Raw genomic sequence first — 72,089 nt, 5'->3', positions numbered from 1 at the left:
GGTCCTGACTACTGAATAACAGGGTAAAAGGGGGCTAACAAAGTATGCAGAGAAACAGATGGACTACAGTCTGTAACTGTAGAACTACAAAGTGCACCTATACAGTAAGTGGAGCTGATAAAATGGACAGTGAGCGTAGAAACAAGGAGGTGGTCATAATGTTATGGCTGATTGGTGTATCCCATCATAACTTCCTACATCTATTTGTTTAAAGATTTGTTGTTAAGACCCTTAAAAGCTTAATGTTTTGCTATTCTGGTCTTGGCCCCTTTTTTACATGGGAATGTAGATGCACATTGCAGGTTCACAATCACTACAACTGTAGCCCATCTGTTTCTCTTTACTTCATTCATCAATGGAAAGAAACCACATTGAACCACTGCTGAACACTATTATTTGGATGATAGATCATTCTCAGCACAGCAGTGACACTGACATGGGAGTGACATGGTATTGCGGCACTGGTACGTGTGTATCAGGCACAGTGGTGTTGCTGGGATTTAAAGGGAAACACCTCAGATTTTTCAAATGTTCTGCATTATTAAATCTTAATGACATTGACAAAGTCATTCAGAGTGGTTTGATGTGAAATGCTCTGTTCTATAGAATCCTGCTGAGCCCGAATTGCTCACAGTGGCAGTGATAGGAACCAGACGTCTGAAGAGTTGAATGCCTCTAAAAGCTCCCTCGCAGTTACACTCTTAAAAATAAAGGTGCCAAACACGGTTCTTTGTGCAATGTCATAGAAGAACCACTTTTGGTTCACTAAAAAAATACATCATATTAATGAAAATGGTTCTTTAGAGAACGATTTTTGTGAATAGGATGTGTGTGAAGAGTATTTTTAAGAACTTAAAGAGAGCTTTTAACAATGTCCACATAATGTAAAGGTTCTAGGAAGTTGGTAAAAAACCTTTACATTTACAAAAGTGGTTCTTCAGGGAACTAAAGTGGTTTTTAATATTGTATTATATGATTGAAATGGTTCTGAATACTCAGAGTGACGGCTGAGACATTGTTTTGAAAAGGTTTTGACCTAAAGTCTATTTAAGGCAACAAGCTACATGCAGGATGTTGTAAGGCAAAATAGTCCCCAGAGAAGAATTATGTTTAGTAATATTTAAGTAATTAAACTGATCATATTTGCTCTGAGACACCTGGTTCCTCTCACCACCACTGTGAAGAAATTCAAGTTGGCAAGTTTCCCTATAATGAACCATTTCACATCAAACCACTCTGAATGACTTTGTTTATATGAAAAACATTGAATTATGCAGGAATTTTCTGTAGAATTCACTTTTAATGTTACCACTAGTTTGAAAAAATTCCTCTAACCAAACATTTCAGCCATGAGAGGTCTGACCACGGATGAAGGGCTAAAGGATGACTAAGACAAATTGTGCGTGAAATAAGATGAGCAATAGTCTATAAATGTACACCAACAAAGTGTGTATAAAAAAGTGGCCATTACATGTGCGGAGGCACTGGCCACTTTACCAGAAACACCTCCCTCAAAGCTCCACTTTGCTCGACCAATGATGAATATGATGGGGGGGGGCAGCAACAATCTGTAACTGTACATCTATATAGTGTACAGTAAATAAGTAGATGGAATTGTTTGAGTGAAAGTACAAAGGAGGGTTTCTGATAAAGTGGACCATGAATAAACAATGAGAGAATATGCAAAAGTTTGAACATCCCTGATCAATTATGTTTTTTTTTTTGTTTTTTTTTAAATAAGTGACAATGAGTTATTCTCTACAGGTAATAAACTTAAATATGGCATTTTGTCTATACAGTACTATTTGCTGAGTTTAATGTTTTGAGAAAAATCTAATAAATATAAAATAGTAAATGTGCCATAACTGTTGCACATGCTATATTTTCTTGGGTGATTAACAATTATATTTTCAGAGACAAAAGACTAAATATAGAACACATAACAAAATTACTACCATTTTATAATCGAAAGCAATAATAATAATAATAATAATAATAATAATAATAAAAACGACCCTCAATAGATTACTTATGACACTGACAGCTGACCTATTCAAGGCCAATCAGATTATACATTCCATATTCAGGTATGGGGGTTTTACACATACATACATACCTACATACATACTTACATACATTCACATGCATGCATACTTATACAGATCCATAGATCAAGGAAGAGGAGGGGAAACACAATGAAACACAACAACAACAACAACAACAACAACAATAATAATAATTTTTATTATTTTTATTTCTATTGTTGTTGTTGTTGTTGTTGTTGTTGTTGTTGTTATTATTATTATTATTGTTGCCAGTATATTAAACTCAGCAAATAAACAGTGATTGTGCATTAAAGTGTCCAGAAATGTGTCCATAGAGGATATGCTAACTTATTTTCACTTAGAAAACCAGCAAAACATGTCATTTGACCAGGGGTGTTAAAACTTTTGCATACAACTGTATTTATTAACCCCTTAAATGGCCAGAACCTCCTGGCAGTTCCAGACTTTTATTATGCACTTCTGTAACTTTAGAATAACTTTATCAATTTGCATTGTAGTCCATGTAGTAACTGAATAATAAGCTTTAGCATATAATAACACTGGGAGTTTGACCCCTGAAATGGCCAGGGTCCGCCAGCAGGCCCAAAGTTTTATTACACACTTCTATAACCTAAGAATAACTCAATCAGTTTGAACTGAAGTCCCTGTAGTTACTGATTAATAAGCCTTAGTATGTAATAAGCCTGAGATTTTAGGGGGTAAAGCTAGAGTCTTGATCCAATGGTCTTGGGCTTAAGACTGGTCAAGATGTAAAGGTCATGATTATATAAATGTCTTTCCCTGGTTCTCTGGGGGTCTTCACCAGTCTTGATCTGGGTCTTGGATGTCCAGGGCTCAGGCTAAGTCTGGGTCTTGGACATAACTCTCTTGACCACAGCTTGACAGTCTTGACATTGGCCCAAGTGAAGTGCATTTAAACTTTTAAATGTCCATTGGCAAGCACAAAGTTTAATTACATTTTTATAACCTAAGAATAGCTCAGTCAGTTTGCAGTCCATGTAGTTACAGAATAATAAGCCTTGGTATGTAATAAGCCTGGGATTTTAAGGGGTTAACTCTCAAAATAACATAGCTGGCAATATCAAAAGCATGTTGCAATTTTAGATGTTTCTCACTCATAGTGTTTTGAAAGAAGCTGAAAACCTCTGTGTAGGTTCTAAACTTTCAATTCATTCCACGTTTGTGTTTGTAAATAGAAAAGCAGATATTTTGATTTATGATTTGAATTTGATTCAGAGTTTTTGTTTTGTACAGTCTTGTTTTGCAGAAAGAATAAAACATCATTTCTTGACACTGACGCAGAAAAAAGTTAGAAGCACTAACTCAAACCTGTCTAAACAGACTGTAAAACAAATTGATTACATAAACAGGTATGTAAATAAGTTAAGTACATAATTACAGTACTGTACAAAAGTCAGAGAGTCAGAGAGGTGAATTTTTCATTTAATATCTAGTCAAAACAGCCATTAAATGCAAGTTACACATTTTCAGCATCAGGAAAACGTTTAGAGAAAATTATCCTGTTAACAAGCCATGCGCCTGCCGGGAGGCCCAGTGTATTATTACACACTTTTATGACCTAAGAATAGCTCCACTAGTTTGCACTGAAGTCCCTGTAGTTACTGAATAATAAACCTTAGTTATAAGCCAGTATTGTTAAGGGGTTAAACTGAAACATCAACAACTAAATGTAATGTAATAAATTTTCAGTATTTAGTGTGTCCACTTTTTACCTTTATTACACCTTCCATTCTTTTCATGAAATCTGCAGGGATATTTTTCCACACCTCCAAAGTTCAGTCTTAGAAGTTGGTTGCACTTTCTGCTTCAATCCCAAACATTCAGTGATGCTGAGGTCTGGACTCTGGGGTGGCCAGTCCATTGTTTTGAGAACACCAGCAGCTTCTTTTCTTCCTCTGTTTTCTTTTCTTTTCTCAGTAGCCCCATTTGAAACAAAAATATATGTGTATATATTTCCTTGTATACAAAATATATGTACAGTATATCAAATATATTTATATTTGTATATGAAAAAAACAATATATAAATATATTTGAATTCTGAAATGTATATATGTATATATATATATATATATATATATATATATATATATATATATATATATATATATGTTCTTTTAAAATATTAGTAAATATATTTCTTTTGCACTTATATAACATATTAGACAAAAATATATGAAATGGTGTTTGTAAAATATAATAATGCTCACATTTATTGAGGATATTCTATTCATCTAAAAAACGTTTTATGGTGTAAATTCTTTATATATACAAATATATACAATGTTAATATATATTTCTATCAATATATGTCAGTGTCAGTGTCAATATATATATACATGTATTAGACAAAATATATGAAACGGTGTCCATATTTGAAATTGACCTATATCTTGGATATATATGTAAATATTTTTCATGTTTTCATTTATGTATATTTTGAAATATATATGTACATATATTTTGTTTTCAATGGCTAAACACCTATTTCTTTTTCTAAGTTTAGGGCTTCTTGACAGCTACACATCCTTTCAGACTCATAGAGCTGAGTCGTCTTCTCACAGTGGAAGGATGGATGTGGATGTTTCAGATCTGAAGCAGCTGCATTTTCTCCTCTCTCTCAAAGATGAGAGCTTTAAGTGCTGTTTATCTGATGGGGGCAGTTCTGGTGTCTACCAGGTCTTGCAGGTGGTTGTTAGGAGTCCCTTTTTCTCTGTAGCTTTTAGTCTTTTTTTTTTTTTACTTCAGTTGTGTTTTTTCACTTATTTCGCTTTCACTTTCTTCTTCCTTATGTAAGTGTATTGTCTTATATCTAACCTCCTCAGAAATATCACCTAGAATATGAACAACTACATGACGGTTATGACTGTAAATGAAATGAATGAGAGGTGGTCTCTAACCTTTGCACAGCACTTCTGAAGGTTAACCATGTGCAGTGCACTCCCTCAGCAGCAGCGGCAGCAGAACCTAAACGTATCTCTACATCTTAGAGTGATGAGACTCTCGTCTCCTCAGGATTTTACTGCAGCACACAATGTCAGCATTTAGTGGAGAGTCTTTCTCTGTATTAGTAGAGGCTGTCTTCAGTGAGTGTATGAGTTTCATCAGTACTGTAACGGTCACCAGAGGTCACCCAGGTCATGACCTCACTATTTAAAAAAGTTCCAATAGAGCTGATTCAGTTTTCTGCACACAACAGGAGAGTGTCGTATTATTAAAACCTCTGAATCTTAAAAACACACTTTACTTCTGTATCTGTCCATGTAAAGCGTTGGTATTTACTCTGTATGTGAAGAGAAACACAAAGGCTCTATTTACTCAGAGCTGCAGCTCTTGTTGTTGTTAGAAAAGGGGACTATGTAAACTCTCCGTAATCTAATAATAACCCCTGAAAACTGGATTGAATCTAATTACACACACATCTTTGAGAATCTACACTGCTTTTCCTTTACAATACTTTAGTGTTTATTTTCCCTCATCAAGGGGCCAACATCAAAAAACGGAGAGAAAAAAAAGAAGGAAAAAAGGTTATTTTGTGGAATGCTGAGGCTAAGAAGGTTACGCTTAACCCAATATCTAACATAAATATCCCTGAGCAAGGCCTCTCTCTCTCTCTCTCGCTCTCTCGCTCTCTCTCTCTCTCTATCTCTCTGTCTCTGTTTTGATCCTCTCTCACTTGCACTTTCTTCCTTTCTGCCTTCCACTATTCCTGTGCTTCTCTTTCTCTTTTTCTTACTCTCTGAAACCCTCTGTCTACCTCTTCTGATTTTCTCTTTTGATCTATCTATCTATCTATCTATCTATCTATCTATCTATCTATCTATCTATCTATCTATCTATCTATCTATTTCTTTCTCACTCTCTCTTTTTTGTCTCTCTCTCTCTTTCTCACTCTCTCTCTTTCTCTTGCTCACTGTCTTTCTCCATCTCGGTCTTCTTTCACTGGCTCTCACTTTCTTTCTTTCTATCTGTCCATCTATCTCTTTTTCTCTCTCATACTTCTTTTTCTCTCTCCCACATGTCTCATTTCACCCCTCTCTCTCTCTCTCTCTCTCTCACACACACACACACACACACACAATCACTTCTCATTTCATCTCTTCTGTTGTCACTTCTTATTTCAGCTCTCTCTTCCTCACATCTCATTTCATCTCTTTCTTCTTTCTTTCTTTCTTTCTTTCTTTCTTTCTTTCTTTCTTCTCTCCCTCACATCTCATTTCATCTCTCTCTCTGTCTCTCTCTATCACACACACTCACTTCTCTTCTTTCTTTCTTTCTTTCTTTCTTTCTTTCTTTCTTTCTTTCTTTCTTTCTTTCTTTTTCTCCCTCATTTCTCATTTCATCTTTCTCTCTCCCTCCCTCTCTCTCTCTCTCTCTCTCTCTCTCTCTCTCTCTTTGGGTTTATCTGAGTGGATTAACTTCCACCTCTCCACATCTGTAAGACATTACCCCCCCACCCCACCCCACCCCACCACTACACATACACCTAGAGGTTGTCCAGTTGGTCAGTGAGGGGGCAGTAGCTCTGAGCCGGGGGTCAGGCTGGCCTGAGCTGTCAGACATGGGGACATGGCTTCAGGGAGTTGTGCGGTGTTTGTGGACAGGAGGAGGTTAACCCTCACTTCCTCCGGGGTCAAAAGAGTTATTTAAGGTCCCCCAAAGCCTGATGCAGGAATGAGGAGGATCACTACGTGTGTGATTTATAAGACTGACCAGCTGACTGTGTCCCCACAGAGTCCTTCAAATTGAATACTGTGCTGTGAATTACGGCCTCGTTTGAGGAGAAGAGAACACGTCTTACTTTATGTTTGATCTGTCGTTCGCTGATATTGTTTCATCTATCATTCGCTGACCTGGGAGACGTTTGGAAACCCTTTTACACAATGAGATTAAAAGGGCAGTTCAGCCAAAAACGATGACACGTCTAACAATGAATAGAGACCAGTGAGCCATTACCGCCTGCATGCTAGTATGATCATGCTAACAGCTGCCTGTGTTACTCTGCTTTATTTTAATTACTTTTAGCCATGTTAGCATTTTTGGACATTAACGTGCTAACATAAGTAAGTATATGTTCCAATAGCATGAAGTACACATGGATGTCAAAAACGCCCACCAATGTTATACTGCTAATTTTTACTAGCAACCAAAAGGGGTTTCTAATAGTATGTTAGTGCTAAGCTAATGCTGATTCATATGAACATTGTCTGTCTGTTCTACAGTAAACATGTATATATAAAGCTTGTTAAAGTCATTCCCTGTTTTACTGTCACTTCCTAAGTATGTTAATCTAATGTGTAAAGCTTTCTGTTCAGCTCCTGAAGGCCTAACCAATGGGACAGCAAGCTTGGCTCTATGTAATCATATACTACAAAGAAAAAAAAATGATTGGATTGGACAGTTGTGAACTTCAAGATTTTAACCCTTTTGTTTCCATAATAAAACTTTATAACAATAACTACTAGCTTACTGGCTTAAATACAAGACAATTTACAACAATTTACTATTTAACTAAAGATTACAGACACATATTTTATACCAGAATCAAAAGACTTTCTTCTAATATGAGTAACAAAGTGGAAATGTGGTTGAAATACATGCATGTCAGCTTTTTTTGTGCTGCATTTCATATCACCAGCTACAAACAGGGTTGGGATAGCTACTGAAAAATTAGTGGTTAGCTACTTTATAGCTACTTTCCCAAATTTGCAGCCAGCTACAATTCAGCTACTTTAGAAAAAGTAGCGGCTAATTTTTAGCTACTTTTTGAGATTAGTGCACTATGTTTTAACTGCTTTTAAAGCGCGGATGTCAGAATGTTTGTGAACCTCCACCAACAAGACACTGCATTTAATCATCTGCCAGAAAACAAGAAAGATACAGTTGAAAAGCTGCAAATATACAAAAAGAACTCAAACTTACGCAGCCCGAAGCATGATATCCAACAAAGATTTAGACTAAGTAAAGCCAACACAAACAATTTTAGGTGCTACAGCTATTAGCCACAAAAGTTTGTAGTTAGCTACAAAAAGTACAATAATTTGCTATTTAACAAAAGATTACATTGTATTTCTTTCCTAGAATCAAAGACCTTCTCTAAATATGAACAATATGGTTGAAATGCATGCATATTACCTTTCTGTGCTGCATTTCATGTCACCAAGAACATATCAACATATTTAGGTCATAGAGAAGTGAACATTTTCAAATAAGGCATTGATGAGGCAAGTTTTCCACCAAGTGTACTTTATTTATTGCTATCACACCAACATGACCTCTAAATGCAAAGCAAACCTCTCCACTAACCGATGTGGTCAGTCAGATACAGTCACAATGGTCAATACATCCCTACTGAAAGAAATTCAGAAACAATAAAATGTTTCCGTGGGGTCCTGTAATGTGTTTTGGCTTTGCTTGATGGGTTGATATTACAATGTAAAGGATCCTAATGGTTAACCAGGTGAATTATGATGGATTCCACATGCATTTGATGTTTTTTTAGTAGTTTCAGGTGTAAAAAAGGTCCCACAGCAAGTCTTCTAAATGTCATCCCTATTGGTTTTAGCATTTAGCCTTCAGATGTGTTTACTTATCAGTGAACTATGTACAGCATATAATGCTAACTCCTATTTGCAACAGCAAACAACAGAGAAGATGCTCACATTTCATTCGAAACACAACACAGAAGCAGCTTTCTTTTATAAAACTGTGATATTATCCTGTGATGTCATCAATAAGCTCCTTAAAGGAATTTCTGGAATCTTCCACTTGGTCCAGCAGAGATCTGCGGTTTCTGTGCTGTGGTTTCAATCAGAAATTCGATCTGTTCTTCTAATCAGCGCATTGATTCCGCCTCCCTCCTGCTAAGGTGGGTCAAACAGGCCGGATCTGCTTTCACACAGAGCCGCCAATGTGGCCCTGCAGAACAAATCCCTTCTGTGTGCGAGAGACGAGGAGAAGGAGGAGGTGTATTAAAATGGAGGGTCTTCCTTGAGCTCTCCCGCAGCCTTCTCATCAGGCGCTGAGCGGCGGCGGACGGCCTGGGCCGCTTTTGCAGTCTAGCATTTGATTAGCGGAAAGCCCTCTTTTTTCCTCAGTGTATACGAGATTAAACCCTGTGATTCCGCCCTTCAGTTGTGGGCAGGGAAGACACTTCGGCTCGCGGTTTTCCAGGCCTGTAACTAGAAATCACTGATGTTGACGGCTGAAGGTACTGGAGGATGAGGTTGGCTCTCTTTCAGCTGCAGGACAGGCCCAAGTTTCTGCCATATTCGTCACGGCCTGATTAGCAATGAATTATGAGGGCTCCGTGAGATCATGTTCTTGAAGGTTCTGTAGAGCCATTATTTTGAGGCCAAGAACACCACAGACATTGACTGGGACAGTTGTATAATTATCATTCAGTCTGTTAAGATCTGCAGTATCTATTGCTATAACTGATTAAGGTGGTCATCAGGGGATGGTTATTATGTTCCAGGCCTGAATAGTCAGAGGAACATATCACTATTCTTATTGCTCACATGGCTACCAATTGCTAGGTTTCCATCAACCTTATGTGCATTTTTCAAGTCATAAAATTAAACACGTAAAAAAAAAATGTGTATGAATTTTGCTGCCCAAAACTTATTTCTATTAAATTGACTTACGGTGATACAAATCCTTTACTGGGGCTCCTGAGGGCGCAACCATCTAAGCATTTGCCCAGTTATTAGGAGATACGCCACAGCCATGATGTTGTGTTGTGTGCCACTTCCTAATTATGTTAGTCTAATATGTAAGGCCTTCTGTTCATCTCCTGAAGGCCTAACCAATGGGAAAGCTAGCTTGGCTGTATGTACTCATACACCACAGAGAAAAAAATGATTGGATTGGACAGTTGCCATGCATTTCAAGTTTTTAACCCTTTTGTTTCCAAATAAAACTGAACAACAATTATTACAATAACTGCAGAGCTTAAATACAAGATAACTTAAAATAATTTACTATTTATCTAAAGATTAGAGACATGTATTTTATGCCAGAATCAAAAGACTTTCTCTTAATATGAGCAATACAGTGGAAATATGGTACAAATGTATGCACATTAGCTTTTTTGCCCTATCACCAAGTACATATCAACATATTTGGGTTATAGAGAGGTAAACATTTTCAAATGAGGCATTAATGAAGTAAGTTCTCCACCAAGTGTACTTTATTTATTGCAATCACATCAAGATGACCTCTAAATGCAAAGCAAACCTCTCCACTAACCGATGTGGTCAGACAGTCACAACCGTCAATGCATCCCTGCTGAAAGAAATACAGAAATGATTAAATGTTTCTGTTGGTTCCTGTTGGTTGTTGGGTTGTGTGTCTCGCGGAGCCAGACATGATAATGTAACTCTAATGCACATGTGGGGACAAGTTTTGGTGCTGGATTGCACTGCATACAAAAGTATGTTACCTCTAAAACTTGTTTCTTAATTCCTCCAGTCTTTGGTCTTCTGGAGTACAGTCAATAACACAAGCAAAGCAAGCTAGCTAGCAACATACTAACGGTTGAATTTCATACTCAGTTTGTTCCCATCTTTGCTCCCACCCACATTTAACCCCTAAATTTCTCACGACTGTCCCCAGATGTTCTTGTTATGAGATCATGTCTGGCCTTGCGAGATCCTCCCATATGAGCATTGTTCGCTGGGGAGACCTAGCTAGTGGCCATACCTAAATCAGGGGCACAAAAAGGCCTTAAAATCTTAAAAAAAGAACTAAAATACATTACATAATGGCAAAATTGCTTCAAAAAATGCTGTGAATTTCATACAAACTACACTGTAAACTGCGAGCACATGTTCTTCAGTTTGGCATCCCTGACTTTCCTACAGTTTATGGATAAAAGTGACAAAAAATGGACAGAATATCCACAGAACCTATTAATACTAGGCAGTTTTTCACAAGATGCAAGAAACTGTCCCAGTGATGAAAATTCTGTCACGTGATATGGAAAAACATTTTTGTCTACAGCACAGACCTTCAACAGTCAGAGACAACCCTTAATTTATTAATTTCCAGCCAAAATGGTCATTAAGTCCATTACAAGTTAATACGTTTTCAGGACTTTCAGGACTTTCAGGACAGGTAGACCACCAAAAGTGTCCCCATCAGACAGGCAGAACACCACAACTGGATATCTGAGGTGTCTAATAAGGTTTCATGGACTGATTAGTCTACATTTGTTTCTAATTTGAGAAGCAGAAAATGCAACCAACTTCTAAGACTAAACTTTGGAAACAAAAGCTGTAAAGGCGAATGATGGACACATGAAATCCTAAACACTGACACTAAAAACAAATGACTTGTTATGGCTGTATGGGCTGGAACTTAAATGAAGAAAAGGGTGGTTTCTGACTTTTCCACAGTCCTGTATATTTGTAAAATGTTGCCAACAACTGCTGTTTTTATCGCCTACTTCAGAACATTTTTGCATAAAATCCTTTGGTTAGAAACCTGATTATGCTACTTCCACTTCTCAAACTAGTTGATGAACTGACCTTTAGAAATCTAACAAGTCTACAGGCCTCAAAGGTAAATTGCTCCTTAATGAACAGAAATAATGTGCTCGTCTTATCTCGCTAAGCGAGGCAGCTTTGAAATGAATTTTGTTCTAGACTAACAGAGAGAGCTGGATGATGCAAAGCAGGAAGGGAATGAGCAAGGTTTCATGACAGCTTTAACCCTGCATGATGAACTGGTTAATTAAGGCCTGTGTGCCAAAACAGAAACTTAAACCTGGCTATCTCCAGCTGAGCAAGGAATTAAATTAGGGCCTGAAATTCCTTCAGAAGAGGTATGGCTACAAATATGAGCCTGAAAGAAAGCAAGGGAAGGGGGTAGAGGTCTGCAAGGGAAACGAAAGTGAGAAAATGCAGGTATGAGCTGACCAGCATCGATTATAATGGCAAGCTAGTGTATGAATGGGGTCAGCATATGTTTCATTATAGACTAAAACTAATGAAACATACCAGGACATCCAGTAAGTAGAATATTGTTGCTGTCGTTTCAAAACCTTATAATTCTTTTCTATTTTAAAACATCAGCTTCCGTTTATATTATGTGAACATTATATGAAGAATGGACCAATAGAAATGCTCTAGAATGACTTAGAATCCAATTTTGGGCACACTTTATTTGAAACTGGCTATACAATACTGACATAGCCATGCCATAAACATGTCATAAAAGATGTCGTTTGCCACGAGTTGTTCAGTAATATAACAGTATCATGTTACATTACTGATAAATATCATGACATGTCATAATGTTTGCTGGCATGACTCGCAAATTGCTAACACTTTACTGTAAAGCAGTGTGCATAAGGCTACATTATGGCTACATAAGCTCATCATGAACTGGTATAGACCTACATAAATATATATAAGCATATTATATCGCTATTGTCGGAACAAAACCTTGTATTTCCAATATGAGAATTTTACAGGAGAAGGAAAAAGTATACTTTACTTTAATGTAAGTAAATGGAACCAGACTTTTTCCAAGTAATTTTGGATCATTTCTGTTGGTCCATTCATCATGAAATTTACACACAATGTAAAAGGTATTTTCAAATGATGTCAAAAACTGAAAAATGACAAAAATGGAGATATGAGGTTTTGTTCCGACAGCAGTGATATGTTACTAACAGGTATCAGTTGTCATAAAGGTCTATAAAAGGTGTTTTATAAATGTTATAAAAGGTTTGTCATAAAGAATTAACGTGACCCTTGCTGGGGTGAAATGACAGACTTTGTAGCTCAGTGTACGTCACAGTGACATAATGCTGATAATATGATTTGTCAGGTAAGCCTGGATGGACAGCTGTTCACTTGACCCTTAAGTAAAGTTTTGTTTTGCCTTTTATAAGATTTAAGCTGTCACATCATCAGTATTATGTCACTGTGACTAAGCTACAAAGTCAGTTGTTATAACATGCCACGTCATAACATCCAAAAAAGTCACGACACAACCCAGGGACAGCAAAAAATTGATGTTAGACAATGCAAGTGGAATAAGCCTTTATAAACGTTTCCATACTTTTATGTTTATGTTAAGTTGTCATGATGACGAGCTTATGGGAGGAGGAGCTTAAGAGTCATATAGCTTCATGAATACTGTCCTACAGTAGAGTGTTACTGTAAAACAATGACCGTTGCCATAACATTTGATATCATGATGTTTATGTCACATGCTAATTTTTACCAGTACTGGTAACATGACTTTCTTAAGCTGGCTTTAGACAGTAAACTAGTTGCAGCAACATAATTTCCATGCAATTAGCCAGTTACACAAAGCAATTCAAAGCGGATCAAAATTGCATGCAACATAATCAATTTTTCCACTAGTTAGCCAAATTAGCGGCTCAATATTTTTGATCCACCACATCATTCTTGCTATAAAGTCATTCACAAGGTGTTTTCAACATATTTAAAAATTCTGTGTACATTGTTCCAGCTGTCATTGTTGTTCTTTTGTTGTTTATCTATATATCCATCTACCATATGTTTATGTTTTTATCTGTTCTGTATATGTTAGGCCTTTGAAAATTAATGTTTAAGTAGCCATTACAGTTATAACCTACTTGATGTTGTGATCATTCTGTCCTAGAAGCTCAACAAGTTCATCATAAAGCGCATCTCAGTCTCTACTGTAATTATTTTCATCAGAGCTCTGTGTAAAATTAGGAGGATGTGAAGAGAGGAGGAAATGAATCCAGCCCAGTAGATCATCATAATAATAGGCTAAAGATTAGTAGTGGCACAAGAAGCCATTTAAACAGCTGTCAGTGTTAGCTGGCTAATTCATGCAGAAATGTTCACTTTGAGTCACATCTGTTCTCATGGCTCAGGAAACTGACAAATAGAAAAACTACCAAACTTGAATCAGTCAGATGGGGTCTTATTTTCAACAGCCCAATCTTTTTTTCTTGTCCTTTGATCAGATCACATGATGCGTTATCGACGTTTTGATTGGTTGTTTCATGAAACTTGTTTCACAATCTTCAGATGCTGGCAATGGTTGCGGCTGAGTTGCAAGACACTTTACATTACACAACTCTAGTTTCATGAAGGTTTCAAGCAAAACATTGATAATTCATCATGTGATCGACGTTTTGATTGGCTGCTTCATGAAACTTGTTTCACAACCTTCAAATGCTGGCAACAGTTGTGGCTGAGTGGCAAGACACCTTACGTTATTCAACTCAAGTGCAATTTAGTTTCATGAAGGTTTCAAGCAAAATGTTGATAATGCATCATGTGATCATTGTTTTGATTGGTTGTTTCATGAAACTTGTTTCACAACCTTCAAATGCTGGCAACAGTTGCGGCTGAGTGGCAAGACACTTTACGTTATGCAACTCAAGTGCAATTTAGTTTCATGAAGGGTTCAAGCAACTAAAGTTGCATGAAAGTTTCACTCTGCAAAGCCAACCTAATATTACTGAACAAAATCTGTCAGGACAGCACTTGACATCTGCCATGAAATGTTTATGGTATTGGCATGTCACTGTTATGTAACAGTGTTCAAGTAAAGTCTGTTAAGGATGTTTAGTAATTTTCCTGTAAAGTTATTACTTTGTCTTATGACAGCAATGATTTGCATCTGAAAGTGTTTTCTAAATACCATCAAGATGTCCCTGAGACTGTGACAGTAATCAGTTAAAACACAAGAGAAAAGGGGGATTTTTAGAGCTTTCTCTTAAAAGAACAAAGCACGGTTGTACTAAAGAACAGTGAGATGAAGAATAAATATTATTTTCCAGAAGCAGCTCCGTGGGTGAGTCAGAGCTGGGCAGAGGCCTTTGGTTGGGGGTGGGAGGGGGTTGGCGAGGGGGGCAGGACTGTGCCGGGACACTGTGTGTGTTTTTTGTCCTCGTTATTTCTATTGGCATTTTCATTCTAATCCTGCAGGATTTGGGTTCGTTTCATGTGGATATGGGAGAGCAGGGAGCGGGGCAGAAATGGAAAAACTCTCCGAGCCGAAGCAACAGGGGAAAGAAAAGAGCAACATTATCAAGCTCTTTCCTGCAAACAAAGTCTACCTAAACCCAGGGTGTTTACTGAAGCAGTATTTATGGAATGGTGGGGCAGACAGTGTTTATGTGCTATAGAGGGGGGCCATCCTGACTGCTCTGCATGGCTGTCGGAGACCCCCACCCAATCAGCTGATCCTCAGTAGACACTGTTAAATATTGACATTCTCTATCAACAAAAGTAATCAAATAAATAAAGAAGTTGCATCCCTTAACCTGCAAAGTCCTGAATAATTACTGAATCTTTTACATTAATTAATGAATAATAAGTCTTAAATTTATAGGCATGCAGTGGGTTAAACAGTACAAATCACAAATCCACAGTTTGGCTTGAAAGACGTTTCCACCTAAAGACAGGCTATACGAGCCAAGCAGATCCTGAAATTTTGTCAAAGGAAAAGACCGCCTCATAGTCCAACTCTCTTTCTTTCAGTCTGCCAAGACCCCCTCTTCTAAATATAACCCACCAATCTTATTCATACCAGAGGGTGAAGGATGAGTGTGATGCCACAGCGGACTAGGCTGGGCCCTTTGCGGCAGACCAGGAAAGCCTTGAAAGAGAAGATGAGTCTTTGTTTCTAACAGCACTGTCATCAGAAGGCGGCCTTCAAAAAGCCCTTCGTGTGTTGTACTCGCTCTGCTGGGATTAGCAGAAATGGACAGCAGATTGTCTTTTCATTTATTTCGCTCACTTTGTGGATGTTTTTTTCTTTCATTCTCTTCTTAGACTACACATCCTTGACCTCGAGCCTTCACACTTCTCTGTTTTGCTTGAATCTGACTCCACTGAGGCCCTGGAGAAAAAAAGACCTTTAAACTCATCATTCAGTTAATCTTAACTCATCATTACTGACTCATAACTAAGTTCTTTGCTCTAATGTGAATTAAGTTTCACTACTGTAAATTAAGACTAATTCACTTTTAGAGATGGATTAGTTTTACCAGAGGAGGTTGTGTAATATAAACTATCTTCTGTTTTATTTTCGTGTCCGTTGATCCGTGAAATCAAAGTTTTGATCACATGATGCATTATCGACGTTTGGATTGGTTGTTTCATGAAACTTATTTCACAACCTCCAGATGCTGGCAAAGGTTGCGGTTGAGTTGCAGGACGCTTAATATTATACAACTCTAGTGCAATTTAGTTTCATGAAGGTTTCAAGCAACTGAAGTTGCATGAAAGTTTCACTCTGCAAAGCCAGCCTTATATTACTGAACAAAATCTGTCAGGACAGCATTTGACATCTGCCACGAAATGTTTATGGCATGGGCATGTCAATGTTATGTAACAGCGTTCAAGTAAAGTGTTGCAAGTAAAGTGTTACTATGCATCCTTGACCTTGAGTTTTTACACTTCTCTGTTTTGCTTGAATCTGACTCCAGTGAGGCACTGGAGAAAAAAAGACTGATTAGCTGTTTACAGCATAATGTATCAGTGTAATTTCCTAAGATTCTCACAGGTAGAAAGATCAGCCTGGATTTTCACCTCAGTATTACACCACAGGACAGTTAAAAGATCAAGTCACATGGCTATTGGTTAAATTAGCTTGAAGTGAATTGGAACTGGACTACTACTACTGACTACTACTATTACTATTATTTACAATTACAGATAATTTCTATTACTATTACTGACTGTTGCTGACAATTATTATTACTATTACTGAGTATTACTAACAATTACTATTTTTATTACTGACAATTACTGTTAGTATTACTGACTATTACTGACAATTACTATTACCCAGCATACACACAACGCTGTCTACTTTCTTACAACATGGTCACAACCTCATTATTCAGTAACATTGCCATATGGTATTATGACTGCCTATTGGCAACTTAGCAAAATTCCATGGAATTCCAGGCACAACACAAAGGAACTTTGTGAGGTTTCTAGGAGGTTGTGACAACATACTGACAACGTTGCCACTACATTGTCACAACGTTCTGAGGAATTACATTTCAACATTGTGACAACGTTGTGGGTACCAAAACAATAGGTTGTCATAACGTTAATGTGCTTGCAGTGTACTATTACTGACTATGGTTGACAATTAGTATTAATGTGTATTACTGACAATTGCTATTACTGACTGACAATCACCATTATTATTACTATTACTGTTAAAGATTATTGCGGACAATTACTATTACTATCACTGAATATGACTGACGATTTCTATTACTGTTATTATTATTCACTATTACTATTCCTTTTGCTGTTTATTATTGAGTATTATTATTGACTATAACTATTACTATTAATGATTATTGACTGTTACTATTACCCACTATTACTGTAGCTATAACTCACTTCTGCTGTTGCTATTACTATTACCAACTATTACTGACTATCACTATAACTATAACTGACTATTACTATTTCTAATATTATAACTTACAATTACTGGTACTGATTATTACTATCGCTATTACCCAAATTGAATATTACAGTTACTGGATATTACATTTACTATTGTTAGTACTATTACATACTATTACTATTATGGACTATTACTATTGCTATTATTATTACTGACTATTACTTTTACTATTACACTTACTATTGCTATTACTATTACTGTTATTGACTGTTAGTATTACTGACTATTACTATTGTTGTTACTACTGACTTACTTTTACTGACTGTTACTGTTTCTGACTATTACTTTGACTATTGCTATTACTGACTAATTACTGACTATTACCATTGTTACTACTACTGATTGCTACTTTTACTGACGGTTACTATTTCTGACGATTACTATCACTCTTGCTATTAATGTTTACTGTCATCCTGTAAAAAATACTCACACTTCAGATACATACTGGATTAAAATCACTATTTCACTAAAATCACAAATCATTATTACTGTCAGACTCTAGAAATACTGGTAAAAAGTACACAGACTGCAGATTTATACTGGATTTAAATGACACATCTTTTTGCTAATCATTTATGTATTTACATACTTATGTTGCTATAGAAGCACCACAGATAATCTATCACAGCAATTTATCTTCAATAGGGCTTATGTAAAGCAAGTTAGGAGATTTCTTTGTTGAAAGCTTTTTTGACAACATGACAAAAACGGTCACAGCATTCATTCCATTCTTGCTAGTTTCTTGTTGTGGCCAAAGCCATTCTGAATTCATGACAAGGTTTTTTTCTTCATCTCACATCAGATTTTCACTAGCATAAAATGCTGGTGTATGAGATTATGATTAAGCCTAAGCACCGCTAGATCATCCTCTGCTTACGTACAGGTCTTTTCCAATATGATAGATCTGCTCAGATCCCTGTCTTACTGAGCGCTCATTGCTCAGGTCCAGCTCTGAAACACGCAAAGCTGTCAGAGCCTTGACTGCCAGAAGAACTGCAGCAGAATGATTCCACTGAGGGCCACATTATGTAATATCACCAGGGGCTTCAGCAGCTGCACAAGTGGAGCTAAACTGTACCTCTGTGTTAGTGTTATAACATGGAAAGTGAGAGAGAGAGAGAGAGAGAGAGAGAGAGAGAGAGAGAGAGAGAGAGAGAGACAGAGAGAGAGAGAGAGAGAGAGAGAGAGAGAGAGAGAGAGAGAGAGTCAAACTTTTCTAAGTTTGGTTTAAAGTGAGATTTCCACTGATTTAAAAAAAATCTGCAGCTTTTTTTTTTACATCATTGAGATGTAAATGGAATCATTCAGAGCAGTTTGATGTGAAATGGTTCATTGTAGAGACTCAGATTTCTTTGCAGTGGTGGTGATAGGAACCTAGGTTGCCCTGACCACAACACAAATGTAGCCTACATGTGTCTTCTGAGCTTTTAAATGTAATGTTAACAATGGTGAAATAGTGTTAGTTTCTGAAAAAATCATTTTTCTTCTCCACTTCTCTACTTCACCCCTTCACCACCTCACTACTTCTCTACTTCACTCCTTCACCAACTCACTACTTCTCTACTTCACTCCTTCACCAACTCACTACTTCTCTACTTCACCCCTTCACCACCTCACTACTTCTCTACTTCAGCTCTTCACCACCTCACTACTTCTCTACTTCACCCCTTCACCACCTCACTATTTCTCTACTTCACCTCTTCACCACTTCACTACTTCTCTACTTCACCCCTTAACCACCTCACTACTTCTCTACTTCAGCTCTTCACCACCTCACTACTTCTCTACTTCACCCCTTCACCACCTCACTACTTCTCCACTTCACCCCTTCACCACCTCACTATTTCTCTACTTCACCCCTTCACCACTTCACTACTTCTCTACTTCACCCCTTAACCACCTCAGTACGTCTCTACTTCAGCTCTTCACCACTTCACTACTTCTCTACTTCAGCTCTTCACCACCTCACTACTTCTCTACTTCAGCTCTTCACCACCTCACTACTTCTCTACTTCAGCTCTTCACCACTTCACTACTTCTCTACTTCACCCCTTCACCACCTCACTACTTCTCCACTTCACCCCTTCACCACCTCACTATTTCTCTACTTCACCCCTTCACCACTTCACTACTTCTCTACTTCACCCCTTAACCACCTCAGTACGTCTCTACTTCAGCTCTTCACCACTTCACTACTTCTCTACTTCAGCTCTTCACCACCTCACTACTTCTCTACTTCAGCTCTTCACCACCTCACTACTTCTCTACTTCAGCTCTTCACCACCTCACTACTTCTCTACTTCAGCTCTTCACCACTTCACTACTTCTCTACTTCACCCCTTCACCACCTCACTACTTCTCTACTTCACCCCTTCACCACCTCACTACTTCTCTACTTCACCCCTTCACCACCTCACTACTTCTCCACTGCACTGTTGGTCTTTTCTGTTAAAAGAGTTTTGAAACTAATGTTTTCTGCTATTTATTAGAAAATAACATGTAATCTATTCAAATGTTTGTATTCAAGTGTATATGTTTTTAAAAGGATTATGGCAGACAGGTTACAATTAATTTATAAAATAAACCATTATTTTTCATTATCAACATTACATACAAAAGCTCAGAAGACATGCGCTGTAAAACTGTCACGTCAGATCCACCTAAATAAACTACTTCATGTGGTAACAAGCAACTGAACTACTTTTATTCAACTTGATTGAAATTGATTGAAAGAATCATTCATTCAAAGTATTTATTTAGATTGAATAAAACTAGTTAATTTTCTTGTTACCACATTATGTAATTTTTTAGGTAGATCTGACGAGCCACTTTTTACAGTGTGTACAGGTTCACTGGAGGATCTGGATAGTAAATGAAATGGCTATATTTGTGTTGTAGACAGGGTGACCGCTGGTTCCTCTCACCACCACTGTAAAGAAATCTGAGTCGGCAAGTTTCCTGACAGTGAACTATTTCACACCAAACCACTCTGAATGAATTTGTTTACATCTCAACCACTGAGTGATGTGGTAATTTAGAAAAATCGATGGAATTCTCCTTTAAGTGGTGGCACCTTCGGTCACTCATAAAACAAAAACACTCAGGTTTTATAACCACGTTTGAGAGAGAGAGAGAGAGAGAGAGAGAGAGAGAGAGAGAGAGAAAGAGAGAGAGAGAGAGAGAGAGAGAAAGAGAGCTGCACACCTGCAGGGTTTGTTCTTCGTGTTACCCAGACTCCCCTCGGAGACGGCGAGGTGGTGGAGTCGTGCTGTGTGATGAAGCAGAGGCAGGAAATGAAGTCAGACAGCAAGCTGGACCCTCTACACCTGGAGCCGATCAGCACTCCTCTTCAGATGGTGGCAAAAGTTTCACACACCAACCCTTCCCCCCGTCGCCCTTGTCCACCCCCGCCCCCCTCTCCTTTCACCATGTAAAGCAGGGACCTCAGGAAGCAGCACATAAAAAAAGAGGGGATATGCGCTGGAGGTACAGTGTGGTGCAGGATGGGTGTTTGATGCTTTATTATTGGATAACCACCTCACCCAGTCAACAGGAGTTAAAGCACGAAACAAAAGAAACTTCACAGCCCTGTTCACATCCCATTCCAAGATCCACACGCTTTCTTGGGGGCCATATATCTTTCTTTCCCTCTTTTCACACAACCGAATCAAGCATAGCTCATAGCAAACTTGTCCATCCGTTGTACTGATGGAGCGCGTGCACGGGTGTTAACACCATTCGTCAAATATAAGTAGTGTTCAGAAACTTTGCTTTGCGGAACTCGGCTAAGCTGAATGTGCAGCACATCTGTTCTATAACTGTGGGATTCATTTATCTCCACACTGCCTTAGTCTTCTGACAAAAGGAGCCGCTGCCTTCCAGAGGTTAACTAAGAGGAAACCAGCACAATTCAACTAAATTCAACTTGACTGGCATTATATCACAACAGAACAACACAAAGCCACTGTTAGTATAAGTTAAGTACTTCAATGAGAGTTTCACTATATGCCAGCCTAATGCCAACCATAAACAAAGCTAAAGACCAACCTTTATTTTAAACTTGTCCAGTCAAAATGGCCATTGAGTTATTTTTTTTAACAGTCTGAAAAAAGCAGAAAACATACAGTACTGTGCAAAAGTTTTACACAACTTAAATAATTACTAATAAAAAGCTGGGCAGCAAGAATTTATGTGTTCAGAGAAACGCTTATATCAGGATAAATACAAGTAACATTAATAAAGTAAGTAACAGTAACATGTATGTCAATGTGTTATCTCAAGTCTTTGTGACTGGGGGCATCTAGAAGACATCCGGAACCAAACTTTGTTCTTCAAACTAGCTCACAAGATAATTGCTTTTTTGAAAATAAGAAAATTATTGCTTATTTTACTGTTTTTATGTTTATTTGGATTTATTTCAATGTTATTTGTAGTATTTTACAAGCACATACACTTTTTTTCCAAGAGAAATGGTTTTAAGCAATTTGCTTAGGTGCCTAGACTATTGCACAGTGCTGTATATTTAAGAGAAAATGACAGAAAAGCCTCAACAGCTAAAGTTTAGCTATAAGTTTTTCAGTATTTATTGTGTCCATTCTTTGCTCATTTACAGCTTCCATTCTTTTCAGGAGACTCATTTTCAGTTTTTCCAGCAAATCTGCAGGGATATTTTTCCACACCTCTAAAGTTCAGCCTTAGAAGTTTGTTGCATTGTCTGCTTCTCATTCAAAAAATCAGTTCTGACTGAAACACTCCTTATAACCTCAGTGCAAATGGTCGGGGCTAAACTCCTGTTTCCTTTTCTCAGTGAGGCTTCTTGACAGCTACAATCATAGCACTGAGTCGTCTTCTCACAGTGGAAGGATGGACAGAAACACCTGTGGATGTTGTCTTCTCTCTCTCAAACATGAAAGCTTTAAGTGCTGATGAGGCCAGTTTTGGTGGTCTTCCAGGTCTTGCAGGTGGTTGTTAGGAGTCACATTCTCTATAGCTTTAAATCATTTTTTGAGCTCCAGTTGCTTATTTTCTTTTGGCTTTATGCAGGTGGACTATTTTACATCTTATCTCCTTGCTGATTTGACATAAAATTTGAAACAAAAGGCTAAAAGCTCATGCAGTGAAGCATAAAGCATGGCCAGTGCATATTTCTCACCGTCCTTTAGGGTGGCTTCCATGTCACAGAGGCCGCTATTGCTTACACAGTGTTTATCTTAGGAGTTTCCTCGCTGCTGCTTGAATTTGGAGTAAATGAAATGTAGCGTTTCCCCTGGTTAAGTGCAGCCTGATTGTGACACAGTTCATTAGGCCGAATTAGCTGGCCGCTGGAGTGCACGTCTGCTCTGTTTAAGGAGCGTGGCCTTTTGTTTGTTTTCTTCTGTCTCCTCTGTTCTTTCATTCGTCTTCGGCCGTTTAGCTGCCATGGACCAAGACTCGGATATGGATCTGGAGAGGGTGGGGGGTGGGAAGGCAGAGTTAATTTAGCTGCACTGGTTATGAACTGTTGGCAGTTAATAAAGCAGCAAGCTCCCCAGTGAAATAAGACAGGAGGAAGAATGACAGAGCGAGAGAGAGATAGAGAGATAGAGATAGAGAGAGAGAGAGAGATCAGTACAGTGTGAATGATAGGGGCTAGGATGTTTGGGGGGAAGGCGAGAAGACCAGAGGGAATGAGAAAGTATGAAGGAGGGAGCGCGACGTGCGATGGAGAAGAAAAAGAGACAGAGAACGGTGTTTTTCTTTGATGGTCCACATGGGGATTGTGTGTGTATGAGCATGCGTTTATGTGGTGCTTGTCTCTGGAGAATGAAGAGAGGGCCTAGAGCCTGACTGGTCACCATTACTCTAAACCTGCCCCTTTATTTCATCATTTTCTCTCCTTTTCAAAGCTTACCACTCTCCTCCTTATGAAGGTTCACTCTTGCTTTGGTTGCTTTCTTCACTTATAGGAATACTTCAGTGTTCTTCATCTGCAGCATCTGTATCATATGGCTTATTGAAAAGAACTGAAAACCTGTTGACTCGAAACGTACTTATAATATAAGTTAATGAGCAGTTGCTAAATAACCAGTTGACATAACATTGTGAAACACATAAGAAAAAGTTAACCAATCAGGACTTTTTTTACTTTGTGGTATCTATGTACACTGTATGGATATATCCTACTATATAATACTTAGTGTTCAAGTGTTTCAGCCACACTCTTTGCTAACAGGTGTATGAAATCAAGCACATAGCCAAGCAGTCTCCATAGAAAAACACAGCAGAATAGGTTGTACTGAAGAGCACAATGACTTTAAATGTGGGTGTAAGATGCCACCTTTGCTGAAAGCCAGTTTGTGACAATTCTGCCCTGCTAAATCTGCCCCAGACAACTGTAAGTGACATCGTTTTGAAATGGAAGCATCTAGGAGCAACAACAGCTCAGCCATGAAGCGAAAGACCACGCCTAACCAGGTTTCAGTCAGATTAGAAATGGAAAAGTGCAGTGGCAGCCCTACGTAAGGACTCTTTACTGAGTCACTGTAAAACTGCAACATGCTTCAAATAAAACAGGGAGTGTCTTTAAGAAGACAAAATGTCAGTGTTTAAACTAGAACAACCAAAATTTGTTCATGTGAATCGCTGTTAGCTTAGCATTATACTACTAGAGTCTCATAGTGGTACTAGCAGAAATGAACCTTGTCATAAAGGTGATTTTCGCATTTGTGGCCTGAACTGAAGGCCTAGCACTAATAAACATGGATTTGCCACTGAATTAGACATGTTTAATTTGATAAAATATGTGTTTTTCCTAAACGTTTGCATTATTCAGAAAGTGTCCATTGACTTCTTAATGTTTTCTGTCCTTTATTTTTCATTGCAATCGACGATATGGCTGCTGTCGGGACAAAACCTTGTATCTCTATTTTTGTCATTTTTCATTTTTCCTACTTTGAAAAAGGCAGTAGCCCTTTATGTTGTGTCAAAATTTCATGATGAATGGACCAAAAGAAATTGCCCAAAATTGCTTGGAAAAATATTTTTCTCCATTTACTTCCATTAAAAGTTAAGAGCATTTTTCCTTCTCCTGTAAAGTTATCTTTTTGGAGATATGAGGTTTTGTTCTGAGAGCAGTGATATGTTACAGAGAGCAGAGATTAGGTTGGGAAATCTGGACTATTCCTTTAATAAATACTGTAATTAATACACAAGCCATTGACTGTTTGAACACTGAAGCCAAATAAAACATGATTACTGCTTTTTGAGAATAGTTTATTTGCTTATGTTTCAGAACCTTTCCGAACAGAAAGCCTCACATGCTAATTTCAATCCAGATCTGTTTATTAACAACCCAGCCTGGACCCATGTTGAATTCCAAAACTTCCAAATGGGGAGTCGAAATACTTGCAAAACAGCTATGGTACTGTCTTTGATAGCAGCCCTGCAGGCTAATGTACTGTATATGAATAAGGCTCGTCTTCCATGTGCTAAAAATGTCTGCCTCCACCTCCCCTAAGGACTAGCATAGAAATCAGGGGCACTACATGTCTGTGCATAAGTCCACTTTATGCATGTGCACATGTACACATTCTCTCTGGGGGTGCAATCTGAGTATCTATGTTTATGCATTTGGTATTTCTATGTGTGTACATGTGTGCGGGGTGGGGGGTAGAGTACCCCATGCACAATGGTGCACCCCGCATGTGCCTGCCTGTATGTATGCATGATAAAACGAGTGAGCAATGCAAGTTAAAACCTTAGTTCTAGAAAACAAATAAAAACAGAAAGCAGTGATTTGTAAATCCACTTTGACCTGTATTTAAACAGAAACAGCACAAAGATAAGATTTGTAATGTTTTCTTCATTGATTCTTTGTAAATATATGCTCATTCTATTCCAAACATGTCTAGACAGGCTTAAAGGAACATGTGAAATGCTCAAAAAACAACATAAACAGATGTTATATTTTACAGTTGGGTATAAAAGGAGTATCCGTGAAAGGTCAAGAACTTTTGGGTTGAAGTTTAAGAATCACATTCCTCACTGAACGAACACAAGCATTTTGGATATTTCACCCTCTACAATGCGTAACATCACCAAAAGATGCAGGGAATCGGAAGAAATCTCTAGGCCGAAAAACACAACTGAATGACTGTGACCATCGATCCCTCAGACGGCACTGCCTTGAAAACCAGCTTGCCTCTGTGATGGATATCACCACATGGGTTTAGGAATACTTTGTCAGTAAACACCATTTGTCGCTGCATCAACAAATGCAAGTTAAGAATGTGCTATGCACAGAGGAAACATATGTCAACAATGTCCAGAAACGCCGCTGACCTCTCAGGGCTCAAGCTCATTTGAAATGGATTGATGCACAGTAGAAATTTGGTCTGATGAATGAATCTTTCAGATTGTTTCTGGTAATAATCAATGAGTGTGTTTTACATGCACTTAATAATCTGATCATAATTGGATTTCTGCTGTTATCTGATTATTCAAATGGTCATGTAAACAGCATACTCTGATTTCTTAGATTAGAGTAAGGTCTAGAAATCTGATTAAGAAATCCGACAAAGAAAGCTGGATTTTAGCTCAGTAATCAGATTTCTTAGTGCATGTAAACTCTTACTCAGATTTCTTTCGTATTTCTCAGTCTGTGCATGTGCGAAAACAGACTGCGGTACCGGAAATAAGTAGGCAGCGTTGCCGCACGATGGCAGCAAAGCACTTTTGGAGTGATGCTGAAACCAACTACATGCTCAACGAAATGAAGGATTTAAGTATTCTACATCTTCTAGATGATGTGTGTTCATATTTTCAGGTAAAGTGACGCAATGTTAAAACAAAAAGCTGCGGCATGAAGTTTGAGTTTTACGTTACGTTTACACCACGTCTTCTTCTGTGAGTTTATTGGTTGATTGCAAAGCAGAAATCTGATTACTGCCTGACTCATATAAACTCGGAGATTTCACATTATCCGATGACTCAAGTGCGTGTAAACGCATTGATCAGATTACTGACAAAATCTGATTTTCTGCAGTTATCAGATTATTAAATGCATGTAAATGCATGCATTGCTGTGTTCTCCAGGCTCAAAGGAAAAGAACCATCCAGATTGTTAGCAGTGTAACATTGAAAATCCAGGGTCTATCATGGTGGAAATAGTGGGTAACTTGCACACCTTTGAAGGCAGCATTAACACTAGTATATATATATATATATATATATATATATATATATATATATATATACATATATATATATATTTTGGAGCAACATATGCCACCTTCTAGATGACATCTTTTTCAGGGACGTCCATTAAGGATTCTGTATGTGTTAGAACAGCATGGCTTTGTAATCAGATGCTAATCAATGCAGGTGCCACACAGTCTGCAGTCCAGACCTGTCTCCCATTGAAAACACAAGGTGTGCTATGAATTGTGAAATACAATAATGTTCAGGACAGATGTGTAGACTTCAGGTTGAGGTTAAGGTTAGGGTTAGGATTAGGGCCAGGGTTAGGTTTTAGGTAAGGTTGGGTTTTGCATAATGGAAGTAACATATTGTAATTACTTACATCTACTTAACATAAGTAATGTATCAACAGAACATCTACAAGATTTTTACTGTAATGTATTCAGGTGCTTCACTACAACTCCTTCACAGATATGTTGTTGATGTGCTACTGATACTCTATTGAGCGTTTATTAATCATCTACAAAGGACCACTCCAAATAAAGTGTTATCCAAGTGTCAAATTTGGAATGAGTGTATATTTACTAAAACAACAACAAAGTTCTCTAAAATGAACATCAAATATTGTGTTTTTATATTGTTTTAAATTTAATACAAGTCAAACAGAATTTACAAATCACTCCTTCCTTTTTTTATTATCATTCCACACACCATCCCATCTTTTTTGTAATTGAGGTTTGCATTTGATGCCCATAGTAATCAGTGAGCATTCAAATGCATATTACATATGACAATAAACTTGACTTGACTCGACTCGATGTGCATAGGAGTGCTTTGAATATGTTTTTGTCCGCCTGCCCAAAAGTGTGTTCTTCTCCTATGTGTGTGTACGACTGTGTTATAGTGTGTTAGCGTGAGTTTGGCCTTCAGCCCTCGCGGGTCTGTCCTGAGATGAAACAGATAAGATAATTGGTTCTAATGAAACCCAGACTGTATGGTCCAAAACCACCTCCTCCTTCTTCTTACACACACTCTCTCTCTCTCTCTCTCTCTCTCTCTCTGTCTCTCTCACTCTCTCTCTCTCTCTCTCTCTCTCTCTCTCTCTCTCCCATAGACAAGAAGTGAGGTTTCTAATTCAAACCAGGCCCTCCATGCTGAGGAGGCCCGTCCCGTTCCACGGCGTCCCGCCCCGCCCCGCTCCTGTATTTCTGTTTGAAGTTTTGGAGCTCGAGCGCCGTCGGCCTGCTGGGCCCGTCGCCATGGTTACTCTAATTGCCTTCGGTGCTGTGGCTTTACGGTGCAGGAAGAGGGCCATTATGGGTTCTGTTCGTGTTCCTTTAAAAAAAAAAAAGGTGGAAGGTCACCCGAGCCCCAAAAAAAAGAGACTTTGAGATACTCAAGGCTGCTGCCGCTGCCCCTAGAGCACACACAAACAAAACTTAAAGCAGGAACCGAAGGGAAAACATGGCCATGAGGTCACGGCCAGCTGCCATGCATGATTCAGGGGTTTAATTTGGGCGAGTTATTATTTGCTTCGTGTTTGGAATGAGGAGAACATCGAGTCTCGGCGTGCATGCCCAGAAAGTAAACAAGCAAACAAAAACACAATATGGGTACATTTACATGCGTCCACAAGCCAAAAAGCTGCTTTTACTGCACTTCGTGGAATGTTCATAGAAACGTTCATAATTAGGTTCTGCTGGAACGGCTCAAGTTTGGCACAGTCTAAAGAAATATCTAACAATTAGTGGATGAATACACACGGCTCTGCGAAGTCTATGAAATATCGGCATAACAAGATGCATATGATATACGCATGTATGCTGATGATAGGTTTTACTGAGGACATCCCAAACAAGGCCATAAATATATAGGACCACTTTTAATGTAATTCCCATCATTGATGATCTTCCAACATGCACGCTAGTAACTATTCTGTTTATTTACAAGGGATGTGTCACCGAGAGGCGGATGGATTTTCATGATATCAGCAGGCCATGGAAAATATTTTTAGCATTTAGAACAGCATGCTAAGTGATGAATGCTTGGAAAACGTTATCAAACGACATTAGCATTAAACATGGACTTAAACTAGGGGAAAAAACAAATGTCTTGGAACTTGAAGAACGAATGAGAGAGGATTTACAATACCCCGCAGAGACGTAAAACAGTGCGGCGGCTTTTAGCGCCTCTTATCTCTACCTGGCTCTTAAAACTTGAGCTTCACACTTCCGCGTGCTAGAGGTGAGAGGGGGGTCCCAGGCCGTTAGGGCTCCTGTATGTGGGACGGTGAAGGAGGGGGTCAGCAGGGTGCTGTGAGTTTTAGCCACATGTGTTGATGGACCATCTGTTTCTAGGTTTGTTGTCCTCCCTACTTACTCTCTCTCTTAAAACAACAGGTCCTACCAGTTGGTTATCCAGTGGACCATAGACCTAAAAACTGTAAAATGTCCACAGTTTAGGGATTCCGTTACTCTTTCAGTGAAGGCCAAGCTCAAAACCATTCACTCTTCTCCCTCTGTTGCATGATGTTGCCTCAGGGCAACAAGCTTATTTTCCTCACTTTACAGTGATGATGCTTATTTAATAATAATGAAATGGTTCATAACAGATGGAGAAGGTCAAATACACCAAGAACAAGTTTGTACTTGATCATACTATTTTATAATGGGCATTTTTAAACCTTATTGTAGCTTGTGGATTACACATTTCCTCATTTGTTGGCTTCCCTCATAAAAGCAGGTTTTCATTTCTCATCTATTCAAAAATATCATTCGCATCTATTGCAGGATGAAGTTCATTTTTTTAACTATCAAAATCATATAAATAATTTATATCATCTGAAATTGCTAAAATATGTGTGTTGCCTAGAAGCAACATTGTGCGACAGTGGAATGGATATAGCCAGCAGCAAGTGGAAAGTCACTAATATAGCCACTTGACAGAACACTGCAATTATCATTTAATGTTTCATATAGAATTATGTTTTTATTAGAATGATTTATGTTTTTGCTTTTTGGGGAAATCTGAATGATGTAGTATTTAACATAGTGTATCATCGTCATCTAGTGTCATCAGATTGGTTTAGAAAATGAAAGCCAATTTTGATTTGAAAATTGCTCTATCATTTTTATGTTTTAGCATAGTGTTAAATGCTACTTGTGATTTTAAATGATTTTTTGATGTTGAATAAATCTAAACATTAACACTTCAGGTTTTACTTCAGGTTTTTGTCAATGTCATGTTAACATGACACTGATAAAAAGCATTTGGACATGACATTAAACAAAATTAAAAAAGCTTAATTTATCTTGTGACTTAAGCTGTGTAGTTACTTAGTTTTGTTCCAAATATTTAGATAAATATTGTTTTCCATGTGATATTCTGTGTCATTTCTTTCCATTGTTCCGCAATGTTGCAACATACTAAAGAAGGCCCCTCACATGCGTTATTTTTTAAAAAATTATCATTGATTTTCATAATGAAAGTGAAGAAGTGAGAAAAGTAGAAAGTGAACTTTTTTTAAAGATTGCTCCTACATTGTGGGCAATAGACGGTTTAAAATAAGAGCAAAATAATGCAATAGCAGAGCCTCACTTGGTTTCCTAAAGACACTTTCCATTGTTGATACCATGACGAATAAGCAAATAAATTCATAAAGATATATGTGATTTGTAAAGATTCAAACTTTATACAGCACTGTGTAAAGGTCAGAGGACCACTCTGCCATTTATTTTACTGAAAGTGATGCAAGATATTCATTTGTCCATGTCAGAAAACATTTAGCATAAAATTACACAATGTTCAACAACTAAATTGAATATCAAATTCTTCATTATTTTTGTCTTCCTTTCTTTTCAGGAGACTTGCTTTCAGTTTTTTGAAGAAACCTGCAGGGATGTTTTTCCACATCTCCAAAGTTCAGTCTTAGAAGTTGGTCGCATTTTCTTACAATCCAAGTAATCTCAACTGCAAATTTAGAGATGTCAGTCCATAAACTTTACTCCACGTCTCTAACGCCCAGTTTCAGTGTTCTGCAAATGTTCTTTTTGCAGTACCAGCTTCCTGAACAGCTACACATCATTTCAGAGTCACAGCGCTGAGTCGTCTTCTCACAGTGGAAGGATGGATGTGGATGTTTTCAGATCTGAAGCAGCTTGATTTTCTTCTTCTTCTCAAAGATGAAAGCTTTAAGTGCTGTTTATCTGGTGTTGGTTGCACTTTGGACCCCCCCAAGTGGATGAATCTGGTGAGAAGAGAATTCAAAATCAACAATATACTGATGAAGATATGATGACAATGGTAAATCAGGTTTTGCCTGAGTTCGCTTTGAATGCTCCGTCAATGCACTCGCAAAGGTCTAATTCATCTACTTGGGGAAGGGGTCTTAAGCACATGCCACATTACAATGTTTTTTCACACGCTGTCCACCAGAGAGGTCTTCAAATCCCCAAAATGTACACAGTGTAGCTTTAAATATATGCTTCCTGTTTATTTTTCTGACACTGAAAAATGAATAATTTGTACTTATTGGCAGTTTTGACGGGAATTAAATCAAAATGAAAGATCATCTCGGACTTTTGCACAGTACTGCATGACAATCGGCTTGTGAACATTTCTTTGACTCATGCTCAAAAAGTAGGTCCCTCATGAGGGCGTTCCTTTGGACGCGTATCAGCGAACAGGGTAAGTTTGCGTTTTTTTTGGTGGAGATGAGTGAATCACATATCAAGTGACCTATTTATCCACTAGTGCTGACTTGAAAATGTATGAGTTTTTCATCTGTGTGACTATGATGATGAGGAGCTGACCTATTTGAGAGTGATTGAGGGACAGAGAAAGAGAGAGAAAGAGAGAGAAGAGAGGGATAATTCTATTTATACAAGCAGAGCAGGATTACTGAAAGACGAAGACTCACTTCTCAGGAATCTTCCCGAGCCCGACTACTGTCATGCTTGGAACAAACACAAGCGCGACTGCATTTCCTTTCATTAACGATGACATTAACTGCGCCCTATTAACCGCCATCCTGCAAATGACCCAAAAAAACACATGCAACTTCCATATGATCTCTGGACCGAACAGTTAAATGCTGAAAGGAATGTCAATACGTAAGGCTCAGAGCCATGGGAAAATCAGCTGGACTCTTCAGGTGCCCCAGGCTGAAGGTAAAGAGGGCCTCTGCTGTTGCCATCACCCTTCCCGAAAGACCGCTGGCCCGAATGACACATCAGAACTGAAATACTGCTCAGAAAGAATGTTGCACAACTGAAGAGGAAATAACAAACTTTATGATGAGTAGAAAGAGAAGTTTATCCACTTGAATCACCCACAACAAGTTTCAATAAATGCATTCAGCTATGGGAGAGAGCTCAAATGCATCTTTGTTTTGTTTTTGTAGTAGTGACCACTGTTAAAAAAGGCTACTCCGCTTGTAAACAACTGCTTTTATCAGAAAAGCAGATGCACGACTTCACCAATTTAGTGTTTTTCCAAGTCCACTTCCCTCGGATGCCTTGCCTGTTTCCAAAAGACCAAAGCTGTGCACTATTTACTGTATAGTGCACTATTTTTAGCTCTCTATTATGTAGTGGTGCCTGAAAATATAATGCACTTACAATCCCACAAAACCCCTGCAGCAGTAACTGTACAAACCACAGATCATTGTGGACACAGAGTACCCATAATGCATTCGGTTGTATTCTAGACTTCTTTTGCAGAGTAAACATGTGAGTTGTAAAAATGCTAATTCCATTTCCTATAGAGGTGGTCTATGTAGTGTTTCAATGTGGGGACAGTGATATCTGTTCCCTATAATACTTTTTTTAGTGCTCCAATGTAGGAAATAGTGATCAGGGACCATTTCTGTTCCATACAGTAGTATTTTATATGGACAAAAAAAGTGAAACCAAATAATCCAAAAGTTTACGAAAAGTGGGTCTCATTCATCCATATCTTTTTAAGTTTTTCTTAAATTTGTTCTTGAGAAAGGTCCTGGGAAAGGAAAGAAAAAGTCTACATTAGATTAGATCAGACAGAATTGTTCATACCTTTGTGCTCTTAAGTGTGAGTACAGATTCTGTTCTTACCCAAGAGCAAATCCCAAATAAGGAAACACCGGTGAATGTGAAAACTATTTAAGTGGGTTTTAAGAAGAAACTTCTACTTAAAAATGGTTGGTGAATGAGGCCTTGTGCTCCTCAATGAGTTACCGCAATGATTTTTTCCTCTACAGTGCATAAAATCATCAAAAGATTTAGGGAATCTGGTGAAATCTCTGTGCATAAATGTCAAGGTTAAAAAACACAACTGAATGCCCGTGACCACTCAGAGGACATCACATTAAAACCGACATGTTTATGTGATGGATATCACCACATGGACATATTGCTGCATCCACAGATGCAAGTCAAGACTGCACTGTGCACAGTAGAAGCCATACATCGACAACGTCCAGAAACACCATGACTTCTCTGGGCTCAAGCTAATCTGAAACATCCAGCATCTATTAGCATTGGCACTGAAAGGATGATAGTAGAAATGAGTAAAACAGGATACAAATGTACTTGAATAAAAGCAAAAAAATTATTGTTTGAAAATACAATTCCATCAAAATTGTTAATAAGAACATAGAAACAAATAGATGTTGTTTCTAACCACCTTCACACTTAACACTATAAATATATTTCCATTAATTTCATTTTTTTTCATCCCCTGTGATGCCACATCACGTTTAGCATAACAAGTTAAAGTTTTTTTTTTTCCAGAATATCAGTATAACTCAATCATTAAGATGTAAAGAAATGATTCAGAATGGTTTGATGTGAAATTGTAAAGAAATGTACAAGTTCAGATCTCTTAACATGGGTGGCAATAGGAACCAGGGGTTGCAATATCTGCTATGCAAATATATACCTAAAATGATCAGTCTATTTTCTTTAATACTTTGCCTTACAGCACCCTGAATGGATCTCAAAAAAAAGGATTAAAATGTTTGTTTATTAAACAATGCAAACCAAGCGACCACAACATTCATCTCAAAACTATCATAAAAGAACGTCTCAGGCATCAGGCTATATATTTGTTTTGATGAGTCAGTGTTTCAGATTGTTTATGGAAATAATGGATGAGCCAAAGAATTAAAGAACCATTGAAATTATTACCAGCGTAAAGTTCAAAAGTCAGGGCTGGGCATGGTATGGGGGTGTATTAATGGGGAACTTGCACATCTGTGAATGCACCATTAACACTGAAAAGTATATATACACATTTTAGAGCAACATATACTGCCTTCCAGACAACGTCTTTTTCAGGGACATCTATGCTTGTGTGTTGCGACATCATGACTGCATGATCAGAGGGTGCAGAGGCTAGACTGGCCTGCCTGCAGTCCAGACCTGTCTCTTATTGAAAACGGGGCTCAATATCTAACATTAAGGCAACAAAGAATGACAAAAAAGTCTGCTTTCAAAACTGGATTAATTGGTGTCTTCAGTCTCCAATGATTTTTAAGTGTTGTTACAAGCAAATGTGATGTAACACAGTGTTAAACATGCTCCCAACTTTTTTGGAATGTTTTGAAGGCATCGAATCTGGAATGAGCATATATTTACAGAAAAAAGTTCATGAGGCAAAAAATCAAATCATATTTTGGCATTTTTTTTACCAATCACTGCTTTTTGTATTATCATTTCACATACTGTCACAACCTTTTTTGGAATTTTAATTGCAGTAGTGATTTGGGACCATTTCTGTTTCCCATTAATACCGTTCTATGTAGTGTTTTCACTTTCTAATCTAGGGAACAGTGCTTAGGGGACCAGTGTGTGTAGAATTCCACATCCATCTCTCTGTCTTTCTCGCTCTGTCTACTCTCTCCCCATTTGTGTTCCTTCTTCTTCTTGCTCTTTCCATCCCTCGCTCTCATGTTGTCTTGGTATCTTTCCTCATAGAAGCCCATTTACACTTCCACATGCCAAACCACCTTTGCACACAGCTGCCAACAGTTATGTGCACAAATTCCCATATGAAGCGTACAAAGCTTTGTAACCCTTTTCAGCACGCACAAACACACAGACACACAGACACACACACACAACGCAGTAAAGACAAACATGCCGACAAGCCAGAGAGCCATGAAGTGAGCCTCAGCAGAGTGCTGTTCCGAAAAACACGCACATGTGGATGTGTGTACTGTTTAGGATAGCTGTCAAGTGAGACACTAGTCAAGGAAACTTAATTAAGGCTCAAGGCCTGCCCCCCTTTAGGGGGGTAAAAGATTGTTTGGAGGTGTCACTGAAGGCTAATTACCCCCCGGGGGACGGAGGCCTGGATTTACCCCCCACGGATCCCCTCCAGGAGGGCCTGACAAAGATGCATTAAGCAGCGCTCTAACAAACCCCCTCACAGAAGGCTGAGCCTCGGCCTGCTGGATTCCTGCTGGAGCCGAGGTGTTGCTTTTGGTTTTGTCACGTTAGACAGTGTAATTCACTACAGAGAGGCAGACTGCGTGAGACATCGAGAGCACTAGCATTTCTCAGAAAGGGCTTGGTCACACCAGTGGACTGCCCGGATCTGGATGTATTGTCGCTATGCGATGACATCAGAAAGTTGCTGAAGGCCTTCAACAAGCCTACAATGAATTTTAATGCTTGAGTTAACAATAACGCAAGTACAAGTTAAACAGTTTGAGGAGAAAAAGTATGAGGTCCAAAGCTCTTCCAGTACTGAGTTAATTATAGAACTACAGTGGAACTTTTAAGTCCATGCAGCATCATATTAGCATTGGCACTGAAGTTTGTTAGACTCTATTCTCTGTGAAGGATGATAGTAGAAATGAGCAAAACAGGATACAAATGTACTTGAATAAAAGCAAACAAATTATTGTTTGAAAATACAATTCCATCAAAATTGTAAATAAGAACATAGAAACAAATAGATGTTGTTACTTCGCACTTAACACTATAAAATATTTCCATTAATTTCAGATTTTCCATCCCCTGTGATGCCACACCAGGTTTAGCATAACAAGTTAAAGGGAATTTTTTTCCAAAATATCAATATAACTCAATCATTGAGATGTAAAGAAATGATTCAGAATGGTTTGATCTGAAATTGTAAAGAAATGTACAAGTTCAGATCTCTTTACAGGGGTGGCAATAGGAACCAGGGGTTGCAATGTCTACTATGCAAATATATACCTAAAATGACCAGTCTATTTTCTTTATTGCTTTGCCTTACAGCACCCTGAATGGATCTCAAAAAAAGAATTAAAAAATCTGTTTATTAAACAATGCAACCCAAACGACCACAACGTTCATCTCAAAACTATCATAAAAGAACGTCTAAGGCATCAGGCTATATATTTGTAACCATTTCATGTGATAGCTTCCTGTGAGGTAGCTTAGAGGCTTCAAACTCTTCAGTCTGGTTCCCATCACCACCATTGTGAAAAAGTCAGACTTTTCACATTTTCTTTAGAACAGAGCATTTCATACCAAACCACTCTGAATGACTGTATTTGCGTCTTAACCGTTAAAGTTTGTGGAATTTTTTTAAACATGGGTGGAATTCCCCTTTAAACAACCTCTGCCTAATTTATTCTCCTCTCTGAAGTTGAAATGAATGATGGATGTGACTCTGTGAAGTGCACTAGCCATTTATTTTGTACATACAGCTTGACACTGAATCCTAACTATGACCAGTCATACCCTCTGCATAACCTAACACTGTCCTTAACTTTAACCAACCAGCTAGGCCTTCAGTTTGGGTCATAAATGTCAAAACACTTATATCATTATGCTATTTCAGCTAGCATCCCTATGGGATTCTAGTAATATGTTAGCGCTAAGCTAATGGTGATTCACATGAACCTTTTTTGGCCGTTCTAGATTAAATATATGTATTTACATGTTGTAAATAACATTCCTTGTTTGATATGAAGCTTTTGACAAATATGAACAAATATTATACCTTGTAGCAGTTTAACTCTTTCAGGGAAGAATCCTGACATTATATTTCAATTTCTAACATCTGACTGGAACCTGGTTAGACTTCCAGATGGCCTAGAGTGATGCTTTTTTCTCACAAACATGGTCCCACCCATTGGAAATCAAAACATGATTGGTTGATTACTCTGTCAATTCTGAACTATGTTGGTGGTTAATCCAATGTGTTAGGCCTTCTGTTCAGCTCCTGAAGTCCTAACCAATGGGAGAGCTCACTTGGCTATATCTACCTACATACCAAAGAGATACAATTCTGATTGGGTAATTTTACATTAGGCATTTCAAGAACTTAACCCTTTTGTTTCCAACCAATACTCAACAATGTGTATAAGAGTATTACTACAATACTTCGCAATGTTCAAATACAACAAGCATGTTCGTTCTATTAAATAAAAATGAACTAAAAATATATACAATTTTTTTTTTATTTAAAAAATTACCAGGCCTTCTCTGTGGGCCTAGAAGGCCCAGGAGGGCTCCTTACTGTAGTTTACCATCTTTAGGGTCTAGAAAGAAGCGACTGTGAGTCCTAATGTTTATACTTTACTGAAGATACACTAAGAGTGAAGCTTGAGGCTGACCCTCATGCACAGAGCAAAGGTCAAGTGAAGAGGATGTATCTGCTGCGCTGACCTAAAACATGACCTCACCTGCACCTTGTGTTTGTTCAAATCTTCAAAGTCTAAGCATTTCAGCGTTTACCGCAAGTTAGTAAACACAAACCCAAACACTGGAAATTTCTTGTGATGTACTGTGTTTGTTAAACAATGCAACCCAAACGACCACAAGATCCAGCACATCCCACTTTCCTGGCAAACGGTGCTAAAATGGCTGTATAATGTGAGAAGTGGTCAGTTTAGGATGCTCTCTTACCAAAATATTTGACTTTTAGATATTTCCAATGGGTACATTTGACCTCTGCCTCAGCCCAGCTACTCAGAGGAATGAACTGAAGGCATAAAGTTAAGGGGATTTGCAAAAGTTTGGGCAGTCCTGGTCTTTTGACATGTTTTGGTGATTGTTTTGAGAGAAGTTAACACATCCTCTACACACTTCTGCACATTTTAATGCGCAATTATTGTTTATTTGCTGAATTTGACATATTGGGGAAAAAATAAAACATAAAATGTGGCACATTTTACATGTTGTGTCAGATTTTTTTTTCACAATATGTTAAATTCAGTGAATAAATAGAAATTGCACTGAAATTATGCAGAGAGTTGCTGTATTTAGGTTTGTTCCCTGTGGAGGATGTGTTTATAATTCAAAAATCAACAAAACATGCATGTTTTATTGTGTATATCCAAACTTTCTCATACGACTGTAGACATTGCTGGCTGTCTTAGTGTTCACTATTGTCCAGACATGAAATGGAAACAGAATAATATGTCTTGCTATTCAACCTCTCTCTCTCTGTCTCTCTCTCTCTCTCTCTCTCTCATGATAGCCAGTTAATTACCCAGCCTCTCAAACATGGTTTTGCATGCTCAGGCAGCTTTTCCACTTGACTTTCTGTTTACGCCTCCAGGGAGCCGGGCGTTATTTAGAGGATGGCCGGTGAACACAAATAAACACAGCCCAGAAATGTAATAAAATAAATAAAATAAAGGAAAGAGCACAGCTTTCTGCCTTTGATCAAGCACAAAAGCGTGCAATGCAGTTGTGTACATTGAGCGCAGCGTTATGATTGCCTGTTTATTTTCACGGAAGCTGCACTCCGGCCAATCGGACGCTTGCCGTTCCAGGGCTTTGCCTGGCCTTCCTGCCGGTGACATCATTGTGTATGGCACGCAGAGGGGCTGACCCTCAGCGGCTGGACGCACTGCCTGGGTGGCAGCACCCTGACCAACCGCCCTCAGCTCCAAACAACATCTGCAACTATACACAAACACCCAGGCAGGAGACCAGCTTCATGCACGCTGGAGGAAATGAATGCTGCATTCACTGTTGCAGATTTACAGCCTCAGTCAAACGCACTTGTCAAGCATGCTGGAAATGATATGACATAGAAAACGTATAGAAACATTTTGGTGGTCCACTATATGTGCTTTGAGGATGCTCACCTCACTCTCACCTTTGAGGCTTTAAGGGGGAATTCCACCCATTTTTCAAAATTTCAGGATAACTCAGTCATTGAGATGAACAGAGTGAGTCATTCAGAGTGGACTGATATGAAATGCTTTGTTTGTAGAGAAACTTAGCAATTCAGATTTCTTAACAGTGGTGGTGAACCTGTGGCCACAATGTCACAAAACACAAATGTAGCCATTTTATTTACAGTGAACCTGCATGTGTCTTCTGATTTTAATATGATATGTTGGTAATGGTAAAATGGTAAAGAAAAAAAGATCTGAAAAAAGTGTTTTGGAAACATTTTTTTTTGATAATGCCCCACATTGTACCTCTCTGGCTGGGGTTTTTATGCCAAAGCTAATATAAAACAATGTCTCCAGCATCAGGCAGTGGCTCATGTAATAACTTTTTAGGAGGGAGCTTTTAGTGACATTCATTCTTCAGACGTCTGGTTCCTATCACCACCACTGTGAACAATTCTGACTAGGTACATTTCTCTAGAACAGGGCATTTCACACCAAACCACTCTGAATGACTTTGTTTACATCCTAACCTTTTAATTACGCAAACATTTTGAAAATCAGTCAAATTCCCCTTTAACCACATATCTATTAAATGCAAAGTAAATTTGTTTTATTCTTGCTTTTACCCAAAACTTAATCCTGGTCCTAATCCTAATCCTAATACTGTTGAAAATCAACACCAGACAGATTTTTAACAATCTGTAGTTAAGCTATAAAATCAAATCAAAATAAACCAGTGACTGAAATGTACTCTAATAGTCTATGTAAAAGTTACGGGTACAGGATCATACTTTTGATGAATTTTGGTCGATAATGATAGATTATTCATACATGTAGGCCTCTGAGGGGTGAGTCAACAGATTGACCTTAACCCCTTAAAATGGCCAGGTCCACCTGTGGACCCAAGGTTTTACTACACACTTCAGTAACCTAAGAATAGCTCAACCAGTTTGCATTAAAGTCCCTGTAGTTCCTGAATAATAAGCCTTAGTATGTAATAAGCCTGAGATTTTAAGGGGTTAATACTTATTAATGCTGATATCATGCTGATGGACACCAAATACAAACTGACCATAACAAAAATTACAACAGCGTCTGAACACTTATAGTCCTGCACCAATTTGCCAGCCTTTTTATTGCAAAGATCGATCTCATGTCTCAAAAAAAGCAAACCACAACTGCACACAACACCAGCAGTCACGACCAAAAACCAGAAGCCTTTAACACAACAGATTAACTAGTGTTTACCTCTTGGATTAAATGTTTAGTTTGTGGATTAGCTCTGCTAAGGGATTTTACTATAGGGACTCATTGCCATACATGGCCAACAGAATGCCTTTATGGACCTTACAGTCCACATAATGCTGAGAATATTATCATCTGAGTATCACTGAGATCCACAGGCCAGGAATCTGGCTATAGGATAAAACAGCAATGACCGGTCTGCATGCCCACCTATCCAGATCATCTCATATGTGAGTGGAATCCATTTCAGAAGAACAGAACCACTCTCTCCACATCTTCCACGCAGAAGGTCAAGGATGACTGTAAGAAGGAGGTCCCATGTGGTTCCATTTACGGCCCAAAGAACTGAACCCAGTAAATCAGAGACAAAAAGGCCTTCGCTCAAATCAAATCACACATGAATCCAGCCTCGCAGGCTGTGCTGTTTCAGGCTCACAGTCTGAAGCACCACATAATATGTGGGCTATGCTGTACTTCAAAGGACGAGAGCTCAGATGACACACAGCATATCGCTTTACTGAAGATGTATTGGGTCAATATAGTTTAGAATATTTGCAATATAGGGCGAAAGGAATAGTCACATATATGTTTGTGGATGTTGTTAATTCTATATAAATTTAAAAAAGGATTCTTTAGCATTTTTCATCCTAAACACTGTCCAGCACGTATGAACAGTACAGTCAGTGACCACAGACAGTTTCTGCGTTGATCTAAAAGAACAGAAAAACATCGACTCGAAGCACCTGCCTGTTGGTTTTGTGCGGTTTTGAAGCCAAGTGTATTGACGTACAGTGCTCTGCAGATGTCTTAGGCTCCAAAGCACATTGTTTAAAACTATTTGTCTTAACATTGAGTATGTTTTTGCGTGTAAAACCGTCATCTAGTGTTTGAATATGAAAAGGATGCAATAAAAATAAGAAAACTTTCTTGTATTCAAAAAGCAGTTCTGTTAAACTCCATCACAAGCACACCTGATTTCATTTAATGAAGCACTGATTAATAAAACCAGGTGTGTGATGGTAATTACAAATAATGCTGGGCTTTCTTGAGGAGAGGTTTGGAAATGGTTAGCAAACACACTGGCATACATAAAATCAATACTTATTGTATTAATGTTTATGGACAGATAAACTCCTTTTGCTCAGATAAATTCATTTTTAATGTAAGTGCCTCAGGTGATAGTACACTCTCAGAAATAAAGATATGAAACTGTCACAGGGGCAGTGTCCCTCTTGTCACTGGGGTGGTACCCTCAAGGGAACATCTCAGTACCTTTAGTCAGGGAACATAATTGTACCATAATCCATTGAAATTATATTTTCTAAGCTGTACTGACTCCACACACCCCGTCTCGTCTACAGGCTTTTATTTTATTGCTTGTTTTAAAATATTCGGTTATAAAAAGGTACAAATACGAACTTTTCACCTGGAAAAACTTATTTAAGGTACACAGTTGGACCTTAAAACCACTGTTGTACCTTTGAGAGTACATTTACATTGTTTGTACCTTGATGAACGAAAAATGTACCTGCACAGAACCTTTATTTCTAACAGTGTAAATGGATTATAAAAGGATGTATAAAGGAGGTACTACACACACACACACACACACACACACACACACATATACATATATTCTAGAACATATATACACATATTTTAAACTTTTTAATGGTTCTATATGGCACCTAGAACATTTTTTATTCTAAATGTTGATTCTAATCTAATCTAATCTGATCTAATCTAATGAAATATAACAATAATGGTGACACATGTCAGTAGTCTGATATAGGTTTTATATATCCTGGTCTTTTACACAATAATGGTATTATAGATAATCTACTACTACTACTACTACTACTACTACTACTACTACACACACACACACACACACACACACACACACACACATATATATATATATATATATAAATATAAATATATATATATATATAAATATATATATATATATATATATATATATATATATATATATATATATATATATATGTGCTGCATATTATGTTTTATTATTGTATCGTGACTAGCATGTTAGCTTGTGGCTAATGTATTAGCTTGGGACTAACATATTAGCTTGTAGCTATATAAATCTGGTTGCATTAAAATTTTGAGTTCATTCTGAAATTCTAAAAAAAAATCAATCATCTGTGTTTTACATCCTGTTATTATTTGAAGTTCAATGAAAACAAAATTGTATTAACTTTTTAAAGCTAAAACGCTATAAAGCTCAACTTTTCTTTCAAGTATTGTATTTTAATAATCTGTAATGTATTAATAATTATTTATGCATTAATAATGTATTGCTTGAGTACCAAAGCAAATACTCCTTAAAATATGTTCACCTGCTCTAAGCTGACTACATGAATGTATATTGTACTTTTACTTTTTTTTTTTGAAGAGTCTCTCTTTATAGAATCGAGACTCTATTCAACAATAATTCATTATATATATATATATATATATATATATATATATATATATATATATATATATATATGTAGACTGTATTTTGCACGTTTAGGGAGAGCTGATTTCTAAGAGCAGTGAGGAATGCTGACCTGTCCTGCTCCCCACCAGCCGAGACAAATGAAGGACTTTCCTGAACACCTGTTTGCCGCGAACTCTACAGGGAAGTGCGTTAAGGATGGTCCTACTGCACTGAGCTGGAACTACTTTCACAGAGACTGCTGTGACAGTCGCAGTGCTGAAATGTGTTAAAATCCAAAATACATACAAAAAATGTGAACAGATGATGTAAAGCAAGACCGACAGATGGACTCAGGAGTGACGTTACAAAACCGTTACAAACCTCCTTCACACCGGTCAGTGAAACACACTGAACAGAATTCAGCCACATTTCTAGACTAGTCCGCACCCTGACAGCCAGACCCTTTTATCTTACGGTCATTACTGAGTGACCAACCACAGGACATGTTCCATACATGCTCACGTGCTCTGAACTGAGTACATGAATATACATTACAGAAGAAACGCTGTAAAAATGCGGAACGCGTTTAAAGTAGCGTATATGGTGAACGCGTGTGGGTTGTAATTATATATTGTATATGCAGATAAAACATAACTATACAGTAAATTAGGGACAGCGAGACGGCAGTTCCAGAGAATCTGTTGTAGCACTGAAGTACTGAGCGTTCATCCACCTGTTGTTGCGGCTTCACCACCAATCATCTTCATCATCATCATCATCATGCTCTCTCTGCTCCCTCAGCTTTACTTCAAACAGATAAAGACGCACTTTGTTTTGTTTTGCGCGTTTTTCTGCAGGTGTTTGTGAACGCAGTTTATTTGTTTATTTATTTATTTGTCCTTTCGTTCGTCTCTCTTTTTATGCATTTTCATTCATTTAAGCACTTTTATTATATTCTTTTTTTTCTGAAAAAAATGCGCAAATTTGTATTTTTATTTGCCTTTTTTAATTTATATTTGGTTCAAATATTTAAACTTAAAATTCTAATTTTGTTTTCTTTCATTTTATTATTTTTGTTATTTATGCAATTTTTAATGTATAAAGTAAAATCGTAATTTTAGTCCTATTTTAAATTTGCATGCCGTTTTAAAATTTGAAATTAAAATTTTAAATTTAGAACGCACAAATTCCGTTTAACATGTATTTTGCCCCTTTGTTTGTTTATTTCTTTTTTCAGCGTGGTGAGAGTCCAGCTGTTCTGTACGGTCCGTATCAGATGACCCGGGTTTAGCCTCGTGTCAGAGGCAGCAGTAAATCAGGCTCTGATCCTGCAGGTCAGGAACGCTTTGAGGCTGATAAACGCCGTTCACTTCAAACGCGGGCGCGAGCGCGTGCGCCGCTCCTTCCTCGGCCGTTTCGCTCTTTCTAACCTGCAGTGGAATTCCACCCTCAGCCTCGCGGCTGTGAGAAGCGCTGCTGCTCCGCGAGCCCACCGAGCTGACATTCCTGCGCCGCAGCGCGAGCGCCTCTAGTTTAACACAACACGGACACGGTCATGTGGAGAGGGTGAATCGATTCCCCCCTCACTGCCCCTCAGGTCACACCTGATGGCTCTCGAGCAGCAGACGTCAAAGCGCTTAACTGGACGGAGCTCAGCCTCTGTGCGCGCTTATGGGTAAAGGCTGAAGAACCAGGAGGACCTGGTGGACTTTAGTCTGGGCAGGAATGTAGAGGAAAACTAGAGCGCCATCGTAGCGTTAACCCTTTCAAAAATGCTTACTAAAATGCTAATAAATGTATAGAATAATAATAATAATAATAGTAATAATAATAATAATAATAATAATAATAATAATAATAATAATAATAATCAGGTCCATTATGTACATTGTTTCAAAATTGAACGTACACTCTTAAAAAAGATGGTTCTTCAAGGGTTCTTCAGCAAAGACAATGGTTCTATATAGAACAATGAACACTCAAAGAACCATTTGCATCATTACAGGGTTCTTTGCATCGCAAAAATGGAGAATGTGTTGTAGATGGTTCTATATAGAATCTTCCTGAAAAGGGTTCTATATAGCACCAAAAATGGTTCTTCTATTGTTATGATGTCAAGCTTGTTACAATAGAAGAACCTTTTTTGGTGCTATATAGAACCCAATTCAAAAGGTTCTAAATAGAACCATCTAGAACACATTATTCATCAATGTGAAGAACGCTTTAATGATGCAAAGGGTTCTTTGAATGTTCATGGTTCTATATAGAACCATTGTCTTTACTAAAGAATCCTTAAAGAACCATCTTTTTAAGAGTGTACATTCAATTTTGAAAAATGATGGACCTGTTTATCACTATTATTATTATTATTATTATTATTATTATTTATTAGCATTACCATTTCCATTTGGTTCTTTGCGTGGTCAAATGGTTCTTCAGATTGATGGAGGGTGTGTTGTATATGGTTCTACTTAGAACCTTTTTGAAAATGGTCTATGTAGTACCAAAAAAGGTTCTGCTATTGTTACAAGCTTGACATCTTAAGCAATAGCAGAACCTTTTTTGGTGCCACATAGAACCATATACAACATCAGTCTGAAGAACCATTTCACCACGCATTTTGAGTGTTCATGGCTCTATACAGAACCACTGTCTTTACTAAAGAACCCTTGAAGAGTCATCTAAAGCGCAGGCTGCTTTAGTTTAGTTAAACTAGAGATGTAAAACAAACTGGACTAGTGGACAAATTTGGGCACGTGCAGCCTTTCCTCTTGGACACATGCGCCCTTTATAACATTCAGAACTGCTACTGCATTATAATCCACTGAAACTGAACACAGTCAAACAGTATCCAAGTTAAAGACTCGCTCAAAAAACTGCACCGTCTCGCCTTTTTCGTCTCTCAGAAAGAGCAAACAGCGCTGCGCAGATATTTACCGCGTCCTATTGAGCTCCTCTACAGTCTCCTCGGCGAAGGCCCCGGTGAAAAAGCACATTCCTGCGCTCAGTCCCCATCAGCTGCCCCCAGAAACCCGGAGAGGAGGGGAGAGGAGGGGGGAGAGCTCGCGCCGCAGCCCGCTTTCCTCGATCCAGACGAGACTCTTCCTTCCAAACCTCTTTCTCTCAAAAAACAACAAAATAGCGCGTCTTTTCTTCTGAAACAGACTTAAAAAGCGCATTTTCCCCTCAGCGCAGCCTCTCGCTCGCTTTCTGCGCTCTCGCGAAGGCGGACCCCGCAACCAGCTGCAGCTCCACATCTGCTCGCTGCACGTGACGTTAAAGAAAAATACGAACAACATCTGGGAAAAATAAGTTTGATTCAGGTGCCTCGCTTCCCTTTTGGCCCTCTCCAGGTCCCTCAAGCCGCTGAACTAGTTTCACATTGGCGCGCGGGAGCACAGAGAAGGCTCGGTGCAGACACAGGCCTCTCCTGCCTTTTTAAGCTGAACTTCAGAGGCCTAAATCACTCCTTCCCGGGGCTGCTGAGGCCAGGCTGAGGACATCTCATGCGAAGGAGTTATTTGTGTTTGGGGGGCTTTTAGTTTTGCAATCCGCCAAACATATAGTTATAGTTGGCAGATTGGCCTGCAGTTATTATCTCACAAGTGGGCATCCAAATGAGCATTGATCTCTGATCACTGGCGAGGTTTAAAATAGCTTAGCCGAGTGATGGTAATAAACGTATTATGATACAATAATAACATAGCCTATATACTGTATGATACAAGTCTTCTATACAGTCTTCACGGTTATGTATATGTTGTCACTGAAAGAACCATTTGAATGTATAGGTTCTTTGCATGGTTGAGCGTGACTGAGAACCTGTTGTATAAGATTCTTTAAAGAACCTTTTGAATGGTTCTATATGGCACCTAGAACATTTTTGATACTAAATTTTGATATTAATCTAATGTAATCTAATGAAATATAACAATAATGGTCATATACATAACAACACACACACACACACACACACATATATGGTGATACTGGTCTTATATATGCTAATAGCCTCTTAAATGATAATGGTTCAATATATAATCACAGTACATTACATGCATTTATATATAATCACAGTTTTATATATACTATGGTCTCTTACATAACAATGGTATATATATATATATATATATATATATATATATATATATATATATATATAGTGATACTGGTCTTATATATGCTAATAGCCTCCTAAATGAATGGTTTCATATATAATCACAGTAATAGATGATCATGGTGTTCTTTGCTCTCTTTCTCAGGCTGGATTATTTCTATAGGCCCAGTTGTGGCAGTAAAACGGTGCCTGTTGCCTCCTCACCCCCTCCACCCCTCCGTGACCTAGCGCGCTCACCCTCCGTTTTACTGCCATCTGGGAATTCCATACGTGCTTTTGAACCCATTTCCACACCTTCTTCAAATGGCGCTATGCTGGTTCTTCACATCATCCCCAAAATGCTTTTTCCAGACTCACTTTCAACCTGCCACACCAGCGAGATGATTTTGTGTGTGTGTGTGTGCTGAACTGTATCATATTACAAACAGTCCTGATAATAATCCCTTGATCAGCTGGTGATTCTTTATGCCAGTCTATGACTATGATGTCACGCTTACAATACGTGTACATTATATACTCGACTTGGCTTGTCTGAAATCTATTGTTTACAATCGTACTTTCAACTGTGGTCAATTGCAATGGTAAAAGTAACTTCAAAGCAAAAAAAAAAAAAATCGGTCGCTAAATCAAGTCTTTGAGACAAGACCACGTGCAAATATATAAAAAAAAATATATATAATTATTATTCTCTATGGTCATGTGCTGATATATGCATCGTTTTAGTAGCTAGAATATCTGAGCACAGAGTGTAAAGCCGTTTAAAAAGGCAGTCATTTGAAAGGCTTTGCAACAGGCTTTGTAAACGACTGCCTGTTTAAAGAGCTTTGTGTTTAGAGTTGTGCATTTGTTGGACATCCCCTGGCCCTTAACTACACTGTGGTACACCAGCTATTCTAATATAGTTTATTAGAGAAAAAAAAAGTAGGTACAAGAAACTGGCCGCTGAACTGCCCTCAATTGCAAAACCAGACCGCGCCATACTTTATATTCAAACCAGTTTTATTGCAGAAAAAAAATATAAACGCATATTTACAACATGAAACACAGAAATGGCATGAAGACACCAGATCCAATCCTGCTTTATGACAAGTATCAATAAATAAATAAACATTTCAAGGACCAGAGGGGAAACAAATAAAAGGAAAAAGTCTACACAGATATGAGCCGAGTGTCGTTCTCCCATGAAATAAATTCCACGAGCGTGTCCTGCTGCTTGCAGTCTGTTTTTTCTGTCCAGGGATTTGGACAACATGGTCCGTCCGTCAGCAGACAGCACACAGCTCGTACACTGGCCGTCAGAGACTCGCAGCCTGGGCCAGATGTGTACAGATGTGTGCGCAAGTTCCTCGTGCACTGTCGTCTCCTGACCGTCCCGAGTGCTCGCCACGCTCCACCCCGGTGAGATAGCCTCCAAACACAGAAATCTCCCCATTTTTGCTTTTTATAATCCAAGTGTGCTCCGTCTGCGCGCTGCGCTTTGGCTCCTCCATTCTGCGCTCGTGCTGCTCCTCAAAGCTGGATATCTGCACAAAGAGAGAAGGCAGGGCTATTAAAATTCAAATAATATCAATGCTACATTTACATTGTCCTATGTTGCCTATTTGATGGCTGCTTGAACGCTAATGCATTGTTTATGCGATACAATAGTTTAGCAAATGACTACCATTTGTATAAAAATGCAACCAACTGCAGCCCTATAGTCCGTATACATTTACCATCTGTATGATAGACTTCAAACCAATGCATTGGCCCATATAATCTATACAACAATCTTTGCAAATGACTACCTTTCACAAAAAAATAAATGCATGAATTAAGAATATTATGAAACTATAAAAAACATTAATGCTTGCAGAATTGTTGCAACCCTTGGCTTATTTGAACAGTTCATACAGTCAGCTATCCTCACCTGCAAGTTTTACAAATGACTACCTTTCCCCCCTTTTTGTCCAAAAGACCTACAACTCTGGCTGTAACTCCTGCCAGCCCTATTTGTCCTAGTATCACCAATGATACAGTTCTTAAAATATGCATTAGGCTCTATAGCAGGCTTTGCAAATGACTGCCTTTTTTTAAAAAAGGGATAACTTCAAATGTTATGAATTACAAAAGCTTGTGGGCACAGTTGCAACACTGTGTGACCAATTCTTAGTATCAACTATCCTCAATGGTATGATACATGATAGCTTGTTTTACATATGTATATATGCATTAGGCTCTACAGCAGGCTTTGCAAATGACTACCTTTTTTTGAAAAAAGGGAAAAACTTCAAAGGTTATGAAACTCAAAAAAAAAGCTTGTGGACACACAGTTGCAACACAGTGTGACCAATTCTTAGTATGAACTCTCCTCAATGATACATGAGAGCTTGTTTACATATAGATTGTACTCTGCAAAAACTTTGCAAATGACTTCCTTTCTTTCAAACAACTCACAAGCTAAAAGGGTACATATTACAAACCTGTAAAGGCTGCTTGTTAGCTCTAACTAATCCATAGCATCATGTATCCTTCTTTGAAGATGTACATTGGATTATATAACAGGCTGAGCAAATGACCACCATTTTCCAAAAAGACTCCACAAACTACAAGAATAAACTAGAGACTGGTGCAGTCTAACCAATCTACAGCACATCAGCTGTTCTTCCACAAATGTATTCATTGATTAGGTTACATAACAGGTTGTGCAAATGACTACCATTTTCCAAAAAGACGCAGCAAACTACAAAAACTGCTTGTATCTCTATGTGAACAGATGTGAAGAAAGATGTGAAGATGAAAAGTTAAGGTATGCGTACCATGTTCTTCCCTTGAACCCCCCCTCCCTCCCTCCCCCGACTTGGGTCCACGCGGGCGCCGCTAGTGCGATGTTGACATGGACCACGCGCCCTCCATGCGCCACACGGAGAAGGCGTAGCTGAGGCGCTCGTGCGCCACGTAGCTGCAGCTGGCCACCTTGGAGTCGAGCTCGTCGCTCTGCAGCACCTGGCAGAGGAAGGTGATGTAGCGCGCGGCGAGCTTGAGCGTCTGGATCTTGCTCAGCTTGTCCGAGGGCAGCGTGGGGATGATCTTGCGCAGCGAGGCGAACGCCTCGTTCAGCGACTGCGTGCGCTGCCGCTCGCGCACGTTGGCCATCACGCGCTGCGTCTGCAGCTCCTCGAAGGACTGCGGGCTGCTGCCGCCTCCGCTCGCGCTGCCTCCGCTCCGTTTGCCCCGCTTGCCCGGCGCAGCCGGACTGCCGCCGCTTCTCGCGCTCGCGCGCCTCTTCCGCGCGCCCCCGCGCTTCGGTTGCCTCACGTCAGCCTCCTCCTCGCTGTTGCCAAGGCTGTCGACGGGCGATGCTGGAGAACTCGACTCCTCGCGCGCTGTCGTCTCTTCGTCGAACATCGCTGGCTGGGCGAACAGGGTGGGGGGGGGTGGAGCGGCTAGGCGGTCCGGGTGTCCCCTTGGTGGAGAAGCTTTCTGAGGGTCTCGCGCAGGGCTCGCGCTGTGGCCCCGTGCGCCACGGTGGGGTTTTTTTTCTTGGTCGGATCAGGACGAACTTTTGGAGCTCTTATAGGGTGGAAGGGGCAAAATGTGAGGGGAGGATCGCGATTGGACGAAGGAGGGTGTGACGTAGCAGCGAGGAGTGGGAGGGGCCGAGTTACTGTTTGAAAAAAAGAAAGAAAACAACAAAGTTTCCGTTATACAAGAACCCCATTCTCTCAGAGAACAAATAACAGGCCAAATACATGCACTGAATTAAAAAACAACAATATTTCAATATATCTGCTGTCTAGCTGACATAGATTGATAATGATAGTGGAATATTAGGTGTTCTCTGTTAAATACAATGGTGAAAACACCAAAAACAATTATTAAGAAAAAAGCACATGTATATTACTGATAAAACAATGCTGATTACGTTTGTTTGTATTGTTAATAATGATAATGATACTATTACAGTATTATTACAATAGTACTACTACCATAGCTGGTATTGCTATAGAATGATATTAACCATCACCATTATAATGATTAATAATGGAACATATATTTAGCCTAAAGAGACAAATTATTAATAAAACAATCATGATTGCTCCTTTTCTTACTGTTAACAATAACAATAATAGTAATAATGACAATATTATTACAGTATTATTACTATGTCAGTACTAATATTGGCAATTGTTACATGATATTATTACTACTACTAATAATCATAATAGCAATAACAAATTACGAAAAATTATGAAAATTACGAATTATGAAAATAGCTAAAAATAGTAAATAGATTTGGGCTAAGGACACCAACCAATAATAAAACAATGATGATTGTTTTTGTTCTTGTTGATCACAATTAGAATAACAATATTATTACAATATTATTATAATATTATAATAATAATATGACAATGACCATAAAAACAGCTAATAATAGCACAAATATTGAAGCTAAGGACACTTATTGATACTAAAACATCAGTGACTGCTTTTGATCTCATTGTTAACATAATAATATTGTAATACATTGTTGACAATGTACTACAATATTATTATGTTGTTATTACTATAACATTGTAATTGCTATTGTTAGATAATGTAACAACAACAATAACGACAAAAGATGGTTCTTAAAGGGTTCTTTAGTAAAGGCAATGGTTCTGTTCAGAACCATGAATTCTGTTTAGAAACGTTTGATGCTTAAAAGGTTCTTTGCAAAGTGAAATTGCTCTTCAGATTGATGGAGAATGTGTTGTGTATGGTCCTGTGTAGAACCTTTTTGAAAATGATTCTATATAGCACCAAAAAGGGTTCTTGTATTGTTACCAGCTTGACGTTATAATAATAAAAGAACCCTTTTTGGTGCTATATAGAATGATTTTCAAAAAAGGTTCTATGTGGAACCATACACAACACATTTCCCATCAATCTAAAGAAACATTCCACCATGCAAAGAACCATTTAAGCATGAAATGAATCTATATAGAACTCATGGTTCCAAAGAGAACCACTGCCTTTTCTAAAGAACCCTTGAAAATCTATCTTAAGTGTGCACTGCTACTACTGCTAGTAGTTCTACCACTAATAATAATAATAATAATAATAATAATAATAATTGCACTATATTTGAAAATTCCAATCAGTCTGTAATATAATTTGTGTCTTTTTGAAGAATAAAGAAGTCTGTCTGGCCTAAACAGCCCCTCTGTTTATCTTCATGCGCAGAGCAGCTCTGAAATGTGGGCCTGTGTTAGTGTTTAGTCCGCTGGGGATCAGCGCGAGGGCTGAGCATTAGAGAGCGAGGCAGACTCGGGTTTCCCCTGCACGAGCTCAGCTCCATCCGCGCGCACAGCGGGTAGCCTGGAGCAGAGCAGACGCACCAAATGCGCGTGAAGCAGCAGGGCGAACATTCAGCTGCGCGCGACGGCGGTCCAAAGGCAACAAGTCTGAAGTGCCTTCAGCTGAAACAAGCGCTCAAAAACCTGTTAATGAACAGCGATCTCGCGCTAGCTCCGGACTGCAGCACCGCGTCTGCGCGACCTGCAGGAAAAGCACGCCCACATCTGTGACGCTGGAGCTGCCAAAACCCTCCAGAGCTGCTGCTTCTGGCGCTCCTCGAAGGTTCCACAGGGGGGCGCAGTATTGAAAGCAATCGATAACTGAGCTCCAGGGAATCATAGAGAGTCTCAGACGTCAGCGTTGTAGTGACCACAACATTCACCAGGTTCAGAGAGACACCCACGTTTTTAAGTCGAACAGATCAAAACAAAACATTTACAGTCTGTTTGTTTACCTTTGTAGATGTACTTCCATCCTTTCAGAGCTTGACAGGAAGTCAGTGAGTGAACAGGTGAGCTCTGTGCTCTGGAGAATGAACACTGCAGGTACCTGCCGTTACAGCAGCGCTGTCCGCGGTCCTGAACCTGGTCTGACACACCTGAGCACAGGTGGGTGATGAGAGTCTCCAACAACTGCTCAGCTGCTCCACACACAGGAGCTGAGTCAGGTGTTTTGGGCCGTCAGGTAACAGTGGGTATTTTAAGAAACTTGTTTATTCCATTTTCATCTGATGCTTATTAGAATATTCTTTCTAAACGAGCAAAAACAATAAATAAGTAGGCTATAAACAGGCTTACAGTGCAGCTGAATGACAGAATAGCTTCATAATTCCTTTCACTTTGCAATGATATTATATGACCATATAACACAGACTTGATGCCCAGAATTCATCTCACTCTGTAACATCAAATTATTCCCAATATGTCCAGATTAATACACATATTCTGCTGTTATTACACTAAGATGTCCCAGAAAACAAAGACTGGCGAATTATTATTATTATTATTATTATTATTATTATTATTATTAACAACAACCACGACTGTATTACTACTAATAAATAATAGCAAACAAAAAAAAACGTTTAATTTTTGGATGACACAATAATGCATGATGTAATATTGTTATATGAGTATTATAATAATAATGTTGTTTATTTATTTCAATTATTATTACTGTTATTATTATTAACAACAATGATTTTAATAGTACAACTAAAAAAGTTAATATATTTAGGATAGAGAATTGTCATTTGTGGATGACAAAAAAAAATGTAATATTGTTTTAAGTACTGTAATAATAATGTTGTTTATTTATTATTATTATTATTATTGTTCATACTATTAACAACAATGAATACAATAACAGCCTAAAATAAAAATAAAAAATATATATTTTTGATTATAATAATAATAATAACAACGACACCTATAATAATAGCCAAAGCAAATAAATTTGAATCATCATAAAACATTTTAAACTGTACTAATTGAAATAATTATAATGAATATAATAATCATCATTTAGTACTTATCATAATTTTTGTTTTTTATTACCAACATACTATTGCTATTATTATTATTATTATTATTATTATTGCTGCTGTTGTTATTATCAACAATAACTATACTTCAGCTATAAATATAACCCAAGCAAACATGTAATAATAATAATAATAATAATAATAATAATGATAATCACAGCGACGACCACCTCTGTCTTCACCATGGTCTAGAAGTTATTAAAAACGAGCAGGTCCCACCAGTTTATCTGTAAATTTTCCGTTATTCCCTATTTTTCCAGCAGCTCCGTCATGAAGGAGATGTAGACGATGGCCAGCCGCAGCGTTTCGATCCTCGAGAGCCGCTTCTCGTACGCGAAGGTGGGCACCTTCTTGCGCAGCTCGTCGAACGCCTCGTTCAGGCTGAACATCCTCTTGCGCTCCCTGATGTTGGCGGCCTGGCGCTGGACGGTGGTGATGACTCGCTTTCTCTTCGCTCGCCCACCGTGAGCGCCCCCATGATAGACGGGCGGCTCAGCAGAAGCGGAATCAGCACTAAATCCGTGGGCTCGAGCACCTGCGCTCCCGGAGGTCAGGTGTTGGTGTGGTCCGTGGTGGTCCGGGTGGTAGGAGCTCGGCGCATCGAGGCCTTCAGCGGGTCCAAAGACGCACCGCGGCGACACATCTGTGCAGTTGATCTCGTCCAGAAAGTTGAACATCGCTGCGTCAAAGAACGGCCTTTGCGTGTCCATGGCTCTTAGGTTAAGGTGTGGCAATCACAGGGGTCCACGCACCTGGACGAATCGCACCGAGGAGTTGCTGCATGTCTGATGTACGAACGGACTTCAGGCAGGGGTCATTTATAACATAGCTGTGGATTAGGGCCTAGTGAAGAAGTCATCCCGTCTAAGCCTAATGTGATCCGACGGCCAGTGATTCCGGGTCGCGTGGATGGTATTCGCTCTGGAAATCCCATTCAGAGCAACGAAGGCAGATCCTTTATGGCACAGGTCCAATGGGCCCAGTCCTGCTGTTTCAATAAAGTCTGTTAATTCACCTCCTCTTTCATGTCCTTAGCTGTGGACAAAATCCATTTTCTGTGTCCAGCCTAAGTCCAGCTAAGTGAGAGAGAGAGAGAGGTCCATCAGTCCTGCAGTGCTGGTTCTGCCATTTGATCTTAGGGGTGCTTGGCGGCCCTTAATGATGTCCCAAAGAGGAGAGCCTCTTGACAAAGGGTCACCCAGTCCTGTTTGCTCGGTTTCCCAGTGCACTGGAGGCTAAGTAATGAGACTTCTGTTACTTAAACGGCCAATGTTAGTGACCAAATATAACATTCCCTAACAGTGCCCATACTCCAGCCTCCTTTCTGTTGCAAATTAGTGCAAATAGTTGCCTGTTCCCATGGAAAAGGAGAAGCTTCCATTGGTGTCTCTGAGCAGAGTTAAAAAATCGAAGCTCTATCAACATTTTAAACCAGGTTCTGTTTTGAAAATGAACATACTCTCAAAAACAAAGGTGGCAGTGAGAGTTCTTTGGAGTGATGCCATGGGAAGAACCACTTTTGGTTCCCTGGAAAAACATTCGGTGGATGATTCATTTAACTGTTTTTTGTAAACGAGATGTGAGTGTGAAGACCCTTCTTAACGTTTAAAGAACCTCCACATAACCTAAAGATTCTATTCCAGGTTTTTCTGAAAGTGTCAAAAAGGGTTCTTTGGAGCGATGCCATAGGAGGAACCACTTTATGCTACCTAAAGAACTTTTCAATGGACCTTTATTTTTAAGACTACAAAACTAATACATTCATGCCCAAAAGTTTGTAAAGAAGGTTTATTCTCAAGCAATAATAGGGTATTAATAGGGAGTTTGTCCCTCTTTGTTGCAGTAACAGTTTTTACTCTCCAGGGAAGCCTTCACACTAGATGTTGGAACATTGTTGTGAGGATTTGATTGAGCATTGAGTGATGTCAGGAAGTTGGATGATCACTTCTGGATCACTCCAACTCATCCCAAAGATGGAGCTCCATCAATCCAGAGAACACAGGTCCACTGCTCCACAGCCCAATGCTCCATACCCCACTAGTTCACGCTTGGCATTGGGCATGGCAATCTTACGCTTGTGTGGCTTCTCTAGAATGTCCCATTCCATTGGTCAGTGCTTTTCCATAAAGGGTCCCATATCCTCTGCTCAAACCAAGTTATTCCCAAAGTATAGAAAGAATACTAAAACTGCATTTGATTAAACAGAACCCACAGGACCCTGGGCATCACAGTCCACCAAGGTGATCACAAAAGACCTTAAGTTTGTGATGGACTACCCAATATGTGGATCAGTACAGTACTATGCAGCAGTCAGAGACCACCCTTTGAGATATTTCTGAGGATATTAGATGTAAGATAATCCACCTGCATAAAGAAGGAGAAAGAAATGAAAATTAGTGAAAAAACAGAGTTTCCAAAACTGGAGTTCAAAAATGATTAAAAGCTTCAGAGAAAATGGGACTCTTAACAACCACCTGGAAGACCTGGTATACACCAAAACTGCCCCCATCAGATAAGCAGCACTTAAAGCTTTCGTCTTTGAGAGAGAGGAGAAAATCAAGCTGCTTCAGGTCTGAAAACATCCACATCCTTCCTTTCACTGTGAGAAGATGACTCAGCGCTATGGGTCTGAAAGGATGTGTAGCTGTCAAGAAGAACCTCACTGAGAAAAGGAGACAGAGACATCAAACAAAGAAGCGGAACAATGGACTGACCACCCGAGAGTCCAGACCTCAACATCACTGAATGTGTTTGGGATTATTTAGCTTGCAAGAAGCAGAAAATCTAACCAACTTCTAAGACTGAACTTTCGATGTGTGGAAAAATATTTCTGCAAATTTCTTAGAAAAACGGAAAGCAAGTCTCCTGAAAAGAATGGACGCTGTAATAAAGGTAAAGAGTGGACACACTGGATAGTGAAAAACGCTATATTATATTTGGTTGCTGTGTTTTTTCTATGTAATGTTTTCTGCTTTTTTCCTGCCTTTGAAAAAAAACTTGTACTTAATGGCCATTTTGATTGGAAGTTAAATAACTGAAGGGTGGTCTCTGACTTTTGCACAGTACTGTAAGTGGGTCATTTAGAATAAGGCTTTGTTCTTAAGCCAGCCAGTCTCTGTAATATGATAGGAGATGAATATGGATCTAAACCTGACCTGCACAGTTTCCTGTGTGTGTGTGTGTGTGTGTGTCTCCGTGAGTGAGTGTGCAGTGATTTAAGAGAACAGCTCATTCCTTCTTCTGTCTGTATTAAGCCTTTGTGAGGGTCCGTGCTGATAAGGGGAACTCTGTCTGGAGGATATTTATGAGTAATCAAAAAGGTGTGAGATGATGGCGCTTGTGCAGGATGTCAGATATGCAAGTGTCTCCAAATTAGGAAGGAGAGCTTTTCTAGCCTGAATTTTGGCTAGTGATATTGAAGGACACCTCCCCTCACACACACACACACACACACACACACACACACACACACACACACACACATATGCACACAGGCCAAATACCTGACCTAATGTGCTTATAATTTTAATATTATTTAATTGTAAGACCAAGTCAGCCAAACTGTGTCATACTACTGTATCAGATGACGATGCTAATGCTTTGCAGTGGCACTAATTCTGCCTTGACATCTACAGAAGGTAAGAGGTAAGAACTCTTTCTCTCTCTCTCTCTCTCTCTCTCTCTCTCCCTCTCTCCCTCTCTCTCTCTCTATCTCTCTCACACTCTCTCTGTCTCTGTCTCTTTGTCTGTGTGACTTTTCTGTTTTCCTGGCAGCAGGATAAACATGATGTGCACATTCCTGCCGTTGCCATGGAGACGCTGAGAAAGCACAGCTGGACACGGAGAATATGAGGTAATCCTGAGATCCTGAGCCCCGGGGGCTGCTGGGTAAATATTGATTTTAAATAAGAAATAAAATAAAGGGAGAGAAAGCAAAGAAACAATGACACTCCCTCTTCACTGCTCGCACATTGTAAGTGTTTTCAGAGTTTTCACTGCCACTTGGTAAACTGGAGATCCTGCTAAATATGGAGGTCAAATGATTTATACATACACACACACTCTCTCTCTCTCTCTCACACACACACACATACACACACACACACACACACACACACATATATATATATATATATATATATATACACACACAAACCTCAGCTGTATGCTCTTAAAAATAATAAACAATCATTAGCTTTATTAGGTCCACCTGCCTTTGTCTACACTCATTGTCCATTTTATCAGCCTTCACAGATGTGCAAGTTACCCACTAATACACCCCCATACCATGACAGACCCTGGTGCTTCAAACTTTACCCTGGTAACATGACAGAGACGGTTCTTCTGTCTATCCTCCTCAGGTCCTTCAACAGTGATGAAGTTCTGGCCACAGGATGCTGCATATTTTTGGTTGGTAGACTATTCTCAGTCCAACAGTGACACTGAAATATTTAAAACTCCAGCAACACTACAGTGTGATCCCTGTTTGCCAGTGGTGGGGGGATCCTGATCACTGATGAATAGAGTTAGGGGGGCTAACAAATTATGCAGAGAAATGAATGGATGATAAACTGTAATTAAACAAAGTGAACTTATGTGGTAAGACTATGGACAACGAATGGAGATAAAAAGTACCTAATAGTGTGGCCTGTGAGGCTTTGTGACTGATTAAAGGTTAAAGAACCTCCATATAATGTAAAACGGCCATACCAATTGATGAATGTGAATGATGGTTAGGCTCCAGGTGGTTCTATATAGAAGCTTTTTGAATAGGGTTCTATATAGCATCAAAAAGGGTTCTTCTATTGTAACAAGCTTGACATTGTAACAAGAGCAGAGCCCTTTTTGGTGCTATATAGAACCCTATTCAAAAAGGTTCTATGTAGAACCACATTCAACACATTCTCCAACAATCCGAAGAAAACTTTTTCGATGCAAAGAACCCTTTAATGATGCAAAGGGTTCTTTGAGTGTTCATGCTTTTATACAGAACCATTTTCTTTACTAAAGAACCCTTGAAGAACCATGTTTAAGAGTGTAGGCCATTGGCAAGTTAGCAGTGGAGGAGTCTTCGTCTACAACTAGCGCCAAATGATTCAGTCTATTCATAACTGCAGCAGTGTCATAACTCCTGACCCCGGATTTGAACAGTGAGTGAGAGGTGAGGAAGGCAGCTATTGAGGAATAATAAAGCGTGACGATAAAAAAAAACACAAGCTCAAATTAAACGAATGAAGTGAGACTTCCCTCTCCACAGCCTGCAGTATTTCTGAGACTTCGCTTAGATTCAGCACAAAGTTTTATGAATTTTTCTATGTTTTCTCTGCTGCTAACTTCAAAATCACAACTGGCGTTGAACCAACACTGCACAAATTATTATTTAACATTAGTGTCTTTCCCCATCGAGTGCAAATGACACACACTATAGGCTGTATCAACTACCTTGGGAGGATTATGCAACACTAGATGGAACAAACTGTAACTTGTACTACTGTCTGTTTAAAGTAAATGAAAAGAAACCTAGCCTTATGCATTTGGGGGTTTTTGTTGCTTTTTTCCTGTTGAACTGTCATATCCAGACCACGGTGTGAACCGAACTGTGACTTCCGTGTAATGTTACATCCCTACTTTGCTTCAATCAAAAGTACAAATCATTCCAAAATAAATAAAACTTGAAGTTGAGTGTTATTTGGATGGTCCACTGTAGATGCTTTGTAAATGTTTAGTCTGTCTTTAAGTAACGTTCACAGAAAAACAAGTTCAGTGTAAGGTTAGGTTAACTAAACCTAACCTTAACCCTAACCTTAACCTTAAAGCAAAACCTACACTTACTCCTAATCCTAATTCTAACCACAATGTTGTTGATAATCAATTGAGTATCACCAGGAAGTTAATCAAGTTAATGATTTAAGTATCTATAGAGCATCTATAGGGGACCCTCCAAATAAAGGGAGGCCATTAAACATATAACCTAAACACAGGCACTTTTGCCTTTGGTCTTACTTTTGGCAGCAATCATGCAGTTTATTCTCATTGAAACAATGCACACATTTGAATCAAGTGAACTTTTTCAGTATAGAGAGTAAAAAGAAAAGAGAAAGAAAAAGTATTTTCTAAAGGTGGGCGTCGACTCACGAGGGATCAAATTCAAATCGCACATCATGGAAACACACTTTAGAGTTATTAAACCGCTAGAGTCCCTTGAGGAGGCGGGGGTGAAGGCGGAACACGCCGCCCCAGCCAGATCCAGTGCTTTTTGGCCTAGGGCCTTTGGAAGCGGTCCTCAGATAAGACTGGCCTTTGCACAGTAATATAGCCGTCCGTTTCCTCAGCCCCTTCACCCTCCCTCCTTCTCTCCCTCCATCTGAGTTGAGGATCATTTCCTCTCACTTTGTTGTGCAAGATCTGTGGATAAAGTCTTAAAAAAAGAGAAAAAAAAAAAATCATAAGGTCATTACTCGACTCAACAGAATACAAAACAAACAGGCTCTTAATTGTGGCCTGAGAGAAAGATCGCAGCCCAGATGAGCGCAAACACTGAGAACGGTGTCTCGGAGCGGAGAGGGAGGTGAAGTGACCCGTAGTCAGGGGGGTAGATAGCCCTGGGAGCAGACTGGGCCTGAGTGTGAGGGAGGACGTTGGTGACCTTTTGATTCAAAGGGGCCCTCCCAACACTAACATTACTGCAGCCAAAGGACTGAGATAAAAACTCAAAAATTGCTACACATCTAAAGTTGTTTTGAAAATGAAGACAAAACTTTGTTTCTTGTGCAGATTGCTACTGCTTCAACAGATTTTATTCAAATAAAATTTGTCTCTTCTATGTTAAAAACCTAGACATCTCTCTATTTCTCGTCCCTCAGTGTAACTGCTAACTAGATAAAACATTAACATTGTTTTAATGCCTCTCCTGCTGGGCAAAACTATTGTTATTAGTACTAGTATAAGTCATAAATTAGTATTATTGCCTTCCCAATATAGCTATTCCTCCTGTTCTGATAGCATTTACATACAGGAACTTCAACACTTAAAATCCCAGGCTGATTACATACTAAGGCTTATTATTCAGTAACTACTGGGACTTCCGTGCAAACTGGCTGAGCTATTCTTAGATTATAGAAGCGTGTAACATAACTTTGGCCCACTGGTGAACCCTGGCCATGTAAGGGGTTAACAAGTCAAGATTCATGTCAGAGGCCTGTAAAAAAAGCTTTAAAGAAATGGAAAAAAGTCAAATTGACACAGTTCCCTCCTTACCCCAAATGTAGTCAATCAGCCAAGACGAAGGTTTCTTCTTTAGTTTTGTACTGGACGTATGGACCGTGCAAAAGTCAAAGACCACCCTTTTAAAACATCACTTTCCTGTAAAAGCAGCCATTAAGCACAAGTTATTCATTTTTCAGCATCAGGGAAAAAGCAGAAAGCATATATTGAACAGAAAATTACATAAAAGAGTCTTCTCACAGTGGAAGGATGGACAGAAACACACTTGATTTTCTGTTCTCTTAACACTTAGAATCCTATAATTTGGGGGATTTTTTTGGTATTGTGGGTAAATTACAATTACAATTGCAGTTATAAAGTATTTACATGTGACAGTCACGCATGCGATATGTTGTTATTTTCAGGAGACCCTGGGCTACTCAGATATGCCATTGTTTGACATCTAATGCCCAGCGTTGGCTAGTGGGGTATAAACCCAGCATTTTGAAGGGTGGTCTCTTACATTTACTGTATGTAATGTACATGTGGATGTATATTTATGCACGGCTGTAGATATAGATGTCTCAGGTTGGATCTTAAGCTTCTGCACTGGTGCTGTTTTATTGTTTCAGTTTCTTCATAACCTCTTCCTCTGGGTCATATACATTATACAGCCAGTAGATTTCCCCCTCAGCACAGATAAATCTGAAATCATATCTCTCTCTCTCTCTCTCTCTCTCTCTCTCTCTCTCTCTCTCTCTCTCAGTTAATCTACTCAGCACTGTACTCTGTACATTTCCCAGTCAACTCACTGTCTGTCTTGTTCTGCATATTTATTGTATAGTGCTGTATTTATTTTTAGGCCAAGTTGTTTCCTGTTGTGTTTGACAGTACTGTACTTGGTATTGTGCCACACTGTCTTGTCAAATTGCACTTTATGTAGTCTATGGCCCAGTCCCATTTCACCCCTCGCCCCTACCACTTAACCCTACCCCTCCATTTTGCGTGTTTACGTCTAGGGGTAGGGTGTCCAGATTTTTGTTGAGATAGAGGGGTAGGGCGAAGAGTTAGGGCTTCATGGCTCTCCAAACGAAAGTTTTTCAGAAACACACTCTAAACGGAGTGTTATGAGAAAAAATGAAAAACCAGCAAGATGGCTGCGCAAGCGACCAAAGAAACCTACAACTGTGAGTATTTTCTCCTTTAAAAATCACAATAACCATTTTATTATCTTAGTTTAATATCGTTTAAAAATATTATGGTCCTTTTCTTTATAATAAGCATGAAAAATTGCTAGTCGTATGCTGATGTCTATGCTGAAGCTAAATTTCCTGTTCCACCCTGATTGGCACCAGATTGGCATAACTGCTGCACCATTTAAAGTGGAATGGGAAAATTTGAACAAGAAGCTGGCGAATAGCTTTCTTTCATCCAGGAATTAGGTGTTTTCCCTCTTTGAATGCATAAGATGCCCTAAACTTAACTAAAGCCCAGCAGTGAGGAGCTGAACTTTACCCTCCTCTGCTATCACTGCAGACTGGCAGGGTCGCCTACAGAGGGCCCGGAGCCTCTTAATGAAGTAATGTTCTTTTTATTTGAGGGTCCCATTTTGTAGGGGAAGATTTCAACCACTACCCCTTGTGTCTCAGTTCCGAGGGGCAAGGTGACACTCGAAAACAAGGGCTAGGGGTAAAAATAAGAAATGGGATTGAGCCTATGTCTTTCTGCAAGCACGATTGCATCACCTCTTATAAAACGCCTTCTGACCATTTTACATTGTTCTTGCTCTTAGACGGCCTCACGTTTCAGCAACATAATTCATTAATGATAAATGTGATGATAGGCAGAAACAAGAATGATTATTAAGAACAGTTTCATAAGTCCATAAGTCAGCAAATGATCATAGTACAAGAAGTGCTGAAAATGATTCTGTTTCTAACGGACAGGCAGGACAGGTTAGCGCATCTTTCTTTTTGTCATGAGTAAAATTAAATTAAATCATGATCTCTGGTTTTAGTTAGAGTTTAGAATTTCTTGGGAATAACAGAAAAGCTACATTATAATTGAGGTCTACAGCTCTTTCACAAATCAGGTATGTTCTTTTTCCAACACACATCTCATGACTCCAAAATGATCTCACGTAATTAAAAAAAGTGGGAATGGCATGTTCCCCTGGCCACACCCCCAACCCTCTGAATTTGTACCTGTGACAAAATACATCATCTAACTGAAACCAACAATGAAGTTCTTAGAGTGGGAGTTGTTTTACTGTCTACTTACACCGATCAGGCATAAAATTATGACCACCTCCTTGTTTCTACGCTCATTGTCCATTTTATCAGCTCCACTTACTATATAGGTGCACTTTGTAGTTCTACAGTTACAGACTGTAGTCCATCTGTTTCTCTGCATACTTTGTTAGCCCCCTTTTACCCTGTTCTTCAGTGGTCAGGACCCTCATGGACCCTCACAGAGCAGGTACTATTTGGGTGGTGGATCATTCTCAGCACTGCAGTGACACTGATGTGGTGGTGGTGTGTTAGTGTGTTAGTTTTTATACACCTCAGTGTCACTGCTGGACTGAGAATGGTCCACAGACCAAAAATATCCAGCCAACAACGTCCTGTGGGCAGCATCCTGTGACCACTGATGAAGGACTAGAGGATGACCAACACAAACTGTGCATCAGCAGATGAGCTATCGTCTCTGACTTTACATCTACAAGGTGGACTGACGAGGTAGGAGTGTCTAATAGAGTGGACAGTGAGTGGACACAGTGTTTAAAAACTCTAGCAGCACTGCTGTGTCTGATCCACTCAGACCAGCGCAACACACACTAACACACCACCACCACGTCAGTGTTACTGCAGTGCTGAGAATGATCCACCACCCAAATAGTACCGTACCTGCTCTGTGAGGGTCCATGGGGGTCCTGACCTCAACACACATTTCATGACTCCAAAATGATCTTACGTAAACAAGTAGGTGGTCATAATGTTATGCCTGATCGATGTATAAAGCACTACTCGTAAATGTGGTGTGTACACATGAAACGCAACGGCACCTGCACCAGTTTGGTCCAAAATTTAAACAGGAGTTGTATGCAGAGGACCAGCGGAAGTGACCAAACCAAAACATGCACAATGGGTTTGAAAAATGTTTTAAGGCTATCTGAAATACACAACGTGTTCACGAAGCTGGAATGCGCTGTGATTTACCTAATATTCTGCACATGGCTGCGTGATATGCAATAGCCAGGAGTTATGTGCGTGGTGTAGATTTTGGAGAGATGGAGCTGCCCCCTTACTTCATGCTCTTTCTCAGAGCTGGGCTGGAATTTCCTGTGCCTGCTGGTGCAGTGAAGGATGGGGTGGGTGGGCTTCAGCGCGTCCCCGAGGCACAGCCATTACGTCCTTTCAAAGTTTATGCTAAAGCAATTAGGCCTGCTATTACATTCACTGAACACTGGATTTATGGTTGAAGTACTGCGCTAGCAGTTTACACAGCATAAATGCCTGCTTATTTCTCACTTTCGTGAGGGCTCAAGCTGTGATGGCAAGAAATGGAGAAAAGAAATGAAGACAGTGGACACTGGTCATGTGGTCTACTGCCGCTGTGAAAACAGAGGCTATGTTTATCAGCAACACCTTATATTAAGTGCTGTAAAAATGTACTATGGCATTAATTGATAACGATTCAGTTTAAACGACTGGTGGGTCCAGGCCTCCAATGTTCACTCCTATAACTTAAGAATAACTCAGATTGCTTTACAGACCATGTAGTTACTAAATAAAGTAGTATTAGTTTTTAATAGAGGGGAATTCCACTCATTTTTAAAAAGCTCTTTAAAATTTGATCACTGACATGTAATAACTCATTCAGAGAGGTCTGACTTGAGATGGTTCATTGTAGAACAGAAAGATTTGTTTACAGAGGTGGTGATAGGAAACAGGGCTTGCTAATGAGGGCATTTTATTTACTCATCAAACAACCAGTGAATCTTTATGTGAATCGTATTTTATATGTAATATATAAACGTATCACTACTGTCGGAACAAAACCTTGTATCTCCACTTTTGTAGTTTTTCATTTTTTGAACTAATTTAAAGTACCCTTTACACTGTGTATGAATTTCATGATGAATGGACCAAAAGAAACGACGCAAAATCACTCGGAAAAAAGTCTGGTTCCATTGACTTACACTAAATATAAAGTAGGTTTTTCCTTCTCTTGTAAAATTACCATTTTAAAGATATGAGTTTGTCCCGACAGCAGCATTACATTGTATAATATCTATGAGTTTTAAATGTAATGAAAAAATAGTAAATAAAATATATTTTATATGTTTATTTGTACTTAGATCTACATGATTTCCTGTGTTGTTGACAATGGGCATTTATTTTTCCAAAAAACAATAACATTTCTCAGTTTCAACATTTGATTTGTTGTCTTTGTACTATTTCAATGAAATATAGGGTTTAAATGATCTGCACATCATTGCATTTTTGTTTTATTTATATTTTGCACAGCGTCCCAACTTTTTTTGAAAATGGGGGTTTTGGACCAAAGAATCCCATAAAGAGAAAAATAGAGCCCGAAATCTTCACTTTCACTGCTCTGCAGTTCCACAAGTTACACAGTTTCGAAGTATTTTTTTAAACTTATTTTTGCACTTATGCTTGTGCTTGGGGAGGTACTTATACTTTTACATGGGTTATTATTTTACTCAAGTTTTATCACTTCTTCTTAAGCTGGGTTTAGGCTACTCTACCTACCTCTATATATCTGTCATGAATGTTATATATACAGGATTACACATATATAAAACATATGAAAATACTGTTTACATGAAAATGACAGCTGAAGGAAAAATAAAAGCTAATAAACAGAAAAATCAACAGAACTTCAAAGAACAGTGGGAAAACCTGAGCTAACCTCTATTACAACTCATTTAGTTTGTTCCTCTGACAACAATAAGTACACTTGATTTTTTCTGGATTATAACAACTAATTGCAAGACATTAAGTCATTCTAACCTAATTACAAATAATGTCAGGGGTTCAGTATGTTTGAGCAGGTCAGTCACAGAACTGTGCCAAACCAAACCTCCAGGACCGGAGTTCTCCACCCCTGGTGTAATGTTTTGTGCAGTGGCACAAGTAGAGAGTTACTGGTAAGTTGACTATCGTGACCCTCCAAGACTCAACTCAAGTGATAAATCGAGCAATTATTGGAAGTACAAGTGTATCAAAGTACAGGACTTCACCAGTTTTCGATATGAAATTCTTGTGTTTCCTGTTAACGCACTAAAAAAAGGACTTGGAGGCTGCTTTAAATGTACTTGATTCAAATATGTACATTCGCTCCACGTGAATGAACTATGTTACATCAACATAGTTACTAAGTGCAAGTATCTAATGAACTTTAATAATAATTAACATATTTCATTTGTTTAGAACCGATGCACACATTTGAATCATGTCAGTTCAACAATTTCTTTTTCAGTGTTTACATGTATTATTACAAAACAACAAAATAACCCCCACCCATCCCTGCCTCGCTGCTGATCTGGTACTTCTCTCAGCAGCAGAACCTGAGACTCTCATTGTGCCAGTGTGCAGGCCAGGGTGTTACTCTGGAGTGTTTCTGAGGGGCTGGCAGTAGTAACGCACTGTGTTTGTTGAATTTTGAGCCATGGTCAGGCGTGGAATTCTCAGGCTCTGAAGGACCAGTCAGGACCAGTTTTCCTCTGTTCATTTCCAGAGAACTCGTCTCCTCAGAAGTCTGACAGAACAGTTGTGACGTCCTCTTTTTTTTTTCCTTTTTCAGAACTGACACACAGCTCACTGTGGGTTCATAGACAACACAATCACTGAAAAAATACTTACTGACAGAATAAGTGTCAACCTCTAGACACAGTAACTCACATAAGTAACTCACACAACTGTATAAGTTCACTGTTACCCATATAGAACATCTTTAACGTTAAAATCATTACCAACAACAGCAGTTTAACACGCTCTGCTCTTCTTTACTGATATTCCTCTGTTAATCATCAGAGAGTTAAACAGCTGAACAGCCTCTCACACAGTTAAATACATATACAAACACAAACAAAGGCAGTTACAGAGAGAGGGAGAGAGAGAAAGAGAGAGGGAGAGAGATATAGAGAGAGAAAGAGGGACAGAGAGGGAGGGAAAGAGAGAGAGAGGCAGGGAGAGAGAAGAAGAGAGCGAGAGAGACAGGGAGAGGGGAAGAGAGAGGAAGATAGAACGAGAAAGAGAGAGAGGGAGGTATAGAGAGAGAGGGGAAGAGACTGAGAGAGAGAGAGAGAGAGACAGACAGAAAGAGAGGGAGGTAGAGTGGGGGAGAGAGAGAAAGAGAGAGAGGAGGAGACAGAGTAAAGATGAGGGAGGTAGCGGGAAGAGGGAGAGAGAGGGAGGGAGAGAGGAAGAGAGGGAGGTAGTGAGAGAGAAAGCGAGAGGGAGAGAGGGAGAAAGTGAGAGAGAGAGAAAGAGAGAGAGAGAGAGACAGACAGAGAGAGAGAGGGAGGTAGCGTGAGAGAGAGCGAGAAAGAAAGAGAGAAAGAGAGAGGAGAGAGAGTAAAGAAGGAGAGGGATAGGGAGAGAGGGAGGAAGCAAGACAGGGAGAGTCAGGTTGTGTTCTGCTATCTCGTGTTAAGCTGACAGATCAAAATGTCTCTGTTCAGACTGAGGAGTAAACGTATCTTTGCTAATTTGTCTTCTAGCAGCAAGACACACAGAAATTAAAGCTCCTTCCCTCCAACGTTTTAATTATTACTGCATAACACTACTCTAAATTCTGGCACTGATGTCTGGGCTTGTTTCTCTGAAACATGTGGCGATACCTGTCTTGTTTTGTCTGTGTGCAGCTTATGCGGATGACAGTATTTCACTTAAATCAGTACGGCACCATCCACAGTCTGAGCACCTCCTTAAGTAAGTGCAATAAAACAAAGGCCAAGAAACAAATCGGAGCGTGGCAAATTATTGCTATAGGCAAAACTATAGTATATTAGATTTCCTCTGTCCCAGTGTTGTTACCTCGTATGACTGTATACCTCCACTACTGTGTAAAACAATTTATACAGGTAAACCATATGGGTTCACACTAATGTTACAGTGTTGAGACAAGGCAGCAAAGTACCACATTAAAGTCACGTAACTTTTTTCTGTAATGAAGTAGTGCAAAGCATTATAGTGTAATAGTGAGTTTGCCCCCCTTTGCTGCAGTAACAGCCTCTACTCTTCTGGGAAGCTTTTACACTAGATGTTGGAACATTGCTGTGAGGATTTGATTGAGCATTAGTGAGGTCAGGTACTGATGTTAGAGGGTCAGTTCTGGATCACTCCAACTCATCCCAAAGGTATTGAATGGGGCTCGATCACTCTGGAGAACACAGTTCCACTGCTCCACAGCCCAGTACTAAGCCTACTGATTTTTTCTAAGAAGTAATCAGTACATTAATCCCATTAAGTAATTAGTAATTTGCAATGGAATCCTTTTTTCAAGTACCTATACCAGCACTTACCTTCAATATGCTAGCTTCTGCACAATAACATGTTGTCACTTTTATCAATTGATGCTCTTACAAATGCAACTTTCAGACCTGCCCTAACTACTGATCCCAGTCCTTTGGTTTCTAATCAAAATGCATGCAATAGGACACTAAACACAAAAGAACACTAAGCAGTCCATCCAAACTACATACATCTCTTAATACTGCCTAACTTGCCATCAACATAAATTTTTCTGGTTAAAATTAAAGCCACAGATCAATCTGAAGGACTTTCTAGACAAAATATCAATTTACAGGCGGAAACATTCACAACTTCAACATTGCTACAGCTGAAATGTCACTCTGTGCATTAGAAGTGATGTAATGATATAATGAGTAACTTTTCCCATTAGAGTGTAGACGGTAGCGTACGGCAGACGCCAAAAATGTTAGAAAAGTACAGATCTTTGATACAGCGCTCTTTGTCACTTCCCCCAATCTGTGTGCGTGTCTGTATTGGGTGGTGTAGGTGGCGTGGGCGTTTGTTTGGTTCTAATGAGGTGGTAAATGGCTCTAAAACAGTCATGAGTCACAGCCTGTGCCCTTACATTTGCCAAAGAAAAATAAACCTATCCAATATTTGATCCCATCCAGCTAACCTTTCTGGACTCTGCTTTTCCAAAACGCACACACCGTACGCTGTCGAAAAGTCGCTCTTTTACACATAAAACGTCTGGCCGACGCGAGCAAACCTCACACAAGTGAGGAATTATGACTCGGAGGGAGAGAGACACTCCTCCAGAGCGAGCGAGGCCTGCCTTAGTCCTCTGAGAGAGGGATGATGGTGGATATGAGGACAGCGAGAGAGAGAGAAGTCAAGGAGAAGAGAATTACAGCTGAGCAGGGAGAGGGAGTGTGAGAACCGAGGGAAGGGGAACGGAGTGAGGGATGGAGAAGAGGGAGGTAGAGGTGCAGACACTTTTTTGTAACACTGCTGGAGTGACCCGGCTCTCTAGAGACGGAGGAATGTAGTTATGAGTCTTTCTGCGCCAGAGAGAGAGAGAGAGAGAGTGAGAGAGAGAGAGAGAGAGAGTAGTATGTGTTGAGGATTTGTGGGTCAGCTCCTTCCCTCCATGTCTCAGGCTTATTGGCCACCCTTCCCCACCAAAGCACGGCGTGTGTTTGCACAGCTGGGCGGACAGCGAGGAGAGATGGACGGAGAGATCCCATTGACCCCCCCTCCCCCCCCACCTCCCCCGTCCCCAAAAATATCAATCCACCAATTCCCCATTCAGCCTCGGTCCCCCACCCCCCGCTCCAGCACTTCCACTGGGGGTTTCCTCTACTCTTAGCCCCAAGGTACTACAGCCTCTGCCCCGGTTTGTTTGCTTTAGCAGGCTACCTCACCATGACTCCGGCCTCCTTGTATTTTTAGAGAGCCATCTTTCGTTTGCCACGAAGACCCAACCACGCTCTGTTTTCCTTTCCATTATGTTCCCTCTGTCATATTTATTTTATTTGTTTTGCGCATTTTTTCTCCTACACTGAAACCCCTGGCTCTTTGAAAGTCTTGATCTATGATGGCACAATTGTCTGTGTAGTTCAAGAATTTGAGTGGGGAATGTTATTGCTTTGGCAAGACAGAGACAATCACAGCAGTCATCAAAGCAGTGCTCTTCAGAAACCACTTCATACTGATGGGCAATCCAAGCACAGCAGACCAGAATGACTATGATGAGCATATGACAGATGTCTACTGTAGAGTCCATCCTAAAACAGAGGGCTTGCTGAGAATAATACAGTAACAGGGTCTACATAAAGGTGAATTGTGGCAATTTAAGGTCTTCTGTTTGGGCTATAAATATCAAAACAAGCTTAACAATGATGCTAATTGCCTCCCTATGCTGACAAAAGAATATTAACAGTAAGCTAACGGTGGTGCACATTAACATTTTGGCAGTTCTAGATTAAACATGGACATCTGAAACCTGTAAAAGATGCTTCATATTTTTATTTGAAGTAAATAAATACAAATATATTATTTGGATGCTGCAGTTTCATTGTAACTTTGATCAACAAAGAGTGCTGGGATAGAGCTACTGCTCATATTCAGAGTCAGTAATGTATCTTGGACTTCAGGAAGGAGTTGAATGATGATTTCTTTCCATGGTTTTAAAGTGTAAGGTCTTCTGTCCAGCTCCTGAGCTCCTGACCAATGGAAGAGGCTGCTTGGTTATATCTAGATACCACAGAAAAAAGACCCCAGATTGTTTTCCATTGTGTGTTTCAAGATCTTAATCCAAAACTTGACAACACAAAGAGTGTTACTACAATACTTGCAGACTTTAAAGAGAGCAACCATGATGATACAATTCAATAATTATTACAGATATGTATTTCTTGGATCATTTTTCTTGGAAATCTTTAGGCCTTTCCTGAAGGCCTAGAAGGCCTTGAGGGTTCCCTACTAACATGCAGTGGTCAGTACTATATGTGCACTAAAAGTTGTACTAAAATGTGTCCACGCTTATGATTTCACTGTACAAATATGGGATATTTATTATATTTGTATTGGCTAAAATAAAAAAATAAGGCCTCCTGTCAATCCATATGTCTCAGGAGTCTGACACCAAAGCTGTTTTGGGGTTATGGAGTTTAGTTTAATGAACTTAATGGCTCTACAAACTGTCATTTTTCATCAAAGAGCCATAAACCTGTTCACTTTTTGACCCACCCACATCAGTATGCTACAGTGAGGCCACTTGTTCACAGTCCACCTGCGACTGAATGGACGGTGAGTGCAGGTGGAACAGCTGGGCAACAGATGTGCTTGTTATTCAGAACGCATGCACCATCCCACAATCAACTCCACCTCCATCTCTCTAAAAACACGCAGCACTCACATGTGGGTCTGTCGGCCATTTTGTTTGCTGTGGCGCATGGCTCGGTTTCCTGTTTTACCCCCGGAAGGAGGCTCGTGTGGTGGGAGGCTGTCCGGCTCAAAGGCTGAGGTTAGTTAGGGCCTTTTAGCACTTCTGCACTCCTCTGGATCTGTTCAACGAGAAGCCGGCAGAAAATCTCAAACAGATGTCCATTTTTCCCCTCTTTCTCTAAAAACATGCATTTCCAATTAGCCACCAGCCACTGAAGCCATGCTCCTTCCCTGCAAACCCAACACAGCCTTGCGCTAATGTCCAGGAAGTATTACATCACTGAAAAATAAACTGGGCTGGGTGTAAATATATTTGTATGGCTAGTTAACAAACTATAAATAAACCTATTACTCCCAAATCCTCTTAAAATTCCCCAAATGACTAATGGCCACTACGCCTAATATTGTTCCCATTAAATATAAACTCTACCCGAAATATGAGCACCATGTATAAATTCATAATGGGACCATCCAATGCAATAAAGCAAATGTAATTAAGGCTTTAAGTGGCTGAAGGTGGGTATACCATTTTTATGATCCTGGTTTGCTCAACCTCTAAGGGCTGTTTTGCTGAAGTGAAAATAGATTTTGAGCATACAAGTTATGGTAAGAATATGCAAGGATTTTAGTGGCCTGCTGAAGACTTGGCTACATGAGGCCTTCGGTCCACACACCTCAGCAGGGTTCAGTGTTTTTGAACGGCAAAGGAGAATTAAATTTACGTTTAAAAGCCCGACTCTCGGGTGCTTATAAAGCACTTTCCCAGCAATCAGCAAGTTTGTGTATACAGAGAATGTCATCGTCCCTAATTAACAAACCTCAACTCTCATTTGCTCATGCCATCGTGCTCAACTTGGAATGTTACACTTGCATTATGCATGGAAAAACCCCTGTGCAATCAAGCGGCTAAAATCAACAGAGTCTTCATGTGGTTCCAGCT

General features: G+C 39.2%; 2 protein-coding genes and 1 long non-coding RNA gene across 3 annotated transcripts; all 3 read right to left on the bottom strand.

Moving 5' to 3' along the window:
* Positions 1-47,608: 47,608 nt before the first annotated feature.
* Positions 47,609-49,465, bottom strand: LOC118805135. The gene is made up of 2 exons (XR_005007033.1): positions 49,429-49,465; positions 47,609-48,153 (listed from the first exon to the last, which is right to left on the bottom strand). It is a non-coding gene; the product is annotated as an uncharacterized LOC118805135 (long non-coding RNA).
* A 7-nt stretch (positions 49,466-49,472) lies between these two features.
* On the bottom strand, positions 49,473-50,385 carry twist1a (twist family bHLH transcription factor 1a). Its single transcript, XM_036565746.1, has one exon. It carries the CDS (start codon positions 50,015-50,017, stop codon positions 49,490-49,492), a length of 528 nt encoding a protein of 175 aa, XP_036421639.1. The 5' UTR covers positions 50,018-50,385; the 3' UTR covers positions 49,473-49,489.
* Positions 50,386-53,743: 3,358 nt separating this feature from the next.
* Positions 53,744-54,205, bottom strand: LOC118805133 (protein Fer3). The gene has a single exon (XM_036565745.1). The coding sequence runs from the start codon at positions 54,203-54,205 to the stop codon at positions 53,744-53,746; it is 462 nt and encodes a 153-aa protein (XP_036421638.1).
* Positions 54,206-72,089: the final 17,884 nt, after the last annotated feature.

The sequence above is a fragment of the Colossoma macropomum genome, unplaced genomic scaffold, assembly GCF_904425465.1.
Source record: "Colossoma macropomum unplaced genomic scaffold, Colossoma_macropomum, whole genome shotgun sequence".
In the NCBI taxonomy this organism is placed as follows: Eukaryota; Metazoa; Chordata; class Actinopteri; order Characiformes; family Serrasalmidae; genus Colossoma; species Colossoma macropomum.
Note: the sequence above shows the minus strand (reverse complement) of the source record. Positions and strands in the feature narration are given on the sequence as shown.

Bases quoted from the DNA above. Each gene is read 5' to 3' on its own strand.
- twist1a (XM_036565746.1), bottom strand. From the start codon at position 50,017: ATGTTCGACGAAGAGACGACAGCGCGCGAGGAGTCGAGTTCTCCAGCA.
- LOC118805133 (XM_036565745.1), bottom strand. From the start codon at position 54,205: ATGGACACGCAAAGGCCGTTCTTTGACGCAGCGATGTTCAACTTTCTG.